Here is a 72,089-nt window from a genome sequence, read left to right as displayed (position 1 = left end):
CCATAACCTTATCTGAAGCAGAATACAAGGCCAAATGGTACCCTTATCTGCACCAAACTCTTCCATCTTAAGTTGGATTTCATTCCTTCAGGCCAGAGCAATGACTTCTTCTGGATGTTTATTGTTTTTCTTATTCCTCATCCTCTTTCGGAATTATGAGACAGAGCAAATACTTTTCATCAGACCGAGACTGCAATACCAGAGGTACCAGTCATGGAAGCAGAGTGACAAAATCAAATACACAGGTGGCATGTAGTCACTAAAGACAGACTCTCGTGCAGCTATATTCAGAAACTAACTGCAAGCCTTTCAAACACATACACAGAAGGTTTACAAAAGCAAATGAAGATAATGAATGATTTGCTAGTTAGATTCATGTCATGCAGTGTATAGAGTATTCTATTTTTTTTTTCATTCCATATTTAATTGAAATAACCCTTTAGCCAGTAGTTCACTTTAACACTTTAGACAACAACCATGATGTAAGTTTATGCACAGTTTATTTCATGTAACTCATTTAGACAGCTTTGGTTACACCTTGTCCTAACCCAAACACACAACAACTACTGCTGTAGTACAGTTTATCTGACTGAGGGCTAACCAAAATCCCTAAACTCAATTGCTGCCTGCAAGCCTCCATCTCCTTCTCATCCTATACACATCACTTTTACACTTCAGTGATAAACTGCAGAAGGCAGAGTACTTTTAGCTACATGACAGCTTATATAACATTGCAAGACGAGTGGCGGAAAGCCAAGCAGGGAAATGGTGATTTCATTATAAATACCACAGTGCCATCCGCTTTTATTTACAGTCCATTCTGCACCACCCTAGGTGCTTTCTGTCTTTCTCCTGATGCTCCCAGTATACAGGTTGCTGTCGCCATACATCAAGATCTTTTTCTGCTGGACTCCTATTTAGCTAATCTCAGGGGACAAAGAATGTGAATGTCAGGACACAGGCCTCCCAATGCATTTGATTTTTTTCCTGTGTGTGTTTTGACACTAAACATTCTGCATTTAAGGATTATTTAACAATTTAACAAGCACAATAAAACCAGAAACCCTGATTTTCATATTTTAGCTTGTATCTCTCTGCTATTAATTTCTTAAAGGGCAAGGAAAGCCATTACTTGAAGGAGGTGCCACTTTGCTAGCTAGTTAATGAAATTACTGGTTTTATCCCAGGCCAGCTCTATTCTTGCTTTAGACAGTATTTCAGTATTTTTACTGGCTTTATATTCAGTATATTTATCTGGCTGGTGGGGAATAGAATTAAATCCATTCACACATTATCCAGCTTTAGGAATGCAGTTATCGACTGCAAATGGTGCAAAAAGAAATGAAATGTACATTATTGAATTAAGGTGCAATTCTTTGACCAGGGAATAAAAGAATAGTGTGCACGAAACCCAGCGCACATCAAAAAATCATTGGGACTTCTCCCATTGACTTATATGCAACCTCGACAGGTCAGATGCCGGATTTTCTGATTCAGACTTTTCCATTATGGGGTTTAATAAATTCCGAAAAATTTGTGATTTTTTAAAAGTCAGATTTTATAAAAAAAAAATATCGTGATTTTTGCGTTCAGAGTTTAGTTAATAACCCCCTTTCCACAAGTCAGCAGCAAATTATTTTACAAATTGCTGGTGATGAACAGTTTACAGCTTTAGAAATAATTATTTTGTATCAAGCAATTCTCTTTCAAATAGTATTAAAATGTACTGTGCTGATAAATCATATCAGAAGGGAAAATTCTTTAACCATGACAAATAGCTCCATGTGTCAATGTCCTTGAAGGGGACCTTAAAAACCAAGGGCCTTTATGTTTTATATGTAATTTTATGTCTTTGCTAAAAAATGTTCTTTTTTTTCCATTAATAAAGTTAGTGAAAAAGATTATTTAGATTCCGGCTGTATTATTAAATCTAAACCGTTCCATTTCATCCACTTTCCTTGGGGCATGCAGAACATCTTATATAGTGCTAACGAACTCTCAGCTATAGGCATCCAATACAAAAGCCATAGCCATGCACAGACAGCATAAAATGTGGGGTATCATCCCCTGTTCTTAAAGCATAGTGTTTGTAGTGTTTGAACCATTTTGTTTAACATTTTTTAAAAGACAAATAATAAAAGTTAAGAATGTCTGCTCACTTTTGTTTTTAGCTGAAGCCTGAAATACCTTCTGAACCGCCAACTGAATCTTTACAAGCTGTGATTGCTGTCAATTTGTATGCTAGAAATTGCACATTTTACATGAAAGGGATATTTCTAAAATTGAGTCACAATTCTTTTATTCTCAGGGTAAATCTGCTAACAGCAGGAGAAAACAGGAATACTGTGCTGATCTCTATGGGCACCCATTCTCGTCCCTGCTGTGAGTATTATTTTTAGAAGCTTCATTTTATTATTAAAGGACCAATTTGAGACAAAGTATAATGCTTGCCAAGTGTCCTCTAGAGTATGCAACAGAAAGAAAGAGGATAAGTGCACAGATGTTTTATCCAGCACTATAGAAGTGTGCTTATAAGCTGTGCCTAGATAGGAAATTAGTGAGAACAAAAGAAATATATTTAACATTCATGATGCAACTAAACATCCTCATTTGTGTCCATCCTCATCTTGTGTCCATATTTTGCATTTAAAATTTGACTCTACGTTCTTTATTCTCGGTCGCCCATTCGTATATTTAATTACATATTGTGTACCCATTCAAAAGATTTAAAATAATTTAACATCTGGATGTCATTAAGGGATCTAAAATCAAAATACACACACAAATTACAATACAATACAAATTACAATAACCACATGCCTGGTTTGTTATTATTAATCAAGTATATAAAAGATATTGTTTTAATTTTATTTCATCATCAAGTCTTATTTTAATAAACCCAGCGAACATTATATAACAAGGCCACAGAATCAAAATGATATATGATATGGTTAGCATAGAAGACACCCAATGTCAAATTTGGGGCAAGGAGATGGTATTGCTCACATTTTGGTAAAAAGTATATATGGATATTAGTGATGAGCAAATGTTTTCACCAGGCATGGATTTGCAAAATTTGCCACAAAAAATGTTTTATTGATGCAAAAAAAGTCACTGCATGAAAAAAAAAAAAAAAACCCATTCACTTTGGAGTGAGAAAATATGCCCATTGACTGTAAGGGGTTTATTTATCAAGGTCTGAATTTATCTCAATATATTTATCTACAAACTCCGATCTAAGCCGCTCGGCTTAGACCTGCTGATCAGACAGCAGATGTCCCGTTAACAATTGGAAGATTTCGGAGTTGCGCTGGGTTTCTGAAAAAATCGTAGCTTTCGGGCGATTTTAGGAAAAACTTGTAGGTTTTGAGCACAAAATCTGAAAAAATCATAGGATTTATTTTATCATGACTTTTTCTGCTCATGAAACATTTGTGAAAATGTATTGATAAATAGGGAAGGGGTTTGTGCTGATTTGATCGGATTAGTTTTCAGAAAATAATAAGAACTTTTCAGATTTTGATAAATAACCCCCAAACTGGGATTGTATTGCAATTTGTAAAAGTTGCAGTACCTCTTTTTTATTGTCTCTGCATGGAACTGCTCACTTCTTTTTAATAAAAGAGTGAATGGCGCAGAGCATTATACTGAACTGGATCCATAAACCCAAAAGGGTTCAAGCAGATACCTGTCCACCTTCACTGGGTCTCACCGTATTGGATAAAAATTAGAACATAAAAGCAAATTACCATTTTTTTTTATTTTAAACCCATGATAGTTGTTCTGTAACCAGCATGGATTTATACAACATAGTTGTGATGAAGTGACTCCAAAATCTCTCTCTACTCACTGCAAATTAGCAGTATGTTTACTAGCTACTTATACTCCAGGTGAACAACTTCCTGAAAGTCAGTGTTGAATTGGGACACCAGGGGCCACCAAAAGCCTTAGAACAGGGGCCCACCAAAGACCTTAGACCAGGGGCCCACTTTCAGTACTAATATTCTTCCTCTCCTCACTCAACCTCTATTCTCTAGTATCTTTTCTTTACATACTATAATCTATTATTACATCTATTTAGCTTCTTTGTTCTCATAGAAATAGGGAATGGCCATGAAATAGGCCAAAAGTTTAGCAGCATGAGGGGCCACTGACACCTGGGCCCACCCAGAGTGGGCCAATCCGACACTGCTGAAATTAACTTCTGAGCATTACTGTAAGAATAAAAGCATCTGTATCTAGTAGAATTAAGTCTAAAGCAACTGGACTTTGAGTTTTCTTGAAAACGTTTCACCACTCATCTGAGCAGCTTCTTCAGTTCAACTCTTCATTAAACTGAAGAGGCTACTTAGATGAGGTGAAAATTTTCGAGAAAACTAAGAAAGTCCAGTTGCTTTAGACTTAATTCTACTAGATACTATATATCATGCCCTTGATGAGTGAAACTTTTCATAGACAAGAGCAATCTGTGCAAAGCAAATCACACTTAAAAAATTTACCTAGGTACTAGTACTATTCAGATTACTATTTAATTGCTCAGCAATTAAAACAAGACTGGAAATTATTTGTGAGTTTTAGTTAGATTATGTTTTTTACTATGCTGTGGAATTGTGCTCTAACTTGTGGACATAGAGAAACCAGGCTGAGACAGCCCTGACATAACCTATGTACCAAATTCATTGCAATTCTTTTTATTCCTCTTATTGAAGCATATTACTGACTATATAGTCAATTCTACAGTATACAAATCTAACCCAATGCAGGTTTTTATGGTCCAGCATAAGTAGTTTGTGTTATGAGTTATCTGATTTTTAAGTTAACTGGTCAAGTTGTGAATAATAAATTGAAACAGATGAAGCATGTTTAGTATAAAATCTTCACTTTCATTACAGTTTGGCCTCCTCTATTAAAGAAATATTTAACATTTCTTTTCAAAAAGGAAAACATCTGAGAAAAATTGAGTAACTTAAGAAACCTAAATGTGCATTTAATAAATGCACAATGCCATGACACAGCTGTTGTCTGATTAGTCATATTAGTAATTAAGCACAAAGCCTGTTTAACTGTGATAATTGGTTTTAACTTGCACCCTAAGAAGATAGGCCTACCAGTCAATTCGTCATCATATTGTTGTCAAATCTTGCCTGTTTTTAAACATCTTCCTATAATAATTAGTGATGGGCGAATTTGCGAAACGGCGCCGGCGTCTCGTTTGTGATGCCGGCGCCCGTTTTTTCGGCGAATTTTCGCTGGCGTTTCGCGAATTTATTCGCTGGACGCGAATCGCGCAAATTCGCCGCGAATTTGCGCCTGGCGAATAAATTCGCCCATCACTAATAATAATGTATTTGATGTTAATGTCCATAAAATGCATCTGGAGATTATTTCACTAAAGCTGTGCAGAAGGGATCAGACAGGAGGTTAATATGTGAGGGAACATGCAGGATTCCCAGTATCCATTGTAAGGCAGAGGGAGAGAAAAATCTGGTCTCCGGTGAGATTATATTAGAGAGACATCGCTGTAAGGCAGTAACCGAAACAATACATTTTAGATGTGCAAACTTTGGCAGTATTGGGGCATCACTGCAATACATTAAGTGGGAAAGTCTTTTTACAGGGTTAAACACAGACAGAAAATGGAATCCTTTTAAAATGCAGCTTAATAAATATACACGTCAGTATAAGCTCCAATATGTTCAAAGCCAGCGGCGTAACTACAGCTAACCGGGCCCCCCTGCAAAAAAATCTTCAGGGGCCCCGGCTTAGCTGCACGCACGTACCTGCATGCGCATACACGCATCTGCTTCAGCGCTCGCACATCCTGTCCTGTCCTCCGATCTGCCCCACCGCTCTGCCGTTAAATTACTTGTGGCGGTTGCCGCACACAGTGTTCAAGGAATTTCCGTTCAGCAGACCCCTTGGTCCGGGCCCCTCTGTCCCCCGGGCCCCCCCCGCAACCGCAGGGTCTGCTGTATTATAGTTACGCCACTGTTCAAAGCAAAACCTATATGGTATGCTTAAAGTGTAGATATCAAGGTTGGTAAGAAAAAAATTACTTTTAAGGCATTCAAGTTAGCCAAGACAGCTAAAACATTCATCAGGTACAAGGAAGCCAAGCGAAAATAGAGTTGGAAAGAGGTATTGCAGTACATAGTACAGTAAATAATAACTGGTAACTAGTAACTTCAGACTATATATATATATATATATATATATACACCTATATACCGTATTTACCCGTATAAGCCGAGTTTTTCAGCATCCAAAATGTGCTGAAAAAGTCTACCTCGGCTTATACTCGGGTCAGCGGTACCCGACCCGAGTAGCTGAGATTGCAGTCACTTTTAATCATTCCTATACCAACAGTACACTTGGGGAGAGACTGCAATATCCCACAATGCCCTCTGTTTGTTGTATGAAAGAATAACAGTGCGCCCTCTGTTGGTTATATGAAAGATTAACAGTGACTGCAATATCACACAGCGCCATCTGTTGGTTGTATGAAAGAATAACAGTGCGCCCTCTGTTGGTTATATGAAAGAATAACAGTGACTGCAATATCACACAGCGCCATCTGTTGGTTATATGGAAGAATAACAGTGACTGCAATATCACACAGTGCCCTCTGTTGGTTATATGAAAGATTGACAGTGACTGCAATATCACACAGTGCCCTCTGTTGGTTATATGAAAGAATAACAGTGACTGCAATATCACACAGCGCCCTCTGTTGGTTATACGAAAGATTAACAGTGATGGCAATATCAAACAGCACCCTCTGCACATGGTAGTGGGACAGTGGGACAATGCACACAGTAATCCGTTTGGCAATTCTCTGTCACCATCAACTTTGCCAAGAAGTCCGGTTGATCGCTGGGGGGGTCGCTTTGGCAGAATGTGCACTGCTGGGAGACAGGGCTGTAGTTGTGTCTAGGCTTATACTAGAGTCAATAAGTTTTCCCAGTTTTCGTAGGTAAAATTAGGTACCTAGGCTTATACTCGGGTCGGCTTATACTCGAGTATATACGGTATATCTATATCTATCTATCTATCTATCTATATCTATATATATCTATCTATAGCTATATATATCTATATCTATCTATCTATATTTTATAATGAATCAGATGAAAATTAAGCGTAGAACTGGCCAGATATGGGATGACTTTGACGTAGTTGGCCAGCTTAAATATATTGGAATATATGGACAAACAATCCCTGTTTTGTTTAAAGGGTAAGGCATTTTTCAGTAGCAGTATGCACAAAATGTCTCTGTCTTAAATATATTGATAATGGGTTGAGTGCAGAGGAATCTTGTATTTTTCCATATGTATTTTGTGGTCACACCCTCATTGCACCTCCTCCTAATGATTTTAAAAATTAGTGGTCAGATGTTGTCAGGGATTACTAGAGAAAGGAGGCAGTTCTTTAGGCAGAAGCTGTTAATGACACACAGGAACGGGAAAGGGAGATGCAGAAGAACCGGACCAAGATTGTGACTTGAGACTAAAGAACAGGCTGGAGTGGGATGGAGAGGGTGAAGACTTTAGGACAGACTGGAGTGGGACAGAGTGAGTGAAGACTTAGGACAGGCTAGAGTGGGATGGAGCAGATGAAGACTCTAGGACAGGCTGGACTGGAAGCAAGGAGCAGAGCCAGACAGGACTGAAACAAGTAGCAAGAATAGACAGGACTGGAACAAGTAGCAAGACTAGACAGGATTGGGAATAAGGAGCAAGACCAGACAGAACTGGAAACAAGGAGCAAGACCAGACAGGACTGGAAACAAGGAGCAAGACCAGACAGGACTGGGAACAAGAAGCAAGCCCAGACAGGACAAAAGAACGAGAGCACAGGAGCAGGAGCTATGTCTAGGATCTAGGGCACATTGCTCCAACAGTAGCTAATGCCCAAGCAATGACTAAGGAAGGCTGGGAAATATATAGGGCACAGTCAGCCCTGATTAGTTATCTCTATTCTCAGGTTCATTTAATAACATGGGTGTTAATAGCAACCAATGAGTAATCAGATTTGAACAATTAACTTCACAGTATGTTCAGAAATCAGACCATTTGTTTGCTTTGAAGATATTTCCATCTTACGCAGTTCTTCAGTAACTCAGAATAATATCAATTTAGAATGCATCTTCTGTATACAGCTTTTTCTGTTGGGTGGTCCCACTTGTACCCTGACTCCAAAGAGGCATACATGGATAGCTGCATAAATGTGAGTCAAACAGATATTTTTTATGTAGGTGTCTGTATAAATATACACATATTTTAAGCTTGTTCTTAGCCTTCAAGAAATGATTAGTAATCATTTTAATAAAAATGCCACAAGTCAATACCTTTCATGGTGCAGAGAATTAAACATCTAAGCAGTACCTTAAAAAATGTCAGAATGCATCAAATATATCTGGTTATAGGTTAATGTAGTGTTTTCATTTGACAACATTATTTGTAAGAAAAGTTCTAAAGAATGTTATTTATATGTATAGATCTACAAGACTTCCTTTTAGATATACAGCCTGATATACAGTATGTCAAATCTTTTTTATGCACGGTTTATTTCTATAACAAATTTTATATAATTTTGCAAGCAGGTTGCTGAAGCATTAAAAAATACTGTAAAGGTTATTGGATATTACCTTCTTTACTCTACACATTTTTTCCCATAGCAGACAACATAATGTTACTGACTGAGTTTTCCTAATTTTAACAATAAGGTGGGAACTTTACAGTGTCAAGGTATCAAACATTTAGTAGTTGTTTTCCCAACAGAATAGATTGCAGTCTGACAATGCAGACTTGTAGAAGCATATTATACTGAGCATAGTTATAAAGACTGTATGGGGAAGATTCCTCCACAGATCAGGGCAGAAGGTTGACTAAGTTTAAAGTGACCTTGCCAAACCATGCGCAGCTGGGGTATTCTTTGAGGAAGTCATGTTGAAAATATTTTGATAAGCCAACTTTAACCCTTTTGATGTATGCACCTTAAGAGTGTGAGTGTGAGTGTGTGTGTGTGTGTGTGAGTGTGTGTGAGTGTGTGTGAGTGTGTGTGAGTGTGTGTGAGTGTGTGTGAGTGTACACAGTCTTTAGAATAGAGTGTCTGGGAGTGTTGGAAATGGCCATTATATCAGGGGGGAAACGTTTACTAAACTAGACCAGTTATAAACTTTATTCTCTTCATAGTCACGTTTATCCCGTGAGAAATTTTCTGCTTTCTTTCCTTCAGTTTCCAATTTCTTTAGTTAGCTACTATGTCGCCAAGCTCCTGGATGGAGTCACAAACTGACCTTGTTTCTTACTGTTAATGTGTATAAATGTATTGTTTTTTTTTTTTTTGTTTTTTTTTAAATTATCAATTCCATGAGCTTGATGGAGCATTCTGACAACACTTCATAAATGATTCATCATTACTGAAGGCATTAGGGTACTTCTTATTACGTAACCCTCTCAAAGTGAGGCGCTGAATAAGATTAATGACAAGTGCTGTCTTTCAGATAGGAACTCAGTTGTATTATGAATTGCAAAAAAAAATGGTCTAAAAACACAGCAATTGGTTGAAAAAAAGAATCTGTGGTAGAAATAATAAGACATTCTGGTAGATCATGTAGGGATTTATGGATTGTATGTATAGTAGAAATAAATTGTACCCTTGGGTAATTAGTGGTCAAAAACTCATAGGTGGTGGTATCAAGCCATACTGCATCTGAACCCAATTTAATAAGATTATCTAAAGCTGTTTTGAATTGGAGAGTGGAATTACTAGCAAGTTTGCAATAGGTATTGGTGTCATGCATTTATTAAAAAAAATGATCTAATAATATATCTGCATGTTGCAAAAGTAAGCGAATCCTTAGGATTATCATATAATTGGAAGGTAAAATCCGAGTCTGGTGTTTTCGGTCAATGGCATGATAATCAGGTGTGAGTTTTCGGTCAATGGAATCACAATCAGGTGTGAGTGAGAGAACCTGTTTAATCCAGCAAACACATTTGTGGATGTGTATCATGGTTCAAACAAAGGAGGCATCTGAGGACCTCAGAAAAAGAGTTGTTGCTGACCATAAAGCTGGAAAAGGTTATAAGACTATCTCTAAAGAGATTGGACCCCACCAGTCAGACAGGAGAACTTTTACATCATAACAGGGCTGTCATCTCAGGGGCTCAGAGTCAATGCCCATTATGCCATCATCGTGCCCCAGTCATGAGCACCTTCACCCAACCCCTGTGTACCTTTTAACCTTATACAACCATGATAAGAGAAGCAAGGGGTGTACCCACAGTTCCCTTCATGGATGGGTCCACAGGGTTTTTTCCCAGTTTCCAACCCTATGTACTGACAATCATTCCCCTTCTCTTGGTGTGAAAATATTTTTTTTATTTTTTCTAGTGTTGGTGAGCTTCAGAAAGTGGGTACTGGCATAAAGGTGCTTTAAACAGCAGGTAAACGGAGTGCTGATTATTTGTTTCTTTGATTTTTAGACTGGCCTGTATTCCTTTCTGTTACAATGGACTCCGAGCAGGATAATATGGTTGCCCTGTTTTTAAGGACAAAGCACAGACTGCTGAGAATTACCTCCCACCGTGTTTAACCTTTATTAAGTTTGGGCTGCTAAAAATGTGGATCTATTGTTTACAGTAGATGAACTCTTGTATTATGGTACAATGACTTTATATCTATTGGCTTGTAATAGTTGGAGATATTCAATTTTATCTCCATCGGTGCATAAGTGCACTTTAGTAAGCCATAACAATCTCTCACAAACTCACTTTGACAGGCCTAGTGGATATTTAACTAATGAAACCAAAAATGTCTTAAAAGTTGTTGCGAGTTATTGTACACATATTTGTGCTTCCGTATTTGTAAACAAATCCTGTAAAATCCTTTGAATAGAACGGAAAAGTATTAAAAAAAAATAAAAGACATATGTTCAATCCACAAAAGGAGAATTGCGTAAAAATGAATGAATGAATCAAATCGTTATATTTAAGTCCCTGCATTTTCTACACTGAGCCAGCGCTGTCTCTCTGAAGGTTCAGAGCATTTTATTATCAGTGGGTAAAACAAGTTAAACACTGGCTAGAGAGACATTAGCATGGAATTGAAGCACTTGCAAATAAAGGCCTCAGATGTCTGCTGCAGAACACACACATATACTAACTCTCTCAAGTCCTTGGGCAAAGCATTGTTCCTGTCCTGACAGGCCAGGATAAATATTTAATGAAGGCAGACTGGAAGAGCTTTTAAAAATTTAAAAACCACAAGGCAGCAGAACAAGCTTGTATACCAGGTTTTTTTCCCTACCAATAGACTGACAAACAAATCATTTAAGGAGTGAGAGAGTAAATAATTGCAGGAGGCTGGTTGCAGGAACAAATATGCTGCCAGTGATAACTCAGGGGTATAATGCTTATTCTCAAGTAACTAAAGACCAAGCTCAGTTATTTCGGCTTTTTCTTTCATGTACAGGATGCATGTCAGATATACAGTATCACTTGTGCAATATTTTACAGTTCGTAACAGAACAAGGAACGGTTAAACCCAGAGGGTGCAAATTTGTTAGGGACCATCTGTGATTATATTCTCTAACCTCAGACCCCAATGCAAAAATGAACTGACCTGGGGTACTACCCTAGTGACCACACATGCGCAGTAAGGTAAGGGGCACATTTACTAAGCTCGAATGAAGGATTTGATGTAAAACAACTTCGAATTTCGAAGTTTTTTTTTGGGTACTTCGACCATCGAATAGGCTACTTCGACCTTCGACTACGACTCGGACGATTCAAACTAAAAATCGTTCGGCCATTCGATTGTCGAAGTACTGTCTCTTTAAAAAAAACTTTGACTACCTACTTCCGCACTTTAAACCTACCGAGCATCAATGTTAGCCTATGGGGACCTTGCGCATTAGGAAAAATCCTTTGATCGATGGATTAAAATCCTTCGAATCATTCGATTCGAAGGATTTAATCGTTCAAACGAATGATTTTTCCTTCGATCTAAGTATTTGCGGTAAATCCTTCGACTTCGATATTCGCTGGGTGGTAAGCCTACATTTATTACAAGACTATAACATTATTGTGATTTAACTAACAAATATAAATCTTCTGTTGCAGAAAAGTTTGTGTATTATCATCATACAGTCATGTCATAAAATGCTTACTCTGATGATATAATTCACCAAGAAAGAATCCTCTTTATTAAACAGGTTGTTCAATCAATGGCATAACTAGAGTGCGCCAGGCCCCCCCCCCCCGCAAAAAAATCTTTGGAGGGGCCCAGCGTACTGCAATCCCCAACTGAACTCCTACCCACTCACTGCCCCACGCTCAACCATACCTTGCACGGGTTTCTACATAAAATCAGTCGATCACCTTGACTTAGGAGTCACTCTCTAAGTTTTAAAATAAAGTAGATATAGTTTGAGATGTTCTCCAGGTACCCTGTAAGTCTGTAATTGTAGGTAAGACAAGAAAGAAAGGCAGATAATAGGGTTAAGGTATTTGAAGTGCCAGTGGTAACCTCTTTAGGCATCCTCTCTAAGCCATCTACTTGCAACTAATTATTTGTTGCCCGTGCTCCCTAATTTGGCTAAGTAAATGACATGCAAGTTAGGGACAGGAGAGCAAATGTCTAAATGTTTTCCCTCGCTCCTAATGCCTATAGAATTGCCATATGGGGAGGGGATGCACAAGGAATTTTGGCCACAAATACTGAGTGTGGGACAGGGGGCAAAGTATTTTGCACTTTGTATCCTGCCCTGCTACCAGTAAATGACCCCTAACATATGCACATTAAAGGAAAGCAATGTCATAACATTTTTCAGTACAAATATAACTAAATGACACACTGGGAAAGCCTTAAATGCACTTAAAGAGTTGATAACACATTCTGATTACATCTGCTACAGCTGTAATTAAACTATAGCAAAGAGAAAATCATTTTACACTGATTTGGTAATTTTCTTTTTGCTACCATTCTGTTTCAAAATATCATTGATCAAATTAGTTGTAATGAATGTAATTTACTTTATACTTATGGGACAGCAAATTTTACTTGTACAAATGGAAAAAACTAGAATTAGACATTTGGCTATGATGGCACCATGTTAGCATTTTAAAAAGGCTCATTAATAAGTGCAACCACAAGGGCAGTAGTCTACAATGGATACACGTTGTTGCACCTATTGATGCCACATCAATCCAACTGACTCAAGGTCACCCATTCCGATTAGAAGAAAAGAGGTTCCTCCTAAATATTGGGAAGGGATTTTTTACAGTGAGAGCTGTGAAGATGTGGAATTCTCTACCTGAATCAGTTGTACAGGCTGATACATTAGATAGCTTTAAGAAGGGGTTGGATTGCTTTTTAGTAAGTAAGGGAATACAGGGTTATGGGAAATAGCTCATAGTCCAAGTTGATCCAGGGACTAGTCCTATTGCCATTTTGGAGTCAGGAAGGAATTTTTCCCCCTCTGAGGTAAATTGGAGAGGCTTCTGATGGAGTTTTTTTTTGCCTTACTCTGGATGAACTGGCAGATAGGCAGGTTAAAAAGAGTAAAAAGGTTGAACTTGATGGATGCGTGTCTTTTTTGAAAGTAACTTTTGTAACACCTATTTGGGCCATACGGGGTTAAATCATCAGCTAGTGCACTAGAGCATGGGTTACACGGGACTCTAACACTTCAGGTTAGGGCCTTCGCTATATGGAAGATTAAAGGTGTGGTGTAGTGTAACTACAACTCCCACAGGCTACTGTGCAATAACAAAAGACTTGGGCGCCAGGAGATTCTTAATAAAACAGGAACAAGGTTTATTAACTATGCACAAGGCAAGTGACATCAGGTTTGTACTCACGCAGGAGTTGAGGCAACAGCATATCACACAGATCTGCAGGCAGGCTCACCTAGAGCAGACACGGGCATTTCATTAGGCATTTGCAGAATTCACACACATTCCCTCCTGAAAGTTGTCAGGAAAGCAGCTTCTACCCTACAGTCCCTCTTCACTGAGGTCCCTGACTGGAGACAACACACAGAGCCTCTGGGAAGCTACTCCCTTACTGCAAATCCTTGTTGGAGCTTCAGCTGCTCTTTCTCTCTATCCTATCTACCTTTCTCTCCTAGAGAGACTATGACAAGTCTGCCCTAGGACTTCTGTAGTGAAATTAAAACTTTTATTTCAACATTTTGGCTTACAACTTAAGCTGTTGAACCTGCACCCAATTTAAGCACGTTGGAGTGCAATATATGTCATAAATGGTCCTTTATCTCTCAGCACTACTCCTGCCAAGAGGCAAACAAAATCAAATGTCTCTATGTCTCTCTCTATTTATATATAGTCATTTTTATTTCAAGACATTGTGCCGCTAGCATTTCAGTGCATTTCTGGAAATGGCGACCCTGGTATTATATGACACAGTGGCCAAAAAGTGACATGGTGCTCCCAGCATGTTATGACACGGCTGCTCCATCAACATATTTTACCGCACAGGCCCTATAATAGATTATAATGTTGCCAAAGAATGTCATGCCCCAGTGACCCCAGCATTTCATGCCCCAGTGACCCCAGCATTTCATGGCACAGTGATCCCAGTGACATATGACCCAGCCTTTTATACAGACTTTAAACTGCTACTGTGAACAATGAACACTGGATTTGCATGTGGACATTGAACAAACTTGTTACTAATTCTCTTATCTTTAAATAAATGTTCTTGATTTTATTCTTTTGTCCTTTCACCACTTTGTTTTATATTTGGCATCCACTACTAACTGACTGTAAGCTGACCATATCAGTCATGGGCTATTGTGCTTACTTTCCCAACTTTTTCTCTTCTGAATGCTTTATTTTATTTTTTTCACCAATATATTCTGCCAGCAGATCTATTTGACTATTGGACATTTTAATTGTGGCAAGCAACTCTTTTTTTGTCAGCCCCTGGATGCTATAAATATAAGTATACGGTTTGATAGATTGCATCCTAAAGGTTCTCAAGAAATGTAACAGAATGTTGGAAACCACCACAGTTTATATGCCAGAACTATGCATTTTCCTTGAAATGCACAGCCAGGCTATTCTACTAAGTATTAACATCAGTTACAAGTGTACTTTTTAAATGATATTGATGTGTATTAGCTATTATCAAATTCAGTATGAAAAACAGTATATATTTTATGAACATTGCAGTAAATACCGTCTGCAACAAACCTCTATGGACACAATTACATTGACAGTCTATTTTCATTCTTTGTTTCTTGGATAAAACATTTATATGAAAAGGAACCCTCATTTGCTTCTTATGAAAAAGTGTGTGTTCCATATGATCACAATATGATCACAATAGTTCATGCCATGAAAAACAAATAGATACTACTTAAGGGATTAGGTCATGTGTCCAGGTGTAAGTCTAGCCCTGATTGTGCAGCCTGATGACATCATCAATCCCATGCTGGATGAGATGTGCTCATACCCACATTTCATCATGACATCATTATGTCAAAAAGCTGCATTTATGGTGCTATGTTACAGTATGTTCCTGGGTGCAAACTGATGTAGTGTTCCAGTTTCTGTGAAAGTTGTGGACAAATCAGGCTCAAAACCGCAGAATCTTTGCTGCAAGGTTTATTAAACACAACATGTTTCGAGCATTGTGGCTCTTTGTCAAGTGAACACTTGACAAAGAGCCACAATGCTCGAAACATGTTGTGTTTAATAAACCTTGCAGCAAAGATTCTGCGGTTTTGAGCCTGATTTGTCCACAACTTTCACAGAAACTGCAGACATTTGGCTTCTAAGAGGGACAGAAGCAGTGGCACAGGCAGGTAATGGTGTAATTGGTATCAACCCACTTTATTTCGATGTATTCCAGATATTCAGTTAGACACATGATTACACCTAAGTCCATTGCAGAGTAATTACCTCACACCAGGTTCTAAAGTAAAGGAAGCAAACACATCTTGGATTTACAACTCTATGTGAAAAATGAGGCATCATTATTCTTCTACAATGTATATACTACTAATAAAAAATATACACATTTATTTTTCCTATTTTGTTCCCGTCTGCCCCAGTTTCACACTTCTGCAGAGGTCTGTGTATTTCCCTTTTTGTTTATTAAAACTTTTGCTGAAACACACATTAGGGGGCAGATTTATCAAGGGTTGAAGTGAAAATTCAAAGTAAAAAAAAATGTACTTCAAATAGGGAATAGTCTAAATTCGATTCGAATTTGAAAAAAATAAATCGAAAATTTGAAATTTAAATTTATCATGAACTGTCTCTTTAAAACTTCCACTTCGACCATTCACCATCTAAAAACTGCCAAACTGCTGTTTTAGCCTATGGGGGACCTCCTAGAACCTATATGGAGTCAATTGGCGGACTTTGAAAAATCAAAGGTTTTTTTTTTTTAAATTACTTCGAATCGAATTCCCATTACTTCGAAATTCAAACCTTGATAAATCTGCCCCTACACGTCAAATGTGTTAGTGGCACAGGAGGCAAAGGAGTTCAGGCAGGCCTCATAGGGTGAAATGGAAGAGGAGTGCCTATAGGTTGCCAGGAGACTGCAGCATGAACCAGGTCAATGACCATTTGGCTGCCACCCACCCTAAAATGTTTGGCATGGAGGGTGAATCTATGTTCTCCTTAAGTGTTTGTTCAGGTAAGTCACAGCTGGTGGGAGAGTGCTTGCCAAAGTAGGAAGTGACTAGTCAACCACCTGGCATAATTGTGTTCATAAACGATTCAAATGATTTAATAGATTGAACGATTTTCAAAAAAATACTTCAACTTTTTAAAACTTAGCCAATTTTGGCTATAGGTTCTAGGAGGTCCCCATAGGCTAACATAGCAATTCGGCTTGTTTAAGGTGGTGAAGTGTCGAAGTTTTTTAAAGAGACAGTACTTAGATTTTCAAATGGTCGAATATTCGAAGCATTTTCAATTCGAATCGGAGTCGAATTTGGCCTATTCTATGGTCGAAGTACCCAAAAAGTAAATCGAAGTTTTTTAATTCGAAAATTCACTTCGACCCTTAGTAAATGTGCCCCATACTGTAAGTGAAGTTTATTTTGCTTAACTAACATCATAGAGTAGAATTTGGAATTATTTTTTAGGGTGACAGGTCCTCTTTAATGAAGACCTTCATAGATTGATTTATTGGTCAGATAATTATTACCTTAATGTAGGAACTCATATGATTAATAGGCCCTTTGGTCTTATTTTACTAACCCAGGTGGATGTGTCTGGGGAGCCTGGGATCAACATAGCCGAGGAAAGGGTTCTACATTAAGGGACAACCCTTCTAGTGAAAGTTGGGGAACAGATACCATATATACCCGAGTATAAGCCGAGTTTTTCAGCATCCAAAATGTGCTGAAAAAGTCTACCTCAGCTTATACTCGGGTCAGCGGTACCCGACCCGAGTAGCTGAGATTGCAGTCACTTTTAATCATTCCTATACCAACAGTACACTTGGTGAGAGACTGCAATATCCCACAATGCCCTCTGTTGGTTATATGAAAGAATAACAGTGCGCCCTCTGTTGGTTATATGAAAGAATAACAGTGACTGCAATATCACACAGCACCATCGGTTGGTTATATGAAAGAATAACAGTGACTGCAATATCACACAGCGCCATCTGTTGGTTGTATGAAAGAATAACAGTGCGCCCTCTGTTGGTTATATGAAAGATTAACAGTGACTGCAATATCACACAGCGCCATCTGTTGGTTGTATGAAAGAATAATAGTGCGCCCTCTGTTGGTTATATGAAAGAATAACAGTGACTGCAATATCACACAGCGCCATCTGTTGGTTATATGAAAGAATAACAGTGACTGCAATATCACACAGCACCCTCTGTTGGTTATATGAAAGAATAACAGTGCGCCCTCTGTTGGTTATATGAAAGAATAACAGGGACTGCAATATCACACAGCACCCTCTGTTGGTTATATGAAAGAATAACAGTGACTGCAATATCACACAGCGCCATCTGTTGGTTATATGGAAGAATAACAGTGACTGCAATATCACACAGTGCCCTCTGTTGGTTATATGAAAGATTAACAGTGACTGCAATATCACACAGCACCCTCTGTTGGTTATATGAAAGAATAACAGTGACTGCAATATCACACAGCGCCATCTGTTGGTTATATTAAAGAATAACAGTGACTGCAATATCACACAGCGCCCTCTGTTGGTTATACGAAAGATTAACAGTGATGGCAATATCAAACAGCACCCTCTGCACATGGTAGTGGGACAGTGGGACAATGCACACAGTAATCCGTTTGGCAATTCTCTGTCACCATCAACTTTGCAAAGAAGTCCGGTTGATCGCTGGGGGGGTCGCTTTGGCAGAATGTGCACTGTTGGGAGACAGGGCTGTAGTTGTGTCTAGGCTTATACTAGAGTCAATAAGTTTTCCCAGTTTTCCTAGGTAAAATTAGGTACCTCCGCTTATACTCGGGTCGGCTTATACTCGAGTATATACGGTACTATGTTAAGGTAAGGTTAGTTACAGGACTAGCTTTTATAATACAAGTATGGGACCTGTATCCAGAATGCTCTGGACATGGGGTTTTGCGGATAATAGATTTCTCCGTAATTTGGATCTTCATACCTTAAGTCCACTAGAAAATCATGTAAACATTAAATAAACCCAATATAATGGTTTTGCTTCTAGAACACAGAATCATGCTCCACCTATGACTGTATCTTACATCAGCATCTTACAAATACTACCTTCTGTGTTTTGATCTGTGGGAATAACCCACACCTTCTGTGTTTTAGCAATAAAGCATTTGTTCTGTTTTGTTTTCAAAAGTCTCTGGTATCCTCTATCTTTATTTTTTACACAATAGAGGTGTAGCTTCACAACATCCTCACCTTTACTCTTCCACTTAGCAAAGGTCCATCTTAAGTGAGAGAGTTCAGTGTGACCCATATTCTTAATCTTAACTAGCTGGGAAGTCCTGTTTTAGCCAAGATAACATTACACTAACACTAATTTTTTTGGAAATTGAAGAATTGCAGAATGCAACATTTAATTAAAAAAAAGCACAACAATAAAAAAGGTAAATCACAGGCATAATACTTAGGTAGTTATTTACTAAACTCTGAATGCAAAAATCATGAAAAATTTGATTTTTTTTTATAAAATTGGACAACTTTTTCGGAATTTATTAAACTAAGGGGAACGTTTTAAATTTTTTTTCCCTCTCTCCCTCTTTCTTCTAATTAAGAGGGAGGAGTTAATCAGGTAAATTCTGATCAGGCTTTGTGTGCTCTGGTTGAAACCTTAACTTTGTGAATTCAAAGCGAGTGTGGGAGCTGCTAAGCGAGTGTTGCATGTGAATTAAGTGTTAAGCAGAGTTACCAACCTTAAGGCATTTAAAACTGAAAAGGCGTTTGTGAGGAATTGCATTTAGGAGACTGTAAGTACCCAGTGTAAATATGAGTGCAAGTGGGTTTGCTGGTATCACCCAGTGTGTGTCTTGTCACATGTATGTGGTGTTGGAGCAGCAGTTCTATGCAGTATTTAGATGTGAGAGATGTCGCTGGGTTTTCATCTTGGAATTCAAACTGCAGACTCTAAGGGGTGAACTTGCAGCACTGAGAGCAGCGGCAAACGAGGGGGCGGAAAGGAGGCTCACAGAGCAACCACTGGCAGGGGCTAGTGGAGCGGGGCTAGTGGAGTGGGGGGAGAAGGGGCAGTGGAGGCTAATGAGGGAGGAGGGTTTGTGACAGTCAGGAGGGGAAGTAGGGGACAGAAGGGTAGGGGGGCTGATCCATAGCTTGTCCAAAACAGCAAATTCGCCATTTTGGCTGAAGATGCTGGGGAGGAAAACTCTGGCATGTATGGAGCAGACTGACTCTCAGAGCACCCTGAGAGGCAGTGGTTCTACGGGTGGTGGGGAGAGTGCAAGGAAGGAAAGGCAGGTTTTAGTTATAGGGGATTCAATTATTAGAAAGGTGGATAGGGAAATCTGTCGTAAGGCCCCTACATGCCGAACAGTCTGCTGCTTGCCAGGTGCTAGGGTTCGGCATGTGGTGGAACGAGTGGACAGATTATTGGGAGGGGCTGGGTAAGACCCAGCAGTCTTGGTACACATAGGTACCAATGACAAAGTTAGAGGAGGTGGTGAAGTCCTCAAGAACAAATTTAAAAAAAACTAGTTGTAAAGTTGAGGACGAGGACTTCCACGAGCAACGCTAAGGAGACAGCGGGAGCGTAGGGAGATTAATTTGTGGCTGAGAGATTGGTGTAGGGAGGAGAGTTTTGGGTTTTTGGAGAACTGGGCTGATTTCTCAGTCGGCTACAGGCTCTTTGCTAGTAATGGGCTGCACCTCAGTGATGATGGTGCAGCTGTTTTGGGAGAGAAGATGGCTAGAGGGTTGGAGGAGATTTTAAATTAGGCATGGGGGGGAGGGTTCAATAAAAGATTCAGTGGAAAACAGGTTAAATTAGATAGTGGGCAAAGATGGGAAAATGGGGGAGGAGATTTGTCTGGGGGTACTGTTAAGGATAGGGAGGACCACATGTCATTTGTTCAATATGGTACCAGTATTAAATGTATGTTTGCAAATACAAGGAGTGTTACTGGTAAAATGGGAGAGCTGGAGGTGCTGGAGGGAAAATATGATGTGATTGGTGTGGCCGAAACATGGCTGAATGAGTTGCATGACTGGGCAGTTAATATCAGCGGCTATACTTTGTTTCGGAGGGACAAAGGCAATAGAAAAGGAGGAGGGGTATGTCTGTTTGTTAGGCAGGATTTAAAAGATTATATAAAGGAGGAGGTTATGTTAGAAAATGAAGGGGCAGAAGTCTTATTTGTGGAGTTCTTCACCAATTGTAAAGAGTCCAGAAAATTAATTGTAGGTGTATGCTATAGACCCCCTAGGAGGAGGCTATGCTCCTGATGCAAGTAGAAAAGGCTGCTAGTTTGGGTAAAGTAATGATAATGGGGGAGTTTAATTACCCAGATGTTGACTGGAGCAACAGTACTGCCAGATCATTTAATGGGAACAAGTTTATAAACTTGTTGCATGACAATTTTATGGCACAGGTTATTGAGGAGCCTACCAGAAAAAATGCTATTCTGGATTTAGTGATCTTAAATGACCCAGAACTTATAGCAAATGTGCAAGTCATTGAACACCTGGGTAATAGTGACCATAATGTTATATCATTTAATGTCTGATGTAAAAAACAAACATATACTGGGGCAACAAAAACCATGAATTTTGGAAAAGCTAATTTTAGTGCCTTGAGGGCTGCCCTAAAGAGCATTGATTGGGGCATTAAGTTTTCAGCTAAAAAAAGAACAGAAATGGTTGCCATTTAAAAGGATATTAAATCATTACTGTTCTCAATTTATTCCCTTCAGGAGCAAATGTAGAAGATCTAAGAATCATCCTATGTGGCTTAATACAGATGTAAAGAAGTTAATAGGAAAGCAAAGAAAGGAAATGAAGAGTTAATTGTGATGGAGGTGAAAACTAACCCTAAAAAGTTTTTTATATATTTTAATAGTAAAAAGATGCAGGTTGAGAGTGTTGCTCCATTAAATAACGGTACCAGTATGTTTGTAACAGATACAGAAAAGGCAAATGTGCTAAATCAGTTGTTTTCATCAGTGTATACAATAGAGGAGTCTGAGTTCCCAGGCTTACTTTATAGCTGCACTAAAGGCTCAGCTCAATCTAGTCAGTGGCTGACTCAGGATATGATTCATAAAGCTTTAATAAAAATGAATGTACACAAGGCTCCAGGGCCTGATGGCATACACCCCCGGGTTCTAAGAGAGCTTAGTTCAGTTTTAGACCAGCCCCTATTCCTGATTTTCTCAGATTCACTTTCATCTGGTATGGTACCTATGGATTGGAGAAAAACTGATGTTATTCCAATATTTAAAAAGGGATTACAATCTCAGCCAATTATTGGCCAGTAAGTTTGACATCTGTGGTGGGCAAATTATTTGAAGGCTTGTTAAGGGATATCATTCAAAATTTTGTCCTAGTCAATGGCATTATGAGCAGCAATCAGCATGGCTTTATGAAGGATAGGTCATGTCAGACAAATTTGATGATGAGGTAAGTAAGATGCTGGACAGTGGGGGGGCAGTAGATGGGATCTATTTGGATTTTGCCAAAGCGTTTGATACTGTGCCCCACAAATGACTGCTTTCTAAACTATGTCTATTGGGCTTAATGAAGTCATTTGTACATGGATAGGAAACTGGCTACAGGATCGGGTACAGAGGGTGGTTGTTAATGGTACATTCTCTACTTGGAGTAAGGTTCTTAGTGGGGTCCCTAAGGGCTCGGTACTGGGTCCACTTTTATTTAACTTGTTCATTAATGACTTAGGGGAGGGTATTATAAGCAATGTTCAGTGTATGCAGATGACACAAAATTATCCAGCCCTATTAATTCCATCCAGGATGTGGAATCCTTGCAACACGATCTTGACATACTGGCAATCTGGGCAGCTAAGTGTCAAATGAGATTCAATGTTGATAAATGTAAAGTCATGCACCTGGGATGTAAGAATATCCAAGCCACTTATACCCTTAATGGGACTGCACTAGGCAAATCCATTATGGAAAAGGACCTTGTAGTCCTTGTAGATGATAAACTTGGCTGTAGCAAGCAATGCCAGTTGGCAGCAACAAGGGCAAATAAGGTCTTGAGCTGTATTAAAAGGGGCATAGAGTCACGGGAGTTGGGGGTCATTCTTCCACTGTATAGAGCACTTGTAAAGCCCCATCTAGAATATGCCGTACAGTTTTGGTCTTCATCACTCAAACAGGACATTATTGTATTAGAGAGGGTACAGAGAAGGGCAACTAAGCTGGTAAAAGGTATGGAAAATCTTAGCTATGAGAAAAGACTGGCCAAATTGGGGATGTTCACTGGAGAAGTGGCGCTTAAGGGGTGATATGATAACTATGTATAAATATATAAGGGGATTGTATAATAAGCGCTCTAATGCTTTATTTACCTGTAGGTCTTTCCAGCTGACACCCATTAGAGGTTCTGCCTAAATATTCGGAAGGGGTTTTTTACAGTGAGAGCTGTGAAGATGTGGAATTCTCTCCCTGAATCAGTTGTACAGGCTGATACATTAGATAGCTTTAAGAAGGGGTTGGATTGCCTTTTAGCAAGTGAGGGAATACAGGGTTATGGGAGATAGTTCATAGTACAAGTTGATCCAGGGACTAGTCAGATTGCCATTTTGGAGTCAGGAAGGAATTTTTCCCCATCTGAGGCAAATTGGAGAGGCTTCAGATGGTTTTTTTGCCTTCCTCTGGATCAACTTGCGATTGGTTTTGTGCAATGCCCCGAAGTTTTCAGAGTTTTTGAGTGAAAAATCTGAAAAAAATCTTGAAAATCAGATTTTTTTTTCCACAAAGCAAATTTTCAGGAAAATGTAATAATAAATAAGCGTAAAAAACCAGAGCGGATTTGATCGGAGTTTGTAGCAGAAAATATTGCGATAAACCTTAAGGGAGTTATTTATCAAAGTCAGAGTTTGTTTCCAGATGACCTGCCTTTTAAGAATATATGAAAGAGTTGTTATTGTCGGGATTTGAAAATATCAAAATCTATGCAATTCAGGATGCTAATAATGATGAAGGTTATTTCCTATTTATTTTAGATGTTGTGCCATTTTTAAACACTGAGGCAATGCTGTTTTATTCTGCAGCCCCTGTCTAAACTCTAGCAGATAATCAGAATCTACAATCCTTATCATTGCTTCACAGTCCAAATGTCTCTTGCTAAAAACTTGACATGCCCCCCAATCTTCTCACCATTCAAGCACAATGGGCTCTTGGAGGGGAGACCGTACAGATCAATAAAAGTACATTTCTTTTTGGAGAATCTTGTCAAATATGCCATCTAGTATATTTATTCTCTCCTCTACACCTATCCGTTTGTTGGCAACCTTGTACTGCTGATTTGATTTTTTTTTTTATTGTCCATAAAAGATTCTAGATAATCCGCATAGCTTTCTGATATCCTAGATTTCTCTGTCGGCCATCAGCCAGTAGAGTTTACAGGAAGAATTCATGTTGCTCAAACTTTTCACATTTATAGCTTTGGTTTTGAAAAGCCTGCTGCTCTGTCCAAGCACTTGGGTATAAAGGGCTCTAAAGATTCACAAAGAAATGTTCATGTTGTAAAAATGTAAGAAGCAAAGGAAGGTGAAAAAAATGCAGCTCACAGTGGAATTCTGTAAACATAACATCAAAATAAGGGTCTGGATCGCTGACCTCCTAATGTTAAATTGCCATTATTTAGGTCATTTCTGTGTGCCAGTTTTACTAGAAATTGTCAAAATATTTTTCAAATAAACTGTGCATGAGGAATTAGCATGAACACACTTGACAAAAAATAATGAAAAGGATTATAACATTACATGTTACATACATATTACTTAAATAACATACATACAAATTACATACATATTATAGTATCTAGTTTTCAGTCTAAAACCATAATAGGGATATTATGCTAAATTATCACTAAAGTCTTTACTTTAAAGTGGTGGATCGCATTTATGTTATTATTTTAATATAGTTCTAAGCAGCTTTTCAGTTGGTCTTCAGTATTTATTTTTTGATAATTTCTTCTGACTCCTTTCTGCTTTCAAATGGGGGTCACTGACTCCATCAGAGTAAACGTTCTCTAAGGCTACAAATGTATGTTATTGCTACTTTTTATAACACTTTCTATTTAAACTTTCTCCTATTCATATTTCCAGTCTCTTATTCAAATAAAAGCATGGTTGCTAAGGTAATTTGTATCCTAGCAACCACATTGCTAAAACAGCTAGAAAGCTGCTGAATAAAAAGCTAACTACAAATTATAAAAAATTAAAATGAATTGCAATTTGTCTACATCATACTAAAAGCATTAACTCAAAGCTGAACAAGCCCTTTAAAGGGTCAAAGAGTTATTACTTCAATACCGTTTCTAAGAATGTAAAAACTGAGTATTTCTAAGGATTAAAAAAAAGAATTTGTTATTTCCATAACAATAAAATAAGGAAAGAATTGCATTTCTCCAAGATCAATTTCCATTGATAGTTTCATAGGTGAAAAACAAGTTTCGCATGAACACACTGATTTACCAAACTGTGACTGTTTTGAGTTGGGCTTTTTGTTGCCAAAAATTCAAAAAAGTGTAGCTACTTTGGGATTTATTATGCAAAAAAACTGCAAAAATTCCAAATCTGAAAATACTCCAGCTAAAACGTATCTAAATTATGTAGAAGTCAATGGCAGATGTCCCTTTTACAACCAGAGGGTCTTTCTTTGATTTGTGGTATTTGAGGTTTCCTGGTGTTTTTGGTGCTGGATTTTGAGCAACAATACTTAAAGGAAAACTATAGCCCCAAAATGAACACTTAAGCAACAGATAGTTCATATCATATTAAGTGGCATATTAAAGAATCTTACCAAACTGGTATATATATTTATGTAAATATTGACCTTTTACATCTCTTGCCTTGAGCCACCATTTGGTGATGGTCTGTGTGCTGTCTCAGAGATCACCTGACCAGAAATACTTCAACTTTAACTGTAGAAGCAAAAGACACAACTCTGTCTGTTAATTGGCTCATGTGACCTAACATGTATGGTTTGTTGGTATGTTTGTGAGTACAGTGAATCCTACGATCCCAGGGGGCGGCCCTTATTTTTTAAAATGGCAATTTTCTATTTATGATTACCCAATGACACATACTACTAGAAAAGTATATTATAATGAAAATGGTTTATTTACATGAAGCAGGATTTTACATATGAGCTGTTTTATGCAATATCTTTTTATAGAGACCTACATTGTTTGGGGGGTATAGTTTTCCTTTAAACGTGGTTGTTGTGAGATAAGCTGTACTTTTTTCAGTTCTGATCTTTTGATATATGACCGATATTGGTGGAAATTTGCTTATTCGTGGTTTCAAAAGCTTTAATAAATAGGCCTCCGTTTAAAAACAGGAAGAGCATTATGACATATAATGACAGTTTCTCGTTTTCTGTCTAAAACCTTTAGAAGGCTATTGTGCTATAATATCACTAAGGGTGTTCTTTTAAAGTGTTAAAACCAGTGTTGGACTGGCTCACCGGGATACCAGGAAAACTTCTGGTGGGCCAAAGTGTCAGTGGGCCCTCATGCTGCTAAACTTTTGGCCTATTTCATGGCCATTCCCTATTATATGAGAACAAAGAGGCTAAATAGATGGAATAATAGATTATAGTATGTAAAGAATAGAGGTTGATTGAGGAGATGAAGAATATTAGTACTGAGAGTGGGCCCCTGGTCTAAGGTTTTTGGGTGGGCCCCTGGTGTCCCAGTCCGACACTGTGTCAAACAGTGCAATTTCTATTAATGTAAAGACTAGCAAATTCACAAATTTTTCGTCAAAGCGAAACTGAACAAATTCGCCCATCACTAGTAAAGACTGAGTATGTCTAAGGATTAAAAGAAAACATTTCCATTAAAATTGTGGGATAATAAAATAGATGCCAATGTAATATTAAAGCTTTCATCAAAATAGTAAGATGTTGCAGAAATCCCATTGTTTCCATAGCAATGATGTAGGGAAGGATTGCCTTTCTCCAGGACCAAATTCCAGTTTTTTTTTATTATTTAGAAATACAGGAAATAGTTTAAAACTAAACAGGATATTTAGAAGTGTAGTTACGCAATAGCCATTTATGCTTCCATATGAATATGATATTTTCTTTACTATTGCCCATTAAGTGCAAGAGTGCAAACTTGGCCCAGTTTTTTTATGTACTCCATATGTTGCCCATGGATAAATAAGGGCTCTCATCTTAAAATCAACCCAGTTTTCACAAAAATTCATTCCCCTAGAAGGACCAGTGAATTGAATGCATGCTTTCATTTAGAGCCCTGCTGACTTGGTAATATAGGTTAGCAAAAGCAAACAAGACAAGTAAAATCATAAATAGTATGAAAATAAATCACTTGTGGTGTAAAACACCTGGCACCATTTAAGTTATGTAAAAGATTAAAACAGAATACAAAGTGTGATAACAGCATCCCATTAAAAATCTTTTACACTCTCTAGATAAGGATCCCTGTCATGGTGGAAGGAGACATTGGGGCAGATTCATTAAAGGGCAAATTGTCGCCAGCGACCGATTCCCACACATCGCACCACTTCGCCAGGCACAAATTTGCTACCACTGTGCTAATTCACCAATATGCAAAGTTGCGCTTTGGGCGCCAAACGTTGATGACTTTTCGCTAGCGTTACTTCGGCAGTGCGAGCATTTCATAGCGAAGATGCACTAGCATTCGTTTGTGCCTAGCAAAAATTCGCTAGTGATCTTGCGCTTAGGCCAATTTGCATACGAATATTATAAATGTTGGTGCAAATGCTTGAAGTTACCACTTTTTCTTACAATTGTCCAGGGAACCTTTATAAAGACAACAGAGTTAATATAATGCCCTACACATGAGCCCACTGTAAAATGAATGTTCCAGATGTTATGAAATGTCTGGAGAAAACCAGTTACCCAAAAAAAGTTTGTCGGACTTTTGCAGGCAATTCCACTTCAGAAAAGAAAAAGTTGCCAGCGTTTTTGGAACTTTAATGCATTTTTGGCACATAGGATATGATGTAAGTGACAGAAGATTAAGGAAGCTCTAGTTTCTTTTTAGCACTTCGCCTGGTCTGAGGTAGCGAGGTCAACTCTGGCAAAAGAGGTAATGTTCAGTAAAATCTGCACTTTAGTGAATTTGCGGAGTAACGGCTGTACTCTAGAGCGAAAAGTCGCCTGGCAATAGAGTGCGAATGAATGCTAGCAACGGTATCATGCGCTAGCGAATTGCCGATGTCCCTGCAGGTGGAAATGCAGACTAAAAGTCGCTAGCATTAGCCACTTTGCTCTTTAGTAAATTTGCCCCATTTTAAATTACAGACTTTGCTCCTCCCATTCTGCTGGAGGGAGATTTTAAAAAAACACTGCACCGGAGAATAAAGAAGCACAATCTTCCCTGCACTGGACTAGAGCTTCGGTTCAGCTGTTTGAATATAACCTCATCCCCTGGCCAATGTGGAGGGATTTCTGCCTGCCTGTTATTGACACTGCCTGGGACTGTAACCTGTGTGGACTTACCTATCTCCTACGGGTGGGTTTCCATTTAAATCCTGTTGTATTCCCTGTCTTGGTTTAAGGTGCACATGCGCCTCTTGCTGAACCTATAACCATTACAGTTCCCTTTGTCTAGATCTTTCTGACAGGAGTAGGACATGCTTCTCATACTAAAATATTGAAATATCTGAAGAGCTGGATATCTCTGCTTGTGTTTTCTTTTCTATCTTCAACCAGGTCAGCTCTTCATTATGTTTAATAAGATGAAATTACAATTATATCCCCAGTTTCCCTTGGAAACATTTTCTAAATGCTTTTCCAAATTTCTGCAATATGTATCCATGGTAATGTGCAGTGTTTGAGGCTTGTATAAATGTAGACCTCTTTTGTTTGAGCCGATGCAATTTTGAGACTTGTGCCGACAATTCTGACTGCAAATTCAAAAAGGGTAAGGTAAATTTGAGGACAAGAGGTAAATTGTATATTTCCATGAATTTGGGGAAGCTCCAAAAACTTGTCATCTACTACAATGGACATCAGGCATTTTTGTCCTAGAAATGGTTATTTGTCTTAAGTGACCGGGGATTTGCATTGTCGCTATCTAATAAAACTTTTTTAAAAATACAACTAGTTTTGGATACCAAAATCCTGGAAGCAAATTTTATTTAAATCATGACACTAATGTAAGCACCAAAAACATAATACTATTGGGGGACAACTTATCTTAATGTTGATTTTATTAACAATTAACCAAGTAATTTATTATAATCGAAATATTATTAATGAAATCACATTGAAGGTTAGATTCTTATAATTGTGGTAGTTTGAGATTTCTTTCAGACTTCTTCATCAAGAATAACATTCACAATAATTGTATTGAATTAATTACATAAATATGACTACGTTTGGAATTGAAGAGGAGAGAAAGATTTCCCTTCTTGGTCACCTAAACAGGACAAAGGATAGATCCCAAGTAACCCAAGATTTGTATTAGAAAAAGAGTTATTTCAGAGTATCGGTGAAACGCGCGTCGGCTTCATTGTTTTAAACAAACATTTCATACCATTTTTAATAACACCTTAGGGCAGGGGTGTCCAAACTTTTTTCACCAAGGGCCATATGCGGTAAAATACACAAACAACCGGGCCACTCACTCGAGGTGAAGTACGTATTGCCTCACCTGGGTCTAGGGTCCTAGAGTTAAAGTACATGTAAAGCATTATTTTGGTCTTAGTATGCCTGCGTAGAGCGCCTTACCTCCAGCACCCTGCACCACCACTTCATTCCTGCCTGTATTGTGTCTTTCACCCAGCGGCCATTTTCCCTGCATTACTGGCACTGGCTTTCTTTCTGCTCTAAAGGCGCATGTGCGCATAGCCCCTCGCACCTGACGTCTCCATTCATGTGGTGGCTGCTACTTTCATTGAACGCAGATTCCTCTCTACTCCGCATGCGCTGATCATGTGTGGGCCATATTCTGGTATATTTTCAGAATTTGCAGCAGACATGGGCGTCCACAGAAAATTTTCCAAGGGGGGGCAAGTAAGCTACAGTAGTATCAAAAAGGGTAGCATCCCGCCCGCAACAGACAAATATATATGTGTGTGTATGTGTGTGTCTGTATGTAAAATAATACAATAGCCAAAGTTCATACAAGAAGCTATTAACAAATTTGCCCAAGATCACAGATGTCTACAGTTCCTTTTTCGTGCTAACTTTCATTTTCTCTATGAACATATTTTTCATTCTCTTTCTGTTCTCTCTGTCTTCTTCCTCCACCCACAACTTTCCTTTTCTGTTAGTCTATTTTATCTTCCTTTCTTGATGTTTTCTTTTATACCTCATTTTTTTCTCCCCTTTCCTTGCACTGTGGGAGCTCCAAACCTAACAGCAGCTCCCCTTTTACTTCCCATCCCTGCTGGACCTACTGGCAGTGTTTGAATGGACACAGTGACAGGGCAGAGCAGAGCCAGCCTGAGCCATCTCAGAGTCAGAGCCCATAGCAACCACAATTCACCCCAGCCCCAACTATCAATAAAACGATACACCCTGTGCCAGGGACAGGTGTCACAGAGGTGGATCCACTACTGACCGAGGAAGTAGGGACACACATGGAGCAGAAGTATTCAAGCCGATCACTAGTGTTTCCGCACAGTTTTCCCTGACCGCCACGCTAGGGCTGCTGGTGGAGACCGTGGCGCTGCCATCTGACTCTCCTCTGATGCATTAGCTCTCCTTGGCTCTTGCAATGAACTCAAGGAGGGGGCGGGGTGCTTTCCCCATCTCAAAGGCAACCCCGCCCCCAAACCAGGGGATCCAAACATCATCCAGCCTCGGATGCAGGGAGGGGGTAGGGGCGGCTTGTGGGAGGCATCAGGCAGAAAGTATCGCACCGGCAGCACAATGCGTTCCATAAGCACAGCAGTCAGAGTCAGCCAGCAGCGCTATGGCCGCGGGCCAATTAAAAATGGATCGCGGGCCGCAGTTGGCCCGCGGGCCGTAGTTTGGACACCCCTGCCTTAGGGGTTTTTTTTTTTAACTATTTTTTCTGCAAAGCAAATTTGGTGCTATTTTGTTAACCTGACTCTTGAGACCTCTTCTTTAATCTTTTAATCTGTTTTCTCTGGGATTTGTGGTTTTATAGGAAGTTAGCTCTTAAGACAAGCTAGACAAGGTAAATTTGAGACCACAGTCCCAGAAGCACTGACTTCTCCCACTTTGTGGGGTTCCGTAGTTAGCCAAATGACACGTTAGATTGGACGGGACTTCTCCACCAACCTAACTTTCCTTTTCCCACTTCTCTCAGGAAATCTGAGTGTTTGTATCATTTTTTAATTGGATGAAATTGATAATCAAATTTTTGGCACTGTAGCACTTTATTCATTTTCTAAGTAATAACTACTCTCTCTATTTTTAAACTTCATCAAGCACTGATGATTTTCTTTTTTCATGAATTAAGCATCAATTCAGCACAGATTCACTTTAGTAATTTTTAGTACACTTAATTAATTGAAGCCTCAACAGAGGTTAATCATTTAATTGAATTACATGTATGTACTAGCACTTTTATATTTATAATTTATTATTTATTTGGAGGGAGTAAGGAACACTATAGGAGCGAATTGGTTTAAGTGTTTAACACAATACTAATTAGTAGTAGGGGATAATTATTACCCCTTACTCTGAAATAACTCATTTTTTCTATTACAAATCTTGGGTTACTTGGGATCCATCCTATGTCCTTAGTGTTTAGGTGACCAAGAAGGGATATCTTTCTCTCCTTTCTTCAATTCCAAACGTACTGACAAAGTCAGATCCCTTTCTTCGTCATTCGAATATATCTGTGCACAGATCTGTTTTCCTTCTAAACCAATAAATATGACTACTGCAACCATTTGTTTTTCAACCTATTCGATTGAAAACAGACCTGTTTGATTTTTTTCAATTTCAAAATTCGACCCTTGATAAATATGCCCCTTATTGTTGAACCAAGATAATTATAGCAAGCTTTCAGAACCTTTTATTTTTTTTTTTTTACAAGCCGATTACCTGAAAGAAGAACTAAAACAATCTAAAAGCTTGCTATGATTATCTTCTTTATCACCTTTATACCATTTTTGTTATTTTTTTTATTACAAAGATGCTACCATGCAACATTTTGACTGGCTAACTATGTTTGTTAGCCAGGTGGGATTTTTGTGATGGTTTTATTTAGAATGTGCTATGGAACTACTCCATCTTCCTCACATATAATGATGAGAAACTCTGTGCTTCACAGATGAGTTTCATTATATAGTTTGTTGCTGGGATTTCATCTGGATCCTAGCTATTGTTTAAAAAATAAGTACTTTCAAACGTTTTCTGGGGCCATGACAGTGCTGGCCACTAGCAGGGACCATGTCTGATGGGACTATTTTTGGGTAGCCAGAGCTCTACAAATTATAAAATGAGTAGTTTTGTTTTGTTTTATTTTTTCTTCCATGGAATTTACCCATGTTTATGACAGTATATATTTACTTTTAAATCAATCAATATCTTTAAATATCAATACCAGTTCTCTGACTGTGTTATAGCATGTGCAAAGCAATTGCAAATCAATGCAGCCCTCAATAGATACACAATTCTCCAGTGAGGAATCTCTTAGGTTAAAGATGAGCATAAAAATTGTTGGAAAACGCTGTAAGCTATAGCAGCCTAAAAAAAAGTGAAAAGCAAAATAACAATAGAGAGGGAAGAAAATGTACTTTCCTTAACAATAGGCAAAAAAGAGAAAGAAAGAAAAAAGCGTAACAGTGGAACAAAAGCAGTTAAAATATTCATATGTAACTTTCAGTTAGGATAGAGATAGGCAGTGTTGCAAATATAGATACAGTATAGAGGAAGCAGTTATGGGGAGTTGGGGAAAAGGGGGGCCTGGGCAATGGGGTCAGCTTCCTCACTGAAATTTTGCAAGTAGGGAGGGGAGAGCCAATGAGGTTGACTTTCATGAAGGAGCGCGTGCACTCAGGTGGGCGGCAGGGGAAGTTGCAATCTGAACCAGTTCCCATCAAAGATTTTTCAGGGGGGCAGTGTTGTTTAGCTGCTGAAGACAGGGGTCATCACTGATTATAATGTATATACAAGAAGTGGATACAAGAAGTGATAAGAAAACTGAAAAGAACCTTACTATAAGGGGGTTATTTACTAAAATCCCAAAATTTTTCAGTATTTTTTTTTTTTTTAAAACTAGTGATGGGCGCTTGCGAATAAATTTGCGAAACGGCCACGAAAATTCACCGGCGAATGTGGCCAGCGGCAAAAAAGACGCCTGGGCAGTTTCGCAAATTTTTAGGTGAAGCGAATTCGCCCATCACTACTTAAAACGACAGACCAAATACCAGTGGACTTTACCGTATTTATCAATACATTTTCACAAAAAAATGTGGTGCCGGAAAATATTTGATGAAATAGCAAAAAAATCTGATTTTTTTCTTTTTCAGATTTGACACCCGAAAACTTGCCCAAAAACCACAAAGTATTTTGATTTTTGTACGAAACCCAGTGCAGATCAAGATACCTTTAAAATGTAAATGGGACATCTGCCATTGACTTCTCCATGACCTCAGCAATACGTTTTTATTCAGACTTTAACACCATCTGGGTTTGATAAATCACAAAAAAATTTCAGTTTTTTTCAGACATTAGTAAATAACCCCCTAATTATTTACAGTGGCAGTAGGAGCAGCTCTAGTTTACTCACAAAAATGATATATTTAAATGTATTTTAATGATTTCTAGTGATCGGTGAATTTGGGGCATTTTGATTTGCGGAAAAATTTGCGAATTTCCAGGGAAATTCACAAAAATGCTCTGGCGTCCACTGACGAAAATGCGCTGGCGTCCAAAAAATGGACGCCGGCGTCCATTTTTTTTTGACAATGACGAATTTTCTCTGCAGTTCTCACAAATTTTGACACTAAAATGTATTGTATAAAATTGCTCTGTATTGTACAATTATAGATGTTTTCTTGCAGGAAATAAGTAAAAAAAAATCAAAAATTAAGTTTATGGAGGAAATTCGTGCTAATAAATGTCTTAATGTCTTCTGTAAGGTATTAGAAATGTCATTCTAGGGACAATTAGTTGAATTTTTCTGGCTGTAAAATACTTAAAGAAACTATCAAGACAAAAATGAAATGTGCTATGTGTATAATTACAGTTTTATAATTACAATTGCTGACAAATCAGTGTTGTTTTGTTTGAAAGTTATTACACTGCCACGTGTCCTTCTGAGACAGCAACATTCACGTCACCCTATTGCCTGGCCTATGACTGCATCAGAGTTAAAATAAAAGACATTCATATCCCATAAAGAAGCCTGCAGTAATAGATTCTGCATGAGGAGCTAGGTATCTGTCTACATGTACCAGTATGCTGTGGGCATTGGAGTTTTGCATTATCTAAACATGTCATATCCATAGCCAGCAAGCGTTTGTAAGACCTTTTTTAAAATTAGTCACAATGTTAACACCTAGAATTCCCCAGACACAAGTAGTAAAGACTGATTTTGGTTTTCTTGCTAATGTAAAAATGTGTGTGTTTGTCCAGTGGGTGATGCATATGGATGTATGTATAGGCTAAGATGTGTAAATGTAGAAACATTATGCATCCCTCAGAATCATTATGCATGAGTCTATCCCAGTGGCACAGAACCATGTGGAGTATAGTTTCTCATTTTCATCTGTGAATCTAGCATTGGTGAATATACCACTCTCTATTTAAGCATTTGAACTGTAACATGGCAACAAGCACCCAAGGCACAGAACAAAGGTATAGTGGACTTAATAGAATTAGTCTTGGTGTACTGTTTAGAACCAACATATACTGTATATTACAGAATGTATGGGAAGTGTTATCCAGAATTTTAGGAAATACAAAACCACTGCTCTAAAATAAAATGTGATATTTCTCCTACAAAACATGGTTGTTTAGAGCCATCCATATACAAGGAAATAGAACGTGTGGATAAAAAAAAATATTCATAGATATATTATCCAGGCTTCCATAAATGTACAGTATCTGGATAAACATTCTATATGATAATGACATATTTCTGAATAGTTGGGCTTTCTGGCTCTTTTTAATCTAAGATTAAAGTGTAGACCACTAAAGACACATTAAGAAAACAGAAAAATTATTGGACCCATAATTTCCTTTAGTTGTTCGTAAAAGGGACGAAGAGCTGGACTATGTTACCCATAAGCTCTACTAAGATTTCCAAAAGTTAGATTGCAAGTCAAATAATTATGATGTGGCTGTCTGGCATTAGTTATGCTACAGTAATGGCAGGCCCCACATTTCAGTTGGTTGAAAAGAGCTGCAGCACATACATTTCTACAATACATACTGTATGCATAACAAGTGGCATATTCTAATTCTAATCTGTCATAGTCTCTATATACTGTAGGCAGAATAAGTGGTTGTAATCAGTTAAATGACCCTTAAAAAATAAAAATCCAGTCCAGTAAGAGATCACAATTATGTACTTAGAACCTCTATCTGTAGCTGTGCAGCTCAATTGTTTGCATATAGTGGAACATTTATTCATTATACTGAATGATCATGGGTCAGATTACACGAGTTTATGATGTCATTGAAAGAGGTAAAAGCACATGAATATCACAACTCCCATTGGTAACTCTTTAAAAATATTCTCTGATTACAAACTTTCCAAAGCAGTCACACAGTTTCCAAAGGTTATTGCCTGGTTCTCGCAAAGTATAAATGCAACCTTTGTATTTAAATTTAAAATTCACGGACACATCTATAATGCACATTAATGAAAGCAGTGTTGTGCCAGTATTGGTGCAGAGCAGGCAAGTGGCAGTTGACATTACTTAGCAAGTGCCTACAATTTCACTAGAATTCTGCTAAAAAAGCTAAATCGTGGATAAAGACATGGCTATTAGTATATGTAAATGCAAAATGCAATGTGTTCATAAATAAGCCCTCTGTAACAAGTATCTTCAATCAGATGGAATCATATCCTTTAATAGTAACAAAAAGCAACAAAAAATCTGTTTTCCCAGAATATAAAACCCGTTGTTTCGGAGTATATTTGTCCTGTGTTCTCTAATCTCTTTAATTTGACTTTTTGGTTTGACCAGTATATTTAAGTTTACAACCACAGGTTAAAGGACCAGTAACGTCAAAAATTTTTACAAAAAAATTCGTTAGAATACAACGAAAAAAACACACCAACACAAATTAAAATTTAAAATAGAAAGCCTTTTTTAAGAAATAACTTACAGAAACTCCACTTCCTGTCCTCTTCATAAACGGCGAAAGGGCGACCATCCATCTGCAGCGCTCGATTTCTCCTCCTGGCTATACACTGACAGCGTGTCCTCTGCCCGATCGCTCCCGCTCCTCCGCTCCAGGAATGCAGCCCTGACTGATGACCCCGTGCCCACTCCGTCACTGTCAAGGCAGCTGAAACAAAGCAGCCGCAAAAGAATGTGTCCTAGCAGGTAGTGCAACCACTTCCTGACTCACTTTGATATAGTGCTGGGAAAATAGTAGCACTTCCTCTTGGCCTTCCACCTTAGAAACAGGGTGTATGCCTGCTTTGGGCCTGGGAATGGGTTCAGTTAAAGTCAGGGTACAGGACCCCCTGAATGAGGCATTAGATAGTGGCAGGTGTATCTTTTGTATCAGTAAGCTCTAGGAGTGTAAAGATGGCCATATACTATTGTTTGGCGATCTCTTAACGTTGATATGCCCACTAACGGCTGGGCGATATCGGGTTAATTTGAATGTTTGGGAGGACCCATCTGGAGCCCCCACACAGGGGGAGATAAGCTGCCAAATCGGTCTAAAGGACCAACTTCAAGTTAGGGTGAGTTAGAAAGAGCTGTTCTGAGCTCCAACATAAAAGTGGCACTTTTGGAGGTATCTCTCCCAGGTCATATTGCCTGTATTGCAGGGATCCCAGTGAAGAGGGACTCGGGATAGAGAATTTCCTTGAGGTGATCCAGGCCACTATGGGGTGTGTCACAGAGGTGAAGTGAGATTCCTGCCATGTCTGTCCAAAGGTTCAGCCTGTGTAATGCTCTGCATGTGATGTTGCCTGTACCACTCCCCTGAAAAATTGTGCTGTGAGTAAACCCTGTGCGTGTATGTTCAATAAACAATTTGTTTTGTTGTGTGCAGGGACCTCTAGTGCCCTCTGTCTTTATTTTTCTGTATAGCAGCAAAAGAGGCGTAGTTGCACAACGCCCTCATCTTCCTCTTCCAGTTTGTGGAGGCCCACTCTGGGTGAGAGAGTCGAGTGTAACCCATGTTCCACTGGTACTATGTAGTTTTTGAGCAGAAATAAAGGTTACAATATCAAATAACTTGATTCCATGCAATTGGATATTATCAAATCCATAAATTATTTATATTAGTAGTTCTACATACATGGTATTCCAGTTTGAACCCATGTAATCCAATTCAATTCAATCTTGTATTTTTTCACACACATTCATCTAGTTGTATTGTACCATTGTACTTGACTCACAGTGCATTGATCTATACACTGTAGTATAGGTGGTGCTTGGGGAGAGAGCCTCACGTGTAAAACCCGCCATCAATAAAGGTAATTCAAAGTAACCATGTACTGATGTACATTATCATAATCGACATACATTATCACAAGTGATCAATAATTCCTAGTCATTTTGCTACCATAACAAAACCCAAAACAATTTTAGATAGATATATATAGATAGATAGATAGATAGATAGATAGATAGATAGATAGATAGATATAGATATATATATATATATATATAGATAGATATATAGATATATATATATATTCAGCACATTTCTGCTGAATAACCAATATAAGCAAAATCTTGCTATACGTGGACTTTTCTTTATTATGTAGATTAACTTCATTACTGGTATTTAAAATTCTGATTTACCTTAAACTAAAATCACTTAATAGAGTAACAAAATAATGCCATTTTACTGTATATCTGTAATGGAAAGCGAAGAACTTACCCCACGGGACATCCAAGATGGCGACCTCCTGATCCACCATGCGGCTCTTCCTGGTCGTATTATGACTGCGTCAGAAACATGTCGCCCCAGGATTGGTCGCCGGCATGGACGCCGGCGTCAGAATGTGCGTCCGACTTCTTGCCTGTTTCATCGATTCTGATCCTTGCTGCCTGTATTGACCATTTGCCTGATTACGACTATTCTTCTGATAAATCCTTTTGTACCGCGAACTTGGTGTTGTTGTCTCCTCCTTGGTCCACACTACAACAGAGCCTTCGGGCCCTGACAGTATAATTGGGCCATGGACCCCTCTGAGGAGCCCCAAGTTCCTACTGATGTCGGCAGAGCCGTTCGTGGATTGGCTTCCCGTATGCACACCTATGAAGCCCAGCAAACCCACTTCGGCCAGGCACTTGAAGCAATCCTGGAGAAGTTATCTGCTTTATCTCCTGTGGCTCCAGTCCCTATGCCGGTTCCTGCAACTCCGCTCCAGGTTTCCGAGCCTCGCATCCCTGCACCTCCTTTGTACAGCGGTGATCCAGAATCATGCCGTGGTTTCATCAACCAGTGTGAGATCCAATTCACCCTGCTTCCAGGTCAGTTTGTCTCGGAGCGAGCTAAAGTGGGCTATATTATCACCCGCCTGCAAGGGAAAGCTCTGGAGTGGGCTTCTCCTCTTTGGGAGAAGGAAGATCCGGTAATCGACGATGCCAAGGCCTTCATCCGGGACCTTCGCACAGTGTTCGCTGCTCCAGGTCGGGCTACTTCTGCCTCGGCTCGTTTATTCCAGCTGCAGCAAGGGACTCGTTCTGTTCCTGAATATGCCATTGAATTCCGAACTCTCGTGGCAGAAACTTCGTGGAATAATGACGGATACCATGCTGCCTTCTACAACGGCCTGGCGATGCGCATCAAGAACGATCTTGTATCTCGTGAGATTCCTTCTCGATGGGAGGACCTTGTTGCGTTGGCTGTGAAGGTTGACACCCGACAGAGGGAGTTCCAAGTCGAACTTGACAGGGAGCGTGCTAGGAAGTTTTCCAGGTACCAACCCACCCTGGCTCCACGCTTCCAAAGACCCTTACTTCCCAGTCCGGCTTCCAACCTTTCTCCTCCTCCTCCTGCGGCACCTGCTACTTCTTCTTTACCACCTGAAGAACCAATGCAGATCGGGCGGGCACGCCTTTCCGAACAGGAGAAGCTCCGGAGAAGGGCCGCTGGGTTATGCCTCTACTGTGGGGGAAAATCCCACTTCGCCCAGGAATGCCCAGTGAAGCCGGGAAACTCCAAAACCTAGGTAAGCTTGGGGAGACTTACCTGGGTGGAATTTGTTCTCCTCCCCATTCCTCTGCTCAACGCTTTCTTCTTCCTGTTCAAATCCAGTTCGGCTCCAAGAAGATCTCCTCTCAGGCTTTCCTCGATTCTGGTGCTGCAGGCAACTTCATGGATCGTACCTTTGCTGTTAACCATGCCATTCTGCTCCAACCCTTGGCAACCCCTCTTCGAGTCCTGGCGATTGATGATCGTCCCCTTTCTTCTGCCTTCATCTCGCAGTCTACTCAGGAACTCTCCTTCAAGGTGGGCACTATGCATTTGGAAAGACTGTCTTTTCTTCTTATCGATTGCCCTTTAACTCCCGTTGTCCTGGGATTGCCTTGGCTGTGTGTTCATAATCCGGTCATTGACTGGTCCTTCTCACAAATTTCCCGTTGGAGTCCATTTTGTATACACAACTGTTTACCTGCTGTTCCTGTTGTCAAAGTTTCTTCAGTATCTTCAAGTTCTTCTCTCCCTCCTGTGTACCAAGCCTTTTCCGATGTCTTTGATAAGAAGTCCGCTGAGACTCTCCCACCTCATCGTCCCTATGATTGTCGAACTTTTATCCGGCTCCATGCCTCCCCGAGGCCGCACTTATCCGCTTTCTCCCTCCGAAACTTCTGCTATGAAGTCTTATATCCAGGAGAATCTTCAGAGAGGTTTTATTCGTCCTTCTACCTCCCCTGCCGGAGCAGGGTTCTTCTTTGTTGAAAAGAAAGACGGTAGTCTGCGGCCCTGCATTGACTACAGGGGGTTAAATAAAATCACCGTAAAGAACAGATATCCTCTTCCTCTCATCTCTGAACTTTTTGATCAGCTCAAGGGGGCTAGTTTCTTTACTAAGCTGGATCTACGAGGGGCCTACAATCTTATTCGGATTCGTGAGGGAGACGAATGGAAGACCGCTTTTAATACTCGTGATGGCCATTACGAGTATCTCGTCATGCCATTCGGTCTTTGCAATGCTCCTGCGGTCTTCCAAGAATTGGTCAATGACATTTTTCGTGATCTTTTGGGACAGTGTGTGGTCGTGCACTTAGACGACATTCTTATTTTTTCCAAAAACCTTTTTGATCATCGTTGCCAAGTGCGTGAAGTTCTTTCCAGGTTGAGGAAAAACAATCTCTTTGCCAAATTGGAAAAATGCACCTTCGAAGTTTCTTCCATTCCTTTTCTTGGCTACATCATTTCTCCACAAGGTTTTAAGATGGATCCCGCCAAAGTTTCTGCAATTTTGGATTGGCCCCTTCCTACCAGCATCAAGGCAGTTCAGAGATTTATTGGCTTCGCCAACTATTATAGACAATTTATCAAAAACTTTTCTTCCAAGATCCATCCAATTCTTGCCCTGATCCGTAAAGGGAATAAACCTCAACGCTGGCCCCCTCAAGCTCTCGAAGCCTTCAAGACCCTCAAGGAAGCCTTTTCTTCTGCTCCAATTCTTAGACACCCTGAACCCCTTCAACCCTTCTTCATTGAAGTTGATGCCTCTGATGTAGGAGCTGGAGCAGTTCTATCTCAAAGATCTTCTTCTGACGGTAAACTCCACCCTTGTGCCTTTTTCTCCAAAAAATTTTCTTCCCCTGAGCAGAACTACGATGTGGGCAATCGGGAGCTACTTGCCGTTAAATTGGCCTTGGAAAAATGGAGACATTTGCTTGAAGGTTCTTCTATTCCGGTGACAATCTTTACCGACCACAAGAACCTTGAATTTATTCAATCCCTCAAGCGCCTCAATCCCCGGCAAGCCAGGTGGGCACTTTTCTTTTCTCGTTTTAATTTTATTATCACCTTTCGTCTTGGCTCCAGAAACAGGAAGGCTGACGCTCTGTCCAGAAGCTTTGCTCCTGAAGATTCCTGCCCCGAAGATCCTGTACCCATTGTGCCCTCTACCAAGATCATTGCTGCCTTATTTCCCTCTTGTGCCTCTCAATTACTCTCTGCTCAGTCTTCGGCTCCTGTAGAGACTCCTCTTGGTGTTGCCTTTGTTCCTCCGGAATTTCGTCATGCCATTTTATCCCAATCTCACAGTTCCAAACAGGCCGGTCATCCAGGGATTAAGAAGACAACCGAGCTCCTGTCTCGTTTGGTCTGGTGGCCGACCCTAAGGAAAGATGTCAAAGACTTTGTTTTGTCCTGTTCCACTTGTGCTGTTTCCAAGTCCGGACATTCCCCCCCCCAAGGGTTTACTCTTGCCACTTCCCATTCCATCTCGACCTTGGACTCACTTGGCGATGGATTTCATTGTCGATCTCCCTGTTTCGTCTGGTCACACTGTCATCTGGGTGGTGATCGACAGATTCAGCAAAATGGCTCACTTCACGCCTCTTCGGAAACTGCCTTCTGCTCCCGAACTCTCTGAACTTTTCATCAAACATATATTTCGTCTCCATGGGTTTCTTGCCGAGATTGTGTCTGATCGGGGTTCCCAGTTTATTTCCAAGTTCTGGAGATCTCTTTGCAAAACTCTTAACATTTCCCTTCAATTTTCTTCTGCCTACCACCCACAGTCTAATGGAGCCGCAGAACGGGTCAATCAGGCTTTGGAACAGTTTCTTCGTTGTCATGTGTCCTTGTGCCAAGATGATTGGTCGGATCTTCTTCCCTGGGCTGAATTTGCCCACAACAACGCTCTGCATTCTTCTTCCCAAAAGTCTCCTTTCTTCTGTGTTTATGGTCTCAATCCTTTGGCTTTTTCCCAAGATTTTCTTCTTACCAATGTGCCTGCGGCCAATGACCAAGCTGCTCACATGTTGGCTATTTGGCATGCTACTGCAGCAAACTTAGAGAAGAGTTCCCTGGTGCAGAAAAAGTTTGCTGATAAAAGAAGGATTTCTTCCCCTCCATACAGTCCTGGTGATAAAGTCTTTCTTTCCACACGCAACATTCGTCTCAAGATTCCTACACCCAAGCTTGGTCCTAAATTCATCGGCCCCTTCCCTATCATCGAAATCATCAACCCTGTGGCTGTTCGTCTTCAACTTCCTCCTGAGCTGCGGATACCTAATGTTTTTCATGTTTCCCTGCTTAAACCTGCTATGTCCTGCCCCTCTTCTTCTTCCTCTCCAGCTCCTGTTTTGGTTGACGATCACAAGGAATTTGAAGTCAAAAGAATCTTGGACTCTCATATTTCCAGGGGCTCTCTTCAATATCTTATCGAGTGGAAGGGGTTCGGTCCTGAGGAGTGTTCTTGGGTGAAAAGCTCTGACGTACATGCACCTGTCCTGGTTCGTAAGTTCCACAGACTTTTTCCTTCTTCCCCTAGCCTCGGTGGTCCTGAGGCCCCCCCTAAGAAGGGGGGTACTGTAATGGAAAGCGAAGAACTTACCCCACGGGACATCCAAGATGGCGACCTCCTGCTCCACCATGCGGCTCTTCCTGGTCGTTTTATGACTGCGTCAGAAACGTGTCGCCCCAGGATTGGTCGCCGGCGATGGAATGGACGCCGGCGTCAGAATGTGCGTCGGCGTCAGGACGCTAACGTGAGGACGCCGGCGTCAGCGTCATGACGTCACTGCGTCAAGTTTTGGCGCCAACCTTGGACTATTTATTTCCAATTGCCCTTTCTGTCCTTGCCCAATTATAGGTCTATCTTGTATAGTTCCTGGGTGTGATTTCTAGATATTCTGCTTATCCGTGTACCGACTTCTTGCCTGTTTCATCGATTCTGATCCTTGCTGCCTGTATTGACCATTTGCCTGATTACGACTATTCTTCTGATAAATCCTTTTGTACCGCGAACTTGGTGTTGTTGTCTCCTCCTTGGTCCACACTACAACAGAGCCTTCGGGCCCTGACAATATCTGATCTAAATACAACTATTACATTAAATGATATATTAAAACAAAATATACATACCCAGTGGAAAAAAACAAACATTGTACACAGGGCCAGTTTTATCCTTGGTACACAACTGTCTTTGATCATGACTATGTTCTTGCTTATTGTATTGTAAACATGCCTTAATGATCAAAACAACAATAGACACTAGTACAACACATATACTAGGGAAACAAGAAACAAAGGATGAAAATGCTTTTTAAATCCTACTGTGCTTGTAGTGTTATTTTGATAATTAAAATGCCCAGTTTATTTGCATTTGTCTGTCAATTGCAGTAAGTTACAAGCAGGCCCGGACTGGCAATCTGTGGATTCTGGCAAATGCCAGAGGGGCTGCTATAAGGTGCTATAGAAAGTCAGTATTTAGTGGGCTGGTGGGAGTTGTTTGGGCCTCTGAGTACCTGGTATGCCAGGGCCTATTTTAATTCTCAGTCCGGACCTGGTTACAAGGTGCCTCACTTTAACTAATAGAAAGTGGTTATGCTGGAAAATGACAGTTCACAGTGATTGTAATTACTGCACATATTTTGAAAGTCTAACTGAATCTGAACTGAATTATTTACTAAATAATGATCTGCAATGACTCATAGCCTCCTAACATCTTTACATTAACCTTGCCTTGTGTTCCTGTAAAGCAACCAGCTATGAAAACAGGCAAAACTTCTCATATTTGGAGCATAATTTAAAAACTATTAATAGGCTTATTTCAAGTGTGAGGTTGAAGTTGTACCATAAGGGTGGTACAGATTTGCAAAATTGTCTCGGCTTAACATGTTTTTAAAAAGAGCTTAGTAATAATTTCTGTTTTCTTTGTGAATCCCTTTTCAAGTTTTTGTAATTGTGTAATTAATCAACATGTTTTACAAACTTCAAGGTTAGGTATGTAAACCATGAGCTTTGACAACCTCCTCCAACCCCATAGTTACTGAAACAGTAAAATGTGGAGAGGTGTTAATATATTAATTTTAGAGGTATCCTAGGTACTTAATTATATAAACTGTTAAAAGGCCACACAGAAATAGGCCTTACCTATCCCATTTTAGTGAGAAGGAGTATGTCTCTTTTACTACATACAGCTTAATCTGGTTTATGGTTAAACAGTCTTGCCACCCCTATTGTCAGGTAGAGAAATTAAAAAGAGATTGGGCCCAATACATATTGTGAATAGTGTAACTGAAAAAAGTTGTACATAACATATAGGTCTGGGCCAAGCTGGCCAGGTGCCCTAGGCAACACTGCTGGCTACTTTGCTCCACCATGCATGTGCGAGCTTGGAGATACGTGACCACTTTGCAGGAAGAGCTACAAGAAAAGGGGGCAGTGAAAGAACAAGGGGGTAAGTGATGGAAGAGGTACATGCCTAGCCCCCCCCTCCCCTTTGTGGCCTAGGCTTGTGCCTCTTCTGTCTTCCCCTAGTTCTGGCCCTCAAACATAAATATAGTTATCATAATTTAGTAATAGCAGGTGATATCGAAATTTATGGAGATATACCATCTCAATAAGGTTTATCCATCCCCCCCACAGCATAAGGGGGAGTTTTGCCCAAACTTCAAGGTTGGAGGCAAATTTGGAGATTATGAGGTCACGGTTGTGGGGGGGGGGGGTCTAGGTGTTTATTGTGTCCAAGATATTTAAATCCTTGAACTCTTTAATTAGAGGACATTATAGACAGATAATGGGATATCTGTTTTTTTCCATAAAAGTCATCATCACACCAGAACAATTGAAACAATGTAAATGGTTTTTCTCAATTAGGACAGTGAGGTTCCGGAATGCACGGATGATGTTGTGATGGCTGATTCTGTTAATGCCTTTGAGAGTGGCTTGGATGATCTCTTGCAAAAGCATAATATCCAAGGCTATAGCGATACAGGTATGGGACCTGTTCTCCAGAATGCTCAGGGTTTTTCGGATAAGGGACCTTTCCATAATTTGGAAAACTAGAAAACCATGTAAACATGAAATAAACCCAATGAACTGGTTTTGTTTCCAATAAGGATTAATTATATCTTATTTTGGATCAAGTACAAAGTATTGTTTTATTATTACAGAGAAAAAGGAAATTTGGATTATTTGATTATAAAGGAGTCTATGGGAGATGGCCTTTCCATAATTCTGAGCTTTCTTGATAACGGATTTCCAGATAACAGATACCATACCTGTACTAAAATCTACATGATGCCTTCTAATACTATGTTGTACTATGACAAGTCATTTTTGGGAGATTTGTTGCCCACAGTAGTGCAGATTTAACCAAATCAGTCTTACTGTGTGCCATCACCCTAGCTGCCTGCTCAAAACTACATTGGCGACCTTTGCAACTTTAGATTCCATATTTTAAAAAAAAATCTGAATTTCTAAATTCTATGTATAGAAAAAAGAATATTAAATTTGGTGCGAATAGATTTAAAATGGCAGCCAGGAACATTCCAATCAAGCTTTACAAAAATGGAAGTCGGCTAAATCCCACTTGTTAGAATATCTGCCTTGCCTTCTTTACTTAACTGCAGAGAATACAAATGACAAGGAATGCAAAATTGAATTAGTTTGGTAATTATTTTTCTTATAAATAACCCTCAGGAATGCAGAAACATTTATGCTGTGGTTCCTGTTTTGAAAACCTTTTCGGTGAATATGAACTGTCGAACCCTGCAGAATAACTTGTTCGTTTTCATTACACCTGTGACATTTACATATTTTGTAGTTTCTCTATCCTCTAAATAAAACCAAGGATTTTATTCTGCAGTTTATCCTACATGGTAATGTTCCATCCACCGCCTTAATTCATGTCTCATCATCAAAGTTTCATCAAAGCTCTGTCAAATGCATCAAAGTATTGTATTACTCTTGAGGTTTTAAACCTCTATAATATTTTCAGATTTCTTACTATCTCTCAGTGAATGCTAAGCTTCCTTGGCAGAGTTTGAAACATTTATATGTCACCAAATACCTATTTTGCTTTGAAAGTTAACCTTGGCTAATCAGATATAATGAAGTTGCTGTTAATTGAAAACAGTATTCCCACAGCAATTGGTATTGTTATTTATATTAAAATTTGAAGATTCACCATAAATGGATGGGGTTTTTATAATCCTGGAATTCCAAACATATTATATGTATATACAGTGTATGTATGTATATATATATATATATATATATATATATATATATATATATATATATCTTGTAGGGATTTCAGGTAGCAGGATGTTGGTCTCCTGGGGCAGACCGGTCTCACTTTTGCTCAGACACCCACAAAGCAACACAGTTCCCGAAAATAGGGTACAACTGACTCGCAGTCAGTTTTATTCAGAAGGAAAAAACACAACAGAAAATAACAAAAACCTAGGCCATCTTGGCGCTATCTAATACAGAGAATCAACCCTCTCTATAAAGGGGAAGGCCTAGAGCCCAGCCCTTCCAAAGAAAATACAGTTTTGTTGAAAAACTCACAAAAGTTCTCTCATGTGTTTGAAGCTCCTGCTTCCCCCAGGCACAGCCAGACAGACTCTCTCACTGAAAGCCTCTATTAGCAGGGATCAGCCCCTCCTGCACACCTGCATGCTAATTAAGCAACTACCTGGCTGATGAGCTGCAAAACTCTGGTCAGCATATAGAACACAGAATGGAGGGCCCACCCTACTCTCCCTCCATTCGCTCCAGGGATCCCTTATCCAGCTTTCCAAGCCAGCAAACTAAATGTAGCATTTACCTGCTACAATACAACTTTTCCTTGGAGCTAATGCATATACCGTTTCATTATTGGTGAAATATACACACCATCAACTACCTGCCCAGCACTTCTCTCACATATCCCCCCTCCTTGTTTCGACCCAGGGGACGGAACACATGTACAGATGCAGCCACTTTGGTTTGTCTGTTTGACACAGAATAACTAAACACAGATATCCCATTTATCTCATTTAACACAGAAAACTGTGTCACAACATCCCATCTAATTAAAGCATTCACCATTGTGAACAATGGTGCTTTGGTATGCTAATGAAAAGGTTAAATGCATTAAATGAGTTAAGATAACTTTAGATAACACAGTTTCTTCAATTAACTCTGAGTCATGACGCATTTAACTCACAAATCCAAGTGGCTTCATCTGTAGCCCCCAGACAATGTACCCGGGATAGGGCATCTGCATTTCCTTGTTGGTTACCTGGCCTGTGCTCAACCGTAAACTTATAGTTCTGTAAGGACAGAAACCACCTAGTGACCCGTCTATTTTTCTCTCTGTTTTCACACATCCACTTAAGTGGGGCATGATCTGTCACCAATTTGAACTGTCGTCCTAGGAGGTAGTATCTGAGGGCTTCCAATGCCCATTTGATTGCCAGACATTCTTTCTCAACAATTGCATATTTTGTCTCATGGCTATTCAACTTCCTGCTCAAATAAACCACAGGATGTTCCTCCCCATTTCTGTTTTGGGACAGCACTGCCCCTAAACCCACATCAGAAGCATCTGTTTGTACTACAAACTCCTGTTCAAAGTCAGGAGTTATCAACACTGGTTGGCTACAGAGAGCAGTTTTTAAAGACTGGAATGCTATCTCTGCCTCTTGAGTCCACTTGACCATTACAGACTTTGTGCCTTTGGTGAGGTCAGTTAAGGGAGCTGCTGTAGTGGCAAAGTTTGGTATGAAACGTCGGTAATAACCAGTGATGCCTAGAAAGGTACGAACCTGTTTCTTTGTTGCTGGCCTTGGCCAGTTTTGGATAGCTTCTATCTTATGGACTTGAGGTTTTATCAAACCTCTTCCAATGGTATACCCTAAGTATTTTGCCTCCTCAAGCCCTATAGAGCACTTTTTAGGGTTAGCTGTTAGCCCAGCCTCACGAATAGAGTCCAGTACCGCCTGTACTTTAACTAAATGTGACAGCCAATCAGAACTGTGAATGACCACATCATCTAGGTATGCTGCAGCATACCGTCTATGTGGCCTCAAGATCTTATCCATTAGTCTTTGGAACGTAGCCGGGGCTCCATGTAGCCCAAAAGGTAGCACGGTATATTGAAAAAGACCCTCTGGTGTAGAGAAGGCGGTCTTTTCTCTGGCACTACCAGTCAAAGGTACCTGCCAATAGCCCTTGGTTAAATCTAACGTTGTTAAATACCTTGCTTCCCCAAGTCTCTCAACTAATTCATCTACCCGGGGCATTGGGTAGGCATCAAACTTGGAGACAGCATTTAATTTCCTATAATCATTACAAAAACGCCAACTCCCGTCTGGTTTTGGAATTAGTATGATGGGGCTTGACCAGTCACTATGTGATTCTTCAATAACGCCCAACTCGAGCATTTCTTTACCTCTGCAGAGATAGCTTTTCTTCTTGCTTCAGGTACTCTGTATGGCTTTAAATTAACTTTTGCACCTGGTTCAGTAATGATTTTATGATGAATTACTGCAGTACGGCCAGGCAATTCTGAAAATACATCCCTGTTTCTTATTACAAAATCTTTGACTTCTTTCTTTTGAACAGAGGACAGGGTTTCTGCTATCTGTACCGCAGGTATCAAAGCCCCTGAAGATGGTGGTGGGGCAAGTTTGGCAAGGAGAGACAATCTGTCCTTCCAGGGTTTTATGAGATTTATGTGGTAAATCTGCTCTGGTTTTCTCTTTCCTGGCTGGCGAATAATTCACCTCTCCAACTTTCTCCAGTATTTCAAAAGGTCCTTGCCACTTGGCTAAGAATTTGCTTTCAACTGTAGGGATCAAAACAAGAACACGGTCACCAGGTGCAAACGTACGAACTTGAGCATTGCGGTTATACACTCTCTGCTGTGCTTGCTGAGCTTGTACCATATGTTCCCTCACCAGAGGCATCACTGCTGCTATCCTGTCCTGCATTTGAGAAATGTGCTCAATAACACTTTTGTAAGGAGTTGTTTGCCCCTCCCAAGTTTCTTTGGCTATGTCTAACAAGCCTCGAGGATGTCTGCCATATAATAATTCAAAGGGAGAATAACCAGTGGACGACTGAGGAACTTCTCTTATGGCAAACATGAGGTATGGCAATAGATGGTCCCAGTTTCGCCCATCTTGGTCAACCACCTTTCTTAACATACTCTTGAGGGTCTTGTTAAATCTTTCAACCAAACCATCTGTTTGGGGATGGTACACAGAGGTGCGCAGTTGGGTTACATTAAATACCTTGCACAACTCCTTAGTAACTTTTGACATAAAGGGGGTGCCTTGGTCTGTCAATATTTCCTTAGGTATACCCACCCTGCTGAACACATGAACCAGCTCCTTAGATATAGCTTTAGCAGTAGCATTTCTTAAAGGGATCGCTTCTGGATAGCGTGTAGCATAATCCAATATGACCAAAATGTATTGGTGCCCTCTAGCAGACTTTACCATAGGCCCCACCAAATCCATTCCAATCCTTTCAAACGGGACCTCGATGACTGGTAGAGGAACTAAGGGACTTCGAAAGTTTGCTTTAGGGGCAGTATACTGGCATTCTGGGCATGAGGCACAGTAATCAGCCACATCTTTATAAAGCCCTGGCCAGAAAAACCTTTGCACAATACGCTCAGTAGTTTTTCCTACCCCTAGGTGTCCTCCCAACAAGTGACCATGAGCCAGGTCTAGAACCATCCTACGGTAAGGCTGGGGAACTACCAACTGTTCCACAACATCCTCTCCTTTCTTAACTACATGGTATAGTAATTCCTGTTTAAGTGCCATGTAAGGAAAGGGCAACGCCCTACCTGGTTCTACTAGCTTCCCATCTATGGTTTTGACATTTTCTCTTGCTTTAGCAAGGGTAAGGTCTTTCAACTGTTCTGACACAAAGTCATCTCTCTTTACTTCTAAGTCAGGCAAACCTTCCCTTTGCCCTTCAATTTGACCATTTGTATCAGAATTAGGCTCTTCAGTCTCCCCAACAAGCACAGACAAGGGGAAATTATCCTCTTTCTCAGAGGCTACCTCCACAGGGACACATGTATTATTACCATCACAAAATGGCTCCGGGTTACTTTCGTTTTCTGCAGACACATTAGTAGACATTCCCTTTTCCCATAAGTCCCAGAAGTGGGGAAAATCTCTTCCCAAAATAACCTCATGTATCAGGGAGGGAACTAAACCCACCAAAAAGGTCACAGCACCAAAAGGGGTTTTTATGCACACATTAGCAGTGTTATAGTTGCGGGTGTCCCCATGAATACAAATTACCCCTATGGTATTCGACTGCAATTTTTCTGGGTTTACCAGACTCGCTTTTACTAAGGTAACCAGACTACCTGAATCTAGTAAAGCATTCACTGGGTTCCCTTCTACAGTGACCACACATACTGCCTTGTTAGACCCTGTTTGAGGCATAGCAGTACATGACACATTTGCAAATAGAGAGAGCCTACGTCCTGGATAGGCAACATCACATTCCATTGGTTCATCATTCAAGGGGCAATTAGCAGCAATATGCCCCAATGTGTGACATTTAAAGCACTTTATCAAGTCTTTATTTAGTCTTTTAGGAGGTGAAAACCTTCCTGATGCATTCTGCCAGGTCCCAGGCCGAGAGCTCGCAGTCTCTCCATCTTTATAAATAGTCTTAATCATTGTCCCAGCACTCCCTTCCCTTGAAACAGTCTTACCGCTTCCTGAAGACCTCATCTTTAGAGCTGGGGTGAGTTTTAGTTGTGGCAAACTTGTGAGCTCCTCAGCGGCAACATACCTTTCCACCATCTGCACAAGTTCTTCAGTTGTTGCGGGGTCTCCATGGCTGACCCATCTACGCAGAACAGAAGGTAGGGACCTAAGGAATCGGTCCATCACAACACGCTCCACAATCTGCGTTGCAACTAACTTCTCTGGCTGTAGCCATTTTTTTGCTAGGTGTAAGAGGTCATGCATTTGTGGCCGAGGTGACTTGTCCATCTGATAGGCCCAGGCATGAACTCGCTGGGCACGCACGGCCAGTGTTACCCCCATCCGGGCAAGGATCTCGGCTTTGAGCTTTTCATAGTCCGCAGCATCAGCACTGTCTAGGTCAAAATAAGCTTTCTGGGGTTCTCCGGACAAAAATGGGGCCAATATTCCTGCCCACCGCTCCTTTTGCCATCCCTCTCGTTCAGCCGTGCGCTCAAATGTAGCGAGAAAGGCCTCTACATCATCAGTTGGTGTCATTTTTTGTAGGATTCTGCTAGGATGTGTGGTGCTTGAACCAGCAGCTGCCCTTTGTGTTGCCTCGAGGGTTTTTGTAGACAACTGTAGCATCATATCCTTAATAATTTCCCGGTCCTTTCGTAGCTCCTCTCGATCATGGTGCTGCGCCTCCTGTGTGACGTGCAACTGCTCTATCAGTCTCTGATTAGTCTCCTGCTGCACAGCAGTAGCTTGTAATAAAGCTTTTAGTACGTCTTCCATTGTGGTAGCAAAAAAACACAGCAGCAAAACAGTCCTGTGCTACTCCAGTATTAATGGGTGTCTGGCCCTTTAAATTTTAAACAGTTTTGTTGCTTACAAATTTTTATGCCAGAGCAAACTCCACCACTTGTAGGGATTTCAGGTAGCAGGATGTTGGTCTCCTGGGGCAGACCGGTCTCACTTTTGCTCAGACACCCACAAAGCAACACAGTTCCCGAAAATAGGGTACAACTGACTCGCAGTCAGTTTTATTCAGAAGGAAAAAACACAACAGAAAATAACAAAAACCTAGGCCATCTTGGCGCTATCTAATACAGAGAATCAACCCTCTCTATAAAGGGGAAGGCCTAGAGCCCAGCCCTTCCAAAGAAAATACAGTTTTGTTGAAAAACTCACAAAAGTTCTCTCATGTGTTTGAAGCTCCTGCTTCCCCCAGGCACAGCCAGACAGACTCTCTCACTGAAAGCCTCTATTAGCAGGGATCAGCCCCTCCTGCACACCTGCATGCTAATTAAGCAACTACCTGGCTGATGAGCTGCAAAACTCTGGTCAGCATATAGAACACAGAATGGAGTGCCCACCCTACTCTCCCTCCATTCGCTCCAGGGATCCCTTATCCAGCTTTCCAAGCCAGCAAACTAAATGTAGCATTTACCTGCTACAATACAACTTTTCCTTGGAGCTAATGCATATACCGTTTCATTATTGGTGAAATATACACACCATCAACTACCTGCCCAGCACTTCTCTCACAATATATACACTCCATGTATGTGTAAATGTAATAATGTAACACTTAATTCCCTGATTTCTGTTCTGTTGTATTTTCTAATCCTTACTAAAACTGACAGCACTCAAGGCGGCAGGCATTTATTTGGCAAGTGTCCTAAGGGAAACTACAACAAAGTTATATGAATAAATGTCCTAAGGCAGGATAAAATTGAGCAAATACTAAATACGATTTCAAACTATTCAGATTAAAAAAAACAAAAAACTGGTATTATGGTATGCACAACCGTCATTTTGGTTCCCATTGGGACCTTTTTCAAGGTACATATACACATCAAATCACAACTTAAATAGCCTCCACCCACATTGTTTGTAACATGCCAGTGACATCACCAATGTGATTAACTCTTGTATGGCAGGCCTCTGACCAGAAGATACATCGAGTATCTTTGCAAACAAGTTTGGAACGGGAAACCAAATGTACAAACTACAGAGAAGCGTAAATCAAGCTAATTTACAGATGGCATCTGACCCCACAAAAGTTGTCAAAAATCATACAGACTTACCCAAGACATTGCTGGCAGGGATTTAGCTCCCAGGGTTCTCTACTGCATATGTTGTGGGAATGCCAAATAATCTCTCCATTTTGGCAACACATCTTCCAAATGAGAGCACATCTCAAGAACCAGAGGTAGCCCTTCTACAAATATATCCAACAAAACTCACCAAGTCCATTAAAAAATTACCATTCCACGTATTAAACTCTGCAACCACTCTAATTGGCAAATATTGGAAAACCTCCACACAACCTACTGTAATTTACAGGAATGCATAACACAAATAGACAATAGAGGCAGCATGGAAAGGAGAACTCTCTAGAACTGTACCACAAAATCTGGGAAGCCTGGTACAATTATAAGGAAATATACGCCCATTCTTGACTGAAAATTTTAACTTTAACAATATATAGGCATGATAGCTGATTTAAGTTATACATGTTGCTTATATTCTCAGTTTGAAACAAGTTATTTTTATACTGCTGTTGAAGTTACTCAGGTTAGAAGACAGTAACATTGAACTTACTTTTCTTTCTCACTAATGTACTGCTCAAATAAAACTGAAGTTTTAAAAAAAAAATTCTTAAAAGATCTGAAAATAAAAAATATAAACAAAAAAAAACAATGCTGAATGAAAACCTATAAAAGCTATACAAATTGTAGTTTTTCAGATTTCAATGGGATCAGAGAGACTCCCATGGGACCTCAACTATTTTTTTTGTAGTTTTTACACTAGGGGGCAGATTTATCAAGGGTCAAATTTCGAAGTTAAAAATACTTCAAAATTCGACCATCGAATTGAAATACTTTCGACTTCGAATACCGAAGTCGAAGTTGGGTATCCTGTGGTGGAAGTAAAATTGTTCGATCGAGCGATTAAATCCATCGAATCCAAAAAGTTAGAAAAATGCTCTAGAAGGTCCCCAAAGGCTAACATAGCACTTCGGCAGGTTTAATTTGGGAAAGTATTGAAGTCGAAGTTTTTTTTTTTAAAGAGACAGTACTTAGATTATCGAATATTCAAGTGATTTTACATTGAATCAAATTCGAAGTCGAAGTATCCTATTCGATGGTCAAAATATCCAAAAAATTACTTTGAATTTTGAATTTTTTTACTTCGAAAATTCCCTCGAAGTCACTTCGACCCTTGATAAATCTGCCCCTTAATAAGAGTTTAGAGAACAGTTTTTTAAAAAATATTTTTGAGAAAAAATATGATTTGTGAAAATATAGAAATCCAAATGTTCGTAAATAGGCCCCATTGAAGCTTGTTTATTTCAGGTCAGATTTTAGTGTTTTAAGAGGTTTTTTAAAACACGACCAAACTCACAAACTCTTAAACCATGATTGTCATTGAATTTATTAAAAGTTATGATTATAAAAAGTACAAACAAAAAATGTGCTGAACGATCTGAAAAAAATATGAAAAAATATAAATACCTCTAAATCTCAAATTTTTTGGACAATTTGTAGTGAAAAAAAATCTGAAAACCTCTAAAATTATAATAGGTTTAAAAATGGTCCAATAGGATCCACACACCTCCCACGGATTTCTATAGCCCTTCAACAGCTTTTACATGGAGATGTTTGGCTTTTGTGGTTTTTCACTTAATAAATCTCACATTTTTCACAGTTCTCTCTTTACTGACTCCTGCTTTTGCCTCTCAACCCCCCTTCTCTTTTCAGTTTGTAAATTCTATTAAGCAATAGCAGGGCAAAAACCCCAAAAAATGTATGTTTTTTTTTACTATAAAATACAGAATTTCTTTTTCTGGGATTTATCAAACACTGAGGGTGTTAAAAGTGCAAAGAGTTTGTGGTTTTTGGGCAAAATCTGAAAAATCAGAGTTTTTCAAGCATCAAATCTGAACAATTTGTACAATTCAAATTTTTTCACGATTTTATCGAGTTTTTTCCCCACACAGGAAAATTTCTGGGAAATGTAATGATAAATAAGAGGAAAAAAATCTGTGCAAATTTGAGTATTTTTCAGAAAATTATCAGAAATTTTTGGATTTTGATAAATAACCCCTGCGTGTAAACCCAATTATTGTATAGGGCTGCAGAATAGGTTTGATCCTAATAATTATAATAATTAGTATACATTGCATGCTTTTAAAAGGGGAAAAGTGTCTAGAGCACCGGTATTCCGTTTATGATTGATGGTTTTGAATTAGAGTTTCAATTATAGGATCTTGTTTATTTATATTACAAGCTACTAATCAACAGTACATTACTGTGTTGCTCTGATAGCAGCAGCATGAATAACAAATTGAAAATAAGAGAGAGAACATTTGCAGCCCATTATTCATACTTTTATACATACACATACATATAAACACTGCAGGATCCAACTCACTTCTCATAGGCTGGGTGTAAGGAGTATAAATAGCTTTGTCATCAAGGTTGCAAAGGGCATAGAACATAATCTCACATTTGAGTAAACTGTGGAAAGTGGTACTGAATTGTGGACACAATGGAGCTAAAAACTTCCACAAATTTGGCTTCTTTTCCTCAGATCCCTTTGTAGATCAATATGGTATTCCTGTTATAAGAAAGAAGATTTTTCTTCACAGTTTTATTGCCTCTTCCTATTAAAATGTATTCCTATGTATTTATGTTTATATGATCCTAATAAATGGGGGTTCCCCAGTATCTAAAATATTCCAGTGGAAGTCATTTTAATAATAACCTGTAGTTCCCACAATTCCACTGATATCTTATAAGGATACATAACAGAAATAACCTATGGATATGTATTTTACTGAACATTATGAGATACTAATAACAACGTCAATAAAGTCCATACTTAAAAACAGAGTATGTCCCTTGAAGTCTTTCACTTTATATAAATCTCTTTGTGATGTCTCTGCCTTGACAAACAAGACTTGCTATTGTGGTAAGAGCTAGGTAGTACCTGCTCTTGGGTTTTTTCATTCACTTTCCTAAACTACAGTATGCCCATATTAAAGTGCTATTTGTCCATAAAAAAAGCAAGCTTAAATGGCACTTAAATGGCTTTTAAAGTCTCACTAACTAATTTATTTGTATTGTATATGAACAAAAATAAGCAAACTGACCTGTATAAGTAGCTTCAGTTTCAAACCCATTATTGCTGATATGAGCAGTACAGATCCTCAAGGTCAAAGAGAGGACCATAATAATGACAGGTTCATTGTAATGCAAATGTTGCATTTGCTGAATTTTTTCATTTGCATATGTATGTCAGCTTGTCAATCACTGTCCCAAGGCAACTGACTGTACAGTCAGATATTTTCATTTTGCTTTCATATAATATACTTTAAATTCAAAAGCAAAATAGATATTTATGTCTTTAAACCATTAAACTATTAAACTATTGTACTTTTTTTTTTTTTAAAGGTTTTTATTTTGCATTTTATAACAACAAATAAACAAACATTATATGGTTTGTGGTTCCATCTTCTTACAATCATTATAGCACAGCTTACATATTTAATATATTTGAGTCCTGTACATTTGTATACACTCTATTTCAGAAAGGTTCTGATTCTGTTAGTCCTAAATCCCTTGAATAGGTGGTGCAGCTAGTTCTGTCACTGTTAGCTTATCCCCCTTTATCCTACAGCTCCTCTGTGGCTTCTAGCCAATCTCGCCACACTAGATCATACTTCTGGGGACATCCTCTTGCAGTGTAGGTGAGTTGTATTAGGGGGAGTGTTGCTTTAATCAAGTTCAACCTCTCAGCCCGCAGTCAACTGTGGGGGAGAGGGGGGACATCCAATTCAGGAGGATACATTTCCTGGCATAGAACAGTAATGTACGAAAGAGTATTCTCATGGCCGCCCTAGGGGTGACCTCATCTATTACACCGAGAATGGATACCTGAGGAGTTAATAATTTAGGCAGTGCAATTTTATCCTGGATATAGTTGAGAACCTGAGACCAGAAGGCTTGGATTCGGTGTGATGACCAGATAAGATGTAGATAAGATGCCTCTCAGGACCTACACTTAGGACACTGTGGTGAGTCCCGTCGGTTCATACGGAACAGCCTATTTGGGGTTAAGTGGAGTCTATGTAGGATCTTGAACTGGATTTGTCTATCTCTGGTTAAGACGAGGTAGTCATAGGCCCTAGCAGTCGCCTCTTCCCAATCTTCGTCCTCTAGCCCCGGGATGTCTCTGCTCCAGGCTGCACCCGCTGCATGAAATGTAGGTTTAATAGTAGCTTGGAGAAGCGAGTACAGCCTGGTGACAAGTTTTTTGGCGGTGGGGGCTCTAAGGGCTGTTTCTATTTTAGAGGTTGTGAGATCCATGGCGTTGCCTTTAAATTGGGTAGTGGTGGCCTGTCTAAGCTGGAAATAGGAGAACCAGGGAAGAGGCTCCTGGGTTTGGACATGGTTAATTTCAGCCCTAGGGTGTATCGCTCCATCCGTAACCAAGTCCCCTAGTGTACGTAGGCCCCATTGTGGCCATATTTTGTATTCTGCTATGTGCTTCAAGTGTGGGAGTAAGGAATTTCCCCATAGGGGTAGTTGGGGCGACAGAAGAGGTAATGCTAGATTGCAAACTTTAAGTGCTGCCACCCATGCTTTGTATGGGGTGATTATAATTGGGTGGGTGGTGTGTAGATCGGAAGATTTGCGGAATGGGATATATGAGAGGGACTCTATTGAGCTCGCCAAAGTGGCCTGCAATGGGAAATTCAGATTATATGGATCTGGATTAAGCCACCAGTGTATATAGTAAATCTGAGCTGCCAATGAGTAGAAATACCACTGCGTGAGGCCCAATCCCCCTTCGCTAACAGGTGCCCGCGGTTTGGCTCTAGCAAACCTGGGGGGCTTGTTTGCCCAGAGAAACGCTGTTTGAGCCATATCAATAGAGACAAAGAAGGACTGGGGGATGAGAACAGGGGAATTGTGGAAGATGTAGAGGAATTTAGGGAGAAATATCATTTTTAGAAGATTGATTCTGCCTCAGATAGAAATGGGTAGGTTAGCCCACACTTTTAGCTTATCTTTCATAGTGGAGAGAATTGGTTCAAGATTAGAGGTATAAAGGCGTCTAGATTTCTATGTATCACAATGCCAAGGTATTTGAAGGAATCCACCCAGACCTGAGGGAGGGGAGGAAATAGGTCGGGATTAATGTTGGCGTCAATAGCGAGTATGCATGATATTCCCCAATTGATTTTTAGTCCTGAAAATCGTCCAAAGTGGTCCACTATATCCAGGACAGCCTGCAGGGAGTTGCCTGGGTTATCCAGATACAACAGTATGTCATCTGCATATAGAGAGATGCGTTCTTCCACTCTCCCCAGGTGGAGACCTGTGATATTTGCTTGGCGGACCAGGATTGCCAGAGGCTCCAGTGCCAGGGCAAAAAGGAATGGTGATAATGGGCATCCCTGTCGGGTGCCCCTATGTAGGTTGAGTGCAGCTGATAGATAGCCATTAGCGTTGACTTTCGCTATCGGCTGTTTGTATAATAGTCGCACCCATCCAATGAATTGGTCCCCCAAGCCAAATCTCCTCAGGATTTCCCAAAGGTATGGCCATTCTATAGAGTCAAACGCTTTAGCCGCATCTAATGATACTACCACTCGTGAGCCCTGGTTACTATGAGTTGCATGCAAATTTGTAAATAGTCTTCGAACATTCACATTGGTAGATCTATTAGGCATAAATCCAGTTTGGTCTGGTTCAACTATTTCCTGCATAGCTTGCTTAAGTCTGTTGGCCAGGACCTTAGCAAATACCTTGGCATCTGTGTTTAGGAGGGAGATAGGTCGATATGATATGCAGTCAAGGGGATCCTTCCCTTCTAAACTATTGTACTTTTAGTATCAAAACAGTTGATCATCTTGTAGTGGTCTACCCAATATTTACTGCCTTAAAGGAGCACTAAACCCAACCATGTCCCACTGTGCTCCCTAATTCTCTGCAGAAGTTGAGAAAAACATGGAAACCAATTCAACTATGAGAATTATACAGTTTGACCAAAAACTTAATTATAGATGCAAGAGAATCAACCAGTGAGAATTGTTAGTCATCTTGCTATTATCTTACATAAAGAGATTGTGTATTTTTTTTTTCATTACATTGTATTAAACTTGGAATCAAACATGGGGATAAAGAACAGACTTGTTCAGTGATGGTAAATTGTGCTTAATGCTTTCAACTCCAAATGCAGGAACAAAGAACAAGGAGCCAGGTTTACACAGGTCAGTTGAGATTCACATTAGAAGTTTATTTTGCATTTTAATGCTACCGCAGTCCCTGGTGAGCAGTGAAAAAAGGAAGATTATTTCATACTTACCATGATCTTCCTTTCCTAGACGAACTCTACTCATTGGGATAGCCCCTCCTCCCTGCTCCCATTAGAAGGACCCTCCCCAAGACTTTAATAGGCCAACCACACCCACTTACCGGCGTCTTTGTAACAAGCTCTCAAATTACCGGAAAAAAGGGCGGGCCGTACTGACATGGAGTTCGTTTAGGAAAGGAAGATCATAGTAAGTATGAAATAATCTTCCTTTTTCCCTAGATGAACTCCATGTCAGTACTCATCGGGATGTAGTAAGTTACGATTTTCCCAATGGGAGGGAATACACCTTAAAAAGAATCTGTAATCAGGAATGGAATAACACTGACTAGATAGTCCACAATCATGTGTGTGTATATATATATATATATATATATATATATATATATATATATATATACACATACATACATACACACACACACACACACACACACACACACACACACACACACACACACACACACACACACACACTGATGGCCTACCTATAGATGCACATATATATTGCTTGGTAGACTCAGTTGTATTATGGAGCTTAACCATTAATTGAGCATTCATTCTGAAGACATTAGAATCTCCCTGCAGGGTGTGGGCAATGGTGCTAGCATGTATTAAACTGGCAAAGCACCATGCCCAACCCCAGAGCCCCAGCAATGGATAGTAATTATACGGCACATTTGACTGGAATAAGCAATTATTACCTGGCCCTCCATTCATGCAGGCAGTGATCTGTTATACAAGGCTGGGAAAATTTACATTCAACGGCCCAAATGTACTACATACCTGTGGTTATTGTTAACCCAGTGATCCTTATGACAGACGGGCTTCAGAAAACTTCTGTTGTGTTTATCAAGACGGTATTTAAACTTACCTACCACAGGGAGAAACATTGCCAAGTACAGTAATAAATTACATTCCCTGTTTAATTGATTAAGCCATACCTTATCCCAGGAACAAAGCAATGGCATAATAAGACATTCACATGTAAGTATCCATGTCAGTACTCATCGGTATTGAACCCCAATGTACCCCAGATACAATCACAACACTATGTAATGCATAGTTTAGGTTAGAGCAAGCCTATATCAGGCTCTAGCAGCGCACCAGGTCTGTGCTCTATATCCTTTAGGGATTTTTGTTCAGTTGAGCACTAACCAGAGCATATACTGCAGAACAAAATAGGAGCACAGAGATATAATCGCAGTAACATGTAATACATAGTTTAGATAGCTGCTGCTTTGGAGCAAGCATGTATCAGGGCCTAGCAGCCAAGCAGATCTGTGCTCTACATCCCTTAGGGCTACTTGTTCAGGGGAGCAAAAGCCAGAACATATACTGCAGAACAAAATAGGAGCACACAAATACACTCACAGTAACATGTAATACATAGTTTCGATTAGCTGCCACTTAGAGCAAGCATTTATCAGGGCCTAGCAGCCGGCCAGACCTGTGCTCTACATCCATTAGGGCTACTTGTTCCAGGTGAGCAATAGCCAGAACATATACTGCAGAACAAGATAGGAGCACATTAGCGATGGGCGAATTTATTCGCCAGGCGCGAATTCGCGGCAAATTTGCGCGATTCGCCGCCAGCGAATAAATTCGTGAAACGCCCGCGAAAATTCGCGGAAAAAATTCGCCGGCATCAAAAAATTATTTTTCGAAAAAACGGGCGCCGGCGTCAAAAGCGGGCGCCGGTGTCGAAAAACCGTTTCGCGAATTGCGCGCGCAATTCGCTAATTTTCTGGCGGAGCGAAACGGCGCAAATTCGCCCATCACTAGAGCACATATATACAATCACAGCAACATGAAATACAAATTTTAGATTAGCTGCTGCTTAGAGCAAGTATGTATCAGGGCCTAGCAGCCATCCAGCCCGGAGATCCATATTCAATAGGGCTACTGATGTCATATATGCAAATGGCCTGAACTCAGCACCCTGCATATCAGTGTACAATACATGTCAGCATAAGAGCATGCTAGCACATTTATCTATTTGTGTTAGGGCTACTGGTTTCAGGTGGGCAAACAACCAGAAGCAAGCACAGTGCAGGTAAGCATATGATTACATTGCATGCAAGCAGTTAGTTAGACTTTAGTACACTGCACAACAGCATATGGACACGCTCCTTACCTGCTGCTTATTAGGCAAGGCTGGAAGCAGTCCCCTTAATGCCACATATTTCAGAACACTCTCTACATTCATTAGGAGGTTCATTGTTAACAGGAAGACAGGCCTCACAAGTTTACTGACAACAACAGTACTTACCTGAGGCTTCTGAAGCAGCGTTCTAGTCTGCGGACTTTAGAGAGTGGGCGGGGCCATCTCCACTTGTTACAGCTGGCAGTTGCACAGAAATCACTTGATTATACGCAGCTGGTGTCAGGAATCATCTGATTTGTCTGCATAAGCAGGTAACCAAAAGCAGCTGCTGAGGTTATAGAGGCAAATTGGATAATTAGTCTTGGTGCCTCCTGCAAGGGCCCAAGTTTACTGCTATTTTGGCTGAAGCCTATAGAGCAACTTTTGTTTTGATTTTTTTATCTTGACTACCTCCACCTTAGGAAAGACTGTTGAGGGAGGCAGCTAGCCATAAACCTGCCCACATTAAAACATAAAAGAAAATAAAAGTAACAGGAGGCAGTAAGGTTCAGGCCCCTAACTAATTATGCCTAAACCAACTGCCGCCTCCCTCGCCCATCCATAAAAAATGGGATGTAGGGGCCACATACACCACTGCCACCGGACGCCATCTGGGCAGGTCGGGAGGGCACACGTATGGGGGGACAAGCACCAGCCACCAAATGCTCTGATAGCAATACAGGAAGGCAAATGAAACACAGGCAGCCAAGGAGTAGCAAACATTGCACACCAGTGCCTTACCTGATCCAGAAGCTGAAGCTCAGAAGTCTCCAGATATGAGGTAGTGTGCTGGGGAAAAAGGTCCCGTGGACCAAAACCCCTGTCCCTAGGACGCCTTTTGGGCAGGCCTGATGCTTTTCCAAGGTTAAAATGAAATTTTGCTTCCAATGGGAACAAAAGCCGAAAGCAAAAGAGAAGGAAAAAAAAAAAAAAAAAGACGCCAGTAAGTGGGTGTAGTTGGCCTTATAAAGGCTTGGGGAGGGTCCTTCTAATGGGAGCAGGGATGAGGGGCTATCCTGATGAGTACTGACATGGAGTTTGTCTAGGGAAAGGATTATTCAGCAATTTGGGTTTGTGGTTGAGCTGTACAGCAGGGTTTGGTGTCCCTTTAAATGATTGCGTGAGTTCGAAGGAAAAACTCGAATCGAGTTTGATTGAATTCAAATCAAATGTGATTCGACTTTACAGGTCGTTTAAATTCATCCTAGTATTAAAAATTTGATTTTATTAATACATTTTGACTAGTCGAATTTTTAATTTATGAGAGTTTATGAAAAACTCTCATGAATTCGAAATTCGACCCTTGATAAATGTGCCACCCAAAGAGTGAAGATCCAAATTAAGTAAAGATCCATTATTCGGAAAACCCCAGGTCCTGAGCATTCTGGATAATAGGTCCCATACCTGTAATAGTAACAGTACATTGTACTTGATCTTAACTAAGTTGCATTCATCCATATTGGTGGCAAATATTAAATATTTAAGTAGACGTAAGGTATAAAAATCCAAATTACAGGAAAATCCCCTTTTCTCTGTTGGCATGTAAACAACCTACAGTATGTGCCATTAGCCTTAAAGCATATAATTATATTCATCATATTCTATACTCATGTACTGGCCTAGCTTTAAGTAACAACAAAAAATTAAAGTCTTATAATGAAAATATTAGGTACTGTTGCCCTGCACTGTTAAAACTTCAGAAACTAGTTTATATAAACAAGCTGCTGTGTAGCCATGGGAGCAGCCATTCAAAGCTGAAAAAGGAGAAATGGCACAGGATACACAGCTGATAACAGATACACTCTATAGCATACAAAAGGATTCTTTAGAGCTTATCTGTTATCTACTGTGTATCCTGTGCTTGAATGACTGCCCCCATGGCTACACAGCTGCAGGTTTATGTAAACTATAGTAGTGTTTCTGAAGCAAACACACCATTTTTTACAGTGCAGGTCAATAGTACCTTATATTTCATTACTTTAAAACACTTATTTTTGGTGTTGCTGTTCCTTTAACAGAATTCTTTCTAAGCTTGGTTATGCAATACTGTTCAGATGGCTAGTGTCTCAGTGTATATTTGTAATGTTATACCTGTCTGCAACCTACAACTAGGGATGTAGCGAACTGTTCGCCGGCGAACTAGTTCGCGCGAACTTCGACTGTTCGCGTCCGCCGCAAGTTCGCGAACGTCGCGCGACGTTCGCCAATAGGCGTTCGCGTCAAAATCGGTCGCCCATTCGACCATTCGATCGCTAAAATCGAACGATTTTCGTTCGATTCGAACGAAAATCGTTCGATCGAACGATTAAAATCCTTCGATCGTTCGAATCGAACGATTTTCGGATGATCGAAGTTCGCGAACAGTTCGCGAACAGTTCGCAAATTATGCCGGTGTTCGCGAACGGCGTTCGCGAACACATCGGCGGCGGTTCGCTACATCCCTACCTACAACTATCTCTTTTACCTTACTTTTTAAGTAATAATTTCTTGCTCTTAGTTTAATAACAACATTCATTTAATTATCTCCTGGAACTGGGCATACTGCAGACTGAAATACCAAGAACAATAACAAGATTGGATTTATTTTTACTTCATTATCCTGGGACATCTGACAACATTGTAGCTTTGTCTGCTGTGGAACAGGTGGTACCTTAATACCCTTTACTCCTGAACATAAGGTGCAGTATATTTTCATGTTTTGATTAGTCCAGTTATTCTGCGCCTTATGCTGATAATTTCAGGAACACAATCTTGATAACACAATTACAGATATTGTTACAGGTTGTGTTTTACACCTTAAAGGAACAGTAACATCTAAAAATGAAAGTGTTTTAAACGAATGACAATATAATGTACTGTTGCCCTGCACTGGTAAAACTGGGTGTTTGCTTCAGAAACACTACTATAGCTTAGATAAACAAGCTGCTGTGTAGCCATGGGGGCAACCATAGGATACACAGTATATCACAGATAAGCTGTGTAGAATTCCAGCTCTGTATCCTGTGCCTTTTCTCCTTGTTCAGATTAATGGCTGCCCCCATGGCTACACAACATCTTGTTTATATAAACTATATTAGGGTTTCTGAAGCAAACACAGCAGTTGTACCAGTGCAGGGAAACAGTACATTATACTGTCATTACAATAAAACACTTTCATTTTTTAGTGTAACTGTGAATTATACTATAAATCAGCATTATCTACTGAATTATTATAATAAAGTGCATAAAGTTTGCTCTGTAGTTGCTCATTGGAACAAATCCACTGCTTGCTGTCAAACAGATGACAAGTACATAGTACCTGTTGATTTAAAGGTTTCAACCATTTGAGCTTTGTACATTTTCATTTCATTAGATTACCCCATAAGTATTGGTTTTTTGCAAGCACAGATAATTCAGATGTAAAGCAATATCCACTGATTGCTACTTGTCATTTTTTTACAGTAAGAAAAAAACTTGGAAGTTAATAGATGAATGATGAAGCTAATTTTGGTATGAGTTGTTGATTTAAAGTGTAATTTTCCTGGAAATCTGTGCAATCATACCCAAAACATATTTGGAGGAGAAAAAGTTGTTTGATAATGTATTGAAAATAGTATTATATTGGTAAGAGAATATTTTCTAGTTAGGCTTTCCAGCTGCATTTAACAAATTATTACTTTGGAAACTTGAATTGCCCTACCTTAGATGTACCTGCTTTGGGGTCCTTGCAGTCATATAAATGTTTGGAAAATCGATTAGTTTGCATGCAGATATGTCTTCTCTTTACTGTAAATTTGGAAAAATGAACTATATAAGAGCATTTCTGGTCTGATTGCTAATACAGTATGAGATAAATCAGTATATCTTTCTCTTTAATATTAGTATTTTACAATACTATGCTGTTATATCAACCCACTTTCCACAAAGCTGGGTCACCTGATCCCTTAAGCCTTACACTGCTGTTTGAGCTGATTTGGCTCTGTAACTGTGATTATATTTATTAGGCTAATAATCTGTTGAAAATTGAAATATATAAAATTAGTATTATATTATATTATAATTTTAGTCCCCAAACTTTTTTACCCATAAGCCTAAAAAAAAAAAAAAAAAAAAAAAAAAGAGTTGAGGAGCAGATGAAAAAAGTTTCCAGGTTGCCAAATAAGGGCTGTGATTGGCTATTGGTGATTGGCAATTGGTAGTCCCTATCTGGACTGGCAGCCTACAGGAGACTAGCTGTACATCTGGTTTGATGTAACCAAAACTTGTCTCCAAGCCAAGAACTCAAAAATAAGCATCTGCTTTCAGGCCACTGGGAGTAACATTCAAAGGGTTGGTGAGGAACATGTTGCTCGCAAGCCACTGGTTGGAGATCACTGCACTAGACAATAGACAATGTTTTCAATATTTTCCTAAAATGCATTCACTACATAGCATAGTTTACTACTGCACTAAGGGACTAAGGGGCCAAGAAATTTGCAACACAAAATGCAACTGAAATGGTCAAGCTTTTTCTATCATAAAATGTTTGAAAAATTGAATGAAAAAATTTTTAGCAAATTAAACCAGGGAATATTCTATATACACCATGGGGAGGTATATGTTTAACAGTTATTTTTTTTTATTGTTTTTTAAATGAATAAACAATATGAATTATGATCAAGTTTTTTTGCCACATATTAATGCAATACATTTTTCCAGTTTGAGAATTTTTAATAGGTGTGCTAGTATTTTTTTCACAATTGAATTGTGAAAAATGTCAATCAAAATTTAAAAAAAATGTCTTCCCACTACTGAACAATTTAAAGGTATATTGAATACATAAATATAAAGGCCAGTTGCAGCTATTTTAGATTACCACTCTCTTTGATTTTGTTTAAGTAAACTTCTTCTTCTTATTATTTAAAAGGTATCAAAAGCAATCTAGAGTGCATAATGTTCATCTTATTACTACTGTACCTTTCCAAAATGGGTTTTAAACTACAATTACTACAGGTATGTGACACCTTATCTAGAAACTCATTGTCCAGAAGGCTCCAAATTAAAGGATTGCCATTTCCCATAGAGTCCATTTTAAGCAAATAATTTTAATTTTTAAAAGTAATTTCCTTTTTTCTCTGTAATAATAAAACAGTACCTTGCACTTGATCATAACTAAGCTACATGAACCATTATTTAATGGTTAAATTTTTTTTAGCAGACGTTACAGTGATCCAAATTATAGAAAGATCCCTTATTTGGAAAATACCAGGTCTCCAGCAGTCTGGATAACAGGCCCCATGCCTGTAATTATCTTTGCAGCTAGCAGACTGCAACAGGAATAGGTGACCAGATCAGTAAAACAGTCTTTAAACAGATCTTTCTCTTTGTATAAGCCATTTCCATTATTTTGTGTTCTTCCCTTAATAAGAAAACAGCAAAGTGACAACTTTAAAAAATGGTCATCATTTGAAGAGTCAAGAATAGGAGCATCTTCCATTGATTCCACTTAAAAGAGATGGTTTGCATGCAGTGAGAGGATTTGAAGATGTGCTGTACATCCACAAGATAAAACTGAAAATGTCAGGTAGAAGAGAGCAAGAAGAGCCTGTGCTAAGGTACTTCCTTTTTTATTCTACATTTCTTTTCCTACATCTCAAACACTGCTCCCAATTTCTATGAAAAAAGTACTTGAAGTAATAGCGGCACTTTAATTCAATTCAAAAGCATGCTGTAAGTGCACAGACTCTGATCACACATCTCTGTTTTATATATAATAGACAGAAAAAGAAAAAGATAGATAGATAGATAGATGATAGATACTGTATATAGATTAGACACATAATTTGCAGATACCTTAGTCATTATTCTTATGTTTTAATAGTGATGGTGAATGTTTATCAAGTATGGTTACTGCTGTGAAAAGAGAGAGTGCCAAGATCTATTCGCTTTTTAACACTAGGGTACATTAGCTCTGTATCATCATGTACTGTACATAAATAAAGAGAAAATACGGAATCATTTAGGACTGCAAGAATATTCAAAGTCATTATTGCCATTTTTTTACCCATTATTATTCCAGCATCATTGTGGTCTCCAATAATATGCAACCTAACAGCAGAAATACTTGCAAACTAGACTTAATTATCCTCCTAATGAATGCTGGCCTAGTCAGAGGCACCACTGCTGAGAAAGTAGCATAGCGTTGAGTGTTGGTTGGATATATGTGTAGATATGTCTAGAATGCATACTTGCTACATAATGGGAACATTATTGTTGTATTCAAGACTGACAGGAATTGAGACATTATAATGAAAGGGCTCAGAATCCAGGGTCCAGTACACTCATCAAAAGGGTAATTTGAAGAGTGTATTTTTTTTGTAACTGAATACACTATTAAAAAGATATTCATACAGTTAATGCAGTTTTTTTAATCTTAGTAAGGAGGATTTTTAAAAGATTACCATTCTTGTCTTTAGAATTTAAAAGAAAATTCCAGCCAAATTAAATTAAATCACATTCTAAGAAATTTACAATATAAACTAAGTCTTAGGTGGTTATTTATTAAAGTAAAAATGCCAAAAACTTAAAAAATCGTACTCTTTTTTTTTTTACTATATAATCCAAATTTTTTGTGAAAAAAACTCACATTTTTCCCGATTTATTATACCCCGAGGATGGAAAAAAGTCAGAAATGTAAATGTAAATTTTCTATTGTGTGTTTGTGAATTCTGGTTAAACAATTTTAAATGCTATGATGATTATAACCCGGAGAGAAGTTGCCTGGAATATATTTTTAGCTCATGGAAATGTTTAAGGTATATACAGTAGTTCAATGGAGAGGTGCCAGTAGGGCTGTATTAAACATCTTCCTGTGTCCATGCATAAAGTATTGGTCTATGATTTAGAAGAAAATGTTCTAGTTAAAAGGTCAATATACCCCCTTGTTCATCATGAGTTCAATGGCTGATGTGAGATAGATAACTAGAATCCCAGAATACAACCCTTCTTGCCCCCTTTGTTGTGACTGCTTTATTAGCAAGAGTCCATTATGGGGCGGGGGTTACCTGCAAAATAATAATCTATTTATGTACATCACAATGAAAACACAATGTTCCTGTTTGCTCTGTAGCTCGAGAAATAAAACATTGTCCTCTTCATAGGATTTATGTGTTACGAGGGAGTTTACTGTCCCTTTAACCATAATCCCAACACGTGAACACATGTTTAACCATTGAAAGACTCAATAAGGTAGTGAATTCCCAGTCTCCTGCTTATGATGCTTAGAAACTATTGTTATATTGTTCCAAAGTTCAGGCCCAGTTAATATAGGGCTGTAAATTAATCAGTGGAATTTTCTCAGCTCTGAAACATTTTAATTTCATTTTTTCCCCCAATTAAAAGTATTACAATCCTCCCATACAATTGTTTCAAAATGATTTTCACTAACTCATTTTTTCATTTTCCCATTTCCCAGGTATCTCTGTTCATTCCTTTTAATTTTCCCAGAAGCTTATCCCATTGTAATGAAATAAGTAGGCTTCTTCCTCTTTTATTTCTCTCATCCTCTCATTCCTGTGCTCCCTTCTGGCTGCCTACTATAGTTCAGAGAATCGAATGGAACCTTGAACTCAAAGAAATGGTAATTTTATTAAAGTGAAGAAAGCATTCTCCAAAGAGTCTCTTTTATGAATGTCTTTTTTTTTTTTTTTTTTTTTAGAAGTGATCTATTTTCTCTTATTGCTCTGTTTATATCTGTCTGGTTGCCTGATGGTGTATCTGGAATGAAAACAGCAGTACAGCCTGTAAATGTGCAGGATTATTTGTCAGAAACAAAATACAGAGGGAAGCTAACACTTTTGCCCCAGATGCAAACAAAAATATGATTCTTAACTAAGAAGTGTTTTTTCAAGAACATTTCCATACAATAATTGTATCCGATTTCAGAACAAAGGCCATCAGAACAACCAATGGCAAGTCATTTAACCATGCACTTACATTATCAGGTCATGTTCCATTTACATGATGTCCTGCCCCAAGTATTGTGCAAAGAGCTGTGAAAATTGAAGTTCAAGTCAAGGTATATGCTATAAATGTAAAGAGTGGCTAAAACAAAAACTAAACAAAAACTAAACAAAACTCACCATGACAGTAAATAAACCAAAGGAAACTAACCAGGGCTGCATGGTCATTTTACTTTTATCTAAAATGGGTAAATACATAACAATGCAAATATAGTCTAGTCCAGTACATAATGGGGAGCCAACAAATCATCTCATTAATGTTTAATGAACATTACAACTAATAGTAAAATAATACTAACATAGTATATCAACAAGGTATTTGTTTAAAAAAAGCATAGAATAGATACTGAGTACAGAAATTACAAATCATTCTCTACCAGCAAAAGCATTGTTCCCTGCACCTCTGTACAGTGCCTGTATGAATAAGCTTGCTTGAGGAAACATTTTATGATACCTACATCTTTAAAAAGTGGAATGCTTTCCTCAATATTTGCAATTCAATTATTTTGGATGCACGGTCATAATAAAAATAAAAGTAACAATGATAAAGATAGTTGCCCATGCCAGAGATTTTTACACACAGTCATTTTTTAAATGAACAAAATAAAAAATGCAATCAAATATTACTGGATATATGCAGAATAAATAGAGCATTTTGTAGGCTTAGATTAGTGGAGAAGCCAAGACAATTTATTATTTGAGATCATTTATCATATTTATTTTAAATATCAAAATACACAATTTTAAGAACTCATATTAATAAGATGAATGAGAGATTAATGCAATAATTTCACTGGGATCCTCTACTTCCTGGTACTTTCATTGAAAGAAATCAGACTTTGAATAAAGAGGAAGAAGAATCCTCATAATGGGGAATTCATACATCAATGTGGATATAACCTTTAATTCCCAGTTGCAAAAGCTTAATATTATAAAAGCATGTCTTCAAGTGCATACCTGGTATTTTCATTTCCTTTCAATAAGGAATCCCTTGGCAGCAAATTCATAAATTGAGAAATACTTCAACATCAGCAGGTAGGTTCTCTTAACCGGCATAGCCATATTCTTCTCTTAATATTCTGAGAATTCTGCAGTGCCCATTTACTAATAAATTGCAGCTATACATGCATCTTTGCCACAAGAGTTGGCGAAAGAATATGAAAAGATAAAGGTGCTTGGTGTTGGGGCATCTGTGTTTAGGGTAGAAAGGAAAGTGACATTTGCATAAGTAGTCCCAAGGATACATGTATTCATGTGTGCAAGTAAAGCATTGTCAAAAAAAAATGCATCTCCAACTTAATAAGCTCCTCCATTGCTGCACCTGCTGCATACATTACATCACCCACATATATAGTATATATAGAAACTTACTCCATTTTTCCACTACACAATGTTATGCTATATTATGTCAGATCCCTGTTTATAGGGCAGTTTTTCTTGTCAAATCTTATCGGCTGACAACAACAAGCAGTGTCCTTCAGTTGCTGAACTGAAATCTGTCCTATTTCACTTCGCCAAAAACTTCGACAAATAATTTGCGAACCACATTGAAGTCAATAGGCGTCAAAACAATTTTACACGCAGTGATCTTTTCTCTCTCCAAATGCATTAAAGTTAAACTTTTTTGTACAATTGCATTCAAGTCAATGGGCGTTTTCCTAGTGGAAAACTTTTTTGCCTCAGCGGTGGATTTTTGCCACAGTTTTGCAAAAATAAATTCACAGCAGAACATGGAGCCAGATTCAGGTAATATTCTTAAGGAGTCAATAGGTTGTTTACTATGGAAAGCTGGAGAAAAATGTTGGTAATTGAATTTGGTTTAAGAAGACAATCCTGATGTTGCCATATTATAGCTCAAAATGCTTTTAAAAATATACTATATTGGAGTATACTGGAAAATGTTAGCCCTGTTAGATATGAGCTATGTATGGCTTGGCAACACTGTTTTGATGATTATACAATGTTCTAAGAAAGAGAATTTTAATTTAAGGCTTCAGCTTGAACTTTCTATTTATTTTATATGTATGCAAGTTATTTCAAAATTCATTAAAGTTCTAAATTGACAATGCAATAGTCAGCTCCATGCTTATATATTTATTTCTTTTCTTTCACCACTGAGAATTATGATAAAAAACATTGCCCTTCACAGTTTACAGCATGAGAGTGGAATTGCAGCACAGAGTAAAAGAAAAATCTCTCTAGCGTGAAGAGCGAAAGAGTCACTTGAGCATACCACTCCACTGAGATTCATTCAGCAAAGGCACTCGCTTTTTACAGCCGATCAAATTGTAAGAGGTGCCGGTAAGGTTTCTGGAAACGTGTATGGCAGAAAAGCTGCATTATTACTGGAACATCACCTTGCACTTACCAGGTACTGATTAACAGGAAGAAAAATCAATTGTTTTAAAGAAAGAAAACAGCTTCAGGAATCATGTTCTGTGGTGGCAGGCTTAAGATGATTACAGAAGTGTGCTCAAAGACTGCGTCAACATTATCCACTGTACCTGACATATGCTGTGCTGGCTATTCCATGCATTGTAAGAAGAATAGTTCAAGTAATATGATTAGTCAACCAGCAGACATGCTCCACCATTATAGTAACATTGTTGTTGAAATTGCTGCTGTACTTTATATTTTAATATGAGCTCTGACAATTGCAATTTTTAATTGTCTGCTGTTCTAAATATATGTCAATCATCGGTTCCCTCACAATTTCCTCTGCTTTCAAGGCTTGGGTGTCAGTGGTTTAGAACTTACAAACTTACAAGTTTTTACACTTATCAGTTGTACCTACTAATATTAAATTAGGCTCTCTATATGAATGTCTCTATGTATGTTTACCACAAAGAATATATTTAAATATATTTGATTATATTTATAAAATGTTAATGTAATATCCACTTACCCTGGTGGTCTAGTGGGCAGTGGGGACGCCATACGCTTGGTTGTTGCCCCTCTGGTGCTGGTTCTTCCTATGCCATGCGTGGTGCGCACCTCCGGGTTTTACGTGCTGACACATTTATGCGAAATTCAAAGGTATTTAAAGGGGCCTTGAATTAGAAATTCACTGCATGTTGTTAGGTCTAATTTACTTAGTTTCTGGGTGCTTATTCCTCGTGAAAATTGTTGTATATCCC

This window comes from Xenopus laevis, chromosome 2S (assembly GCF_017654675.1).
Source record: "Xenopus laevis strain J_2021 chromosome 2S, Xenopus_laevis_v10.1, whole genome shotgun sequence".
NCBI classification, from domain to species: Eukaryota; Metazoa; Chordata; class Amphibia; order Anura; family Pipidae; genus Xenopus; species Xenopus laevis.
Note: the sequence above shows the minus strand (reverse complement) of the source record.